Source organism: Zingiber officinale, chromosome 2B (assembly GCF_018446385.1).
Source record: "Zingiber officinale cultivar Zhangliang chromosome 2B, Zo_v1.1, whole genome shotgun sequence".
NCBI lineage: Eukaryota > Viridiplantae > Streptophyta > Magnoliopsida > Zingiberales > Zingiberaceae > Zingiber > Zingiber officinale.
In genome coordinates, this window is record NC_055989.1 from 141892395 (window position 1) to 141964483 (window position 72089).

The window sequence follows — 72089 nt, forward strand, 5'->3', positions numbered from 1 at the left end:
ACGAGCCAGCGTCTATAAACGTCCGAGCGGAAGACCGTCGAGCTCCGACGTTAAATATCGAGAGACGAGCCGGCGTCTATAAACGTCCGAGCGGAAGACCGTCGAGCTCCGACTGCAAGTGTCCGAGAAGTTCGCCGCCAGTATTGTTCGACCGGCTCTACGTTCCGCTCGGCTCAATGCCCAAAGGTTCTTGTCGGCTTATAGCGAGCGATCCTTGCTAGCAAAGCGGAATGATACGCGTCGGGAATATTTGCCCGAGGGGAAGGGCATGGCCAAGTACTTCGCAAGAATGCCTTTCGAATGTCAGAGGTGTGATAATAGGCGAGCGGGCAACACACATATTAATTAGCAAAAGGACAAAGTGTAAAAAGATAGAGTGCACGAAAGGAAGGCATTGCATTAAAAATAAAATCTCAGGCCGGGCGGCCTAAGTACAAAAGGGATCATATTTAGCCGAGTGGCCAAATTACAAAAATTACTCGATATAATCGTAGAGGGTCTTGGGGATGTTATCTAGGAGCGCCACCTGATCGCCGGTCGGAATATTGGTGGACTCCGGAAGAAGGCCCTTCGATCTGAAGTCATAGTGGCAGTCATGGCCAAGTCGAAGGCTGAGTACATCCGCTCGCAAATTTTCTCCGAGAATTCGGGCGATCGGATGTAGCTCTGTCGCAGAGCGGCGACTCGGCTCGGCATCTTGATATTCTTTGAAAGCCCGAGTCCGTGAGGGCCTCGTTCGATTCTTAAGCTTTTCGCTGGGCCGAGCGGCCCGCTTTTCCGCCGAGCCGCCTCCACAACTCTTTTATCTTCGCCCAGTGCCCCGAGCCTCAACGTTCTTCTTCCGGATCGGAGATAGTCGATTCTTCCGAGTGGTGGCGGGTTATTTTGTGTCAAGCGACTTGACTTGTTGCTCGGACTCGGCCAAGGCGTGGGCCTATTGACGACAGGGAGTGCCCAGTCTGTAGATCGGAATAGGAAGGGCCCTCAAGGCCGGACGGACCAACTCAGTTGCCGTAGCTCTTCATCCACCAAGGCCAAGTGGTTGGAAACCGCAATTTCCTCCACCCATCTCTGGCAAAAGAAAATTATAGTTATTAGCGGCCGATCGGAAAGAATGAACACCAAAGTTTGTAGATTACAAACTTACCCCTGTGGCCTGCTGCATATGGCAATTCAGAGCTGTGCGTGCCCGAGCATCGGCCCACATCTCAGCTAGGGGCCCTTTCAAGGTGATGGTGTGCTCAGGCACGGATGGACGGTCAGCCTCTGGAATCAGCTCTTCATCGGAAGATGGAGAGTGACCGGAAGGGATCAAGCCAGAGAAAACTGGAATGAATGGTCTAGAATGGCGAGCGGGGAGGGTCTTGATTGGAGCAGCCTCCACTAGAGCGGTGGCTCGTCCCAATCCGAAGGGGTCGGACGAGATGGTTTCGGTCTCGGGCGCCTTGCTGCAGCGACCCGCTCGGATGGTTGGACCGCGGAGGTTGCCGACCGCAGGGAGTCTCCACCGACGCCTCTTTGTAAGGGCCTCCTCCTCCCGCGGAATCTTCCTCGAGGCGTTGGTTCTCGGAGTGGCTGGCCACGTTTTTGAAGCGGGAGCGGTCGACTCACTGAGTCCCGCCTCTCCTTCGTGGGATCCGACCGGATACCCAAAGTTTATTTTCGCCGACTTGAGCGCCGCCTTCTTCAAAACACCGCCATGACCGAATCCATAACGATGTCCGCTGAGAAAGGAAAAGAAATCAGTTAGCAATCAAAGCAAATGCCCAACCAAAGTTCTTACCAAAGCCGGTCGGAAGAGGGGTCCGTATCCGAAGATGTACATCACTCCCTCGTGGAGAAATTTGTTGATGTCAAATCGCAGACCGACCAGTATATTTGCAGCGTAGAGGTAGTCCGGTCGGGTCTTGTACTTCTTCAACTCGGGAGTGGGGGGGGCTGACTTGCCATTGGGAAGTTTGCCCGATTGGGCATACGGATGTGAAAAATAATCCTTCCAATGTTTATTGGAAGTAGGGAGTTTGTTGAAAAAGACAAGCCGGGCCGAGCTTGGAACATGAAGGTGCCCGGTCCGCTTGCTTGGGGTAATAGAAATAAAAGAAGACCTCCCGCGGAGGGGATGTTGTGAATCTTAAACAAAACGACAACACCGCAAAGGAGACGAAGGTATTGGGTACTAAACTACCGAGCGACACACAAAAAATTGAGACCTCTATGATGAAAGGATGTATTGAAAACGAAGATGTCTCGAAGACACAGTTCAGCAAGCACCGTGAGGCCGCGGAAGGACCATAACGATTTCAAATCCTCCGATTTCAAAATTGTCTGTCAAAATATCGAAGTCCCGCTGTTCGAATCAGGACTGCATGGTGGTGTACCATGGGCCGAGCGACTGATCTGCGGGATTGGAAGAACTAGCCATGGGCCGATCGGAAGGAGTCAAAAGGCAAAAAGGCAGAAAGAAAACAACAGCAAACGAAAGGAGGTTTCAAGGATCGAAACTGAGGAAGAAATGCGGAGGAAACACCGGAAAGGAGGAAGGAAAGCTATAAAACCTTACTGCGGGGAAAGGGATCGCGAAAAAGGCGCCGGAGAGCGTCGGAGAGCAGAAACAGGATCGTCGGAGCTCCAAAGCGCAGGGGGCAATGGTTGGAATCGCGGAGGCAAATGAGGAAGATAAGGAAAAACGAAGAATTTATAGGGTGAGGGCCGGGCGGCCTCCACCTTTGGATCCAGGTCACGGGAATCAAAGCATGCATCGAGCCGTCCATTTCGAATCGCTTCGATCACATCAAAACACCATGCCACCGCTGCCGTGCGCCGATGGCATTGCTCCACGTGGCATTCAATCATTCGGAGCATTTAATGAAAGCATGATCAACCTTAATGGCGAAGATTGGCGCAGAGCACGAGGAGATCCGGTGCATGCCATCGTTGACTCGCTTAAGGCTGTTTCTATGGTTGGGCGAGCGGGGAGGTGCTAGTATGGAGGAGCCGTTCGGCCAGATTCGTAGTCCAGTCAGTCGGACTATTCGCCTCCTTCGACTAGACTTGAAGGGGGGGGCAAGTGATCCGGTAGTGAGAACAGGGGACCCAGCCTTGTGGAGTCAACGCCGCGTGGAAGTCAAAGCGGCAGTTGTTCATCCGGAAAGGGTCGGGCCCGACCGGACGGCCGACCGGCCGTCCGGTGGAATCGAACGTCCGGAGGGATGGGTCCGATCTGCTGGCCGACCGGACGATGTTCGGCTGATGGTTAAAGGCGCCCTATCGAAATTAGGGTTCCGACGCTCATTGGAAAAGGTCGCAGGGCCGAGCGGACTTTACGCTCGGACAAAGCCATAAGGTAACACTGCTAATAGTCTCCACAAAGCACGTGGTGGGGGGCCTCCCCAAGTAAACCACCGCATATGTCCGGCCGGATGTTGAGGGAGCTGTCCGCCCGGACGCTAGATCTGGAGCAAAGGGGAAAAGGACAAGGGAGGTCTTTTTCTGACAGCAGGTGTGTTTCACGTGTAGGCCATGCTCCAAATCTTGTGACAGGGGATTCCGATGTCCCATCGAGGACATGCTGAGACTGTAGCAGTATGGGTTAGGGAAGCTCACTGACAAGCCCTCATTGGGGTATGGGCCATGGACACGTGTACACCTCGGTAGGTGTACACTCACTTCTTCACTGCCCTATATAAAGACCCTCATTCTTCGCCGGAGGTACGTTTTCTACGAGTTCTGGAGTCACTTTTTCTCTCTTGAGCTTCGCCTGACTTGAGCGTTGGAGGGTCGCCGCCGGGAACCCCTTCCCGGCCCGACTTCTGTGCAGGTTCGCCGGAGCTGTGTCACCAGTCGAAGATCCATGTCGACAGCCGGAGAGCGCCCCGTGCCCAGTGTCCGTTGGTTCAGCATTCGGACAGGATCAAGATATATTATATGTGATAATAAAATTTATATTTTTTTGATAAAATAATAAGTGTTATAATAATAATGTATTATGAATGCTCTAAATCGAACTCCTATGAATAGCTTTAGCATAGGGTAATCATTGTGGAGTGTTTATTGAAAAATAAATGCAATCAACAACTTTCATCGGACTACTACTATAATTTTACTTTAATTAAATTGGAAGACCAAAAAGAGCTTCTAGAAAATTATCGTAATTCTAGTAAATATTTTAAGGGGTCTCGATTTAACTCGGACCGAATTTATATTTATAAAAATACCCTAGACCAACTTTATAAAGTCACCTTTATGATGATGATAATTTCAAATAAAAAACAATATTCTTTTCACGACTAAGGGCATTAAATATTTCTCTTTGTATTTAACCATCTTAGTCCATTGTTCTTTCAATATTCTTAATCATTCTAATCTTACTTTGAGATTACAAAAGTTCATTTCTTTTCGTGGGCTGACACGTATTATTATTCTCGTTAAAAGGGCATTATATATATATATATATATTCATAATTATTTTATTTTTTTTAATAGCCAAAATGGTTTTAACTCAAGAGTATATATATATATATATTCATAATTATTTTATTTTTTTTAAATAGCCAAAATGGTTTTAACTCAAGAGTTGCCCATTTGAGTTGCCCATTTATATATTATATTTGGGCATTTCGACTGTGTGTCGTTTAGGGATTATATCGGACGTTTGTAACACAAGCAGAAAAACAAAAGACATGAGCGACTGGTAACTCACAGCCTAAAACCCTTCTAAACCCTTCCTCCCTATAAAAGCTACTCCCATTTCTTCGTCGCTGAACCCCCAACGGCCGCCACAGTCCGAGTTAGGGTTTTAGGAATCTATCGCCGGCGGCCATGATCGGCCGTTTGATCCCCTTCCGCCTTTTCCGCTCCTCCGGGAGCCTCCGCCTTTCCCGCTATGGCGTCGCTTCTGCTGCCGCTCACCCGTCCTCCGTCTTCAGCACTCATCCCGAAGAGTATCCTCTCGGTTCGAAGTTTTTTACTACCCGCTCATCGAGGTCGGGTCTTGGCCCGGGGACGCGGGAAAATCGGAGAGGCGATTTCAAGTCGAGGGGTGCTGCTGGGCAAGCGAAGAGTCTGATCGACGACGAAGCAGAGCTCAGCGATTGGGTCAGTGATCTGAGGAAGGATTCCTTTCGCTTGAGAATGAAGAGCGATGATGACGAGGAATCGGATGAGGAGATGCACAAGAGTTATAAAGGAAGGGGTAGAGGTCGAGATAGCGACGAGTTCAGTTCCAGGGGAAGACGGTCTATGATGGATAGGTCGCCTTCTAGGAATGATGGGGGTAGAGGTCGAGATAGCGATGAGTTCAGCTCCAGGGGAAGACGGCCAATGATGGACAGGCCCCCTTCTAGGAATGATAGGGGTAGAGGTCGAGATAGCAATGAGTTCAGCTCCAGGGGAAGACGGCCGATGATGGACAGGTCGCCTTCTAGGAATGATGATTTTTCTCGGGAATCTAGTAGCGGGAAGTTCCGAAGTTTTGAAGGTGGAAGAGGTGGTTCTTTGCGGTCAATGAAGGATAAGCCACTGTCAAGGATGCAGCGGGATGACGATTTTGATGATTTTTCTGGATCATCTGGTAAATTTAAGTCTCGTGCTTCCAGGAATTCACCGGTTAAGAGACGGTTTGATAGTGATTTAGAGGATGAGGATGATGATTCTGATGATGATGATGAATTTGGGTCTTCGTCTAGGAAAAGCAAGGGGCGGGGTGGTAAAAAGATGCCTTCTACATTTTCAAGAAAAGATAAAAGAGATAACGACTTGAGCTTTAAACAGATGCGAGGCGTGGATAGGTCGGCGGTTTCAGAATCAGATGAGGAAGTTTCAGAATCAGAGGGAGAGGAAGATGAAGAAACTGAGCATGAGGATGATGTATCTGGTTTTAGTGATGATTTTTTTGGCAACAAAGATGAAAAAGAGGGGTCTGTTAATGATCTCTTGACGAGCTTAGGTTCCACCAAGTTAGGAAATGAAGACAATGCACACTCAGCACCAAAAAAATCAGATTCAAGCAGTGATTCTTACCTGAGTGAAACTAGGTAATTTTTGCAATTTTTGCTTCCTTATCGTGTAAGAGTTGCTGCACTAGAATGGTTTACTTGAGTTTTTGCCCTCATATTTTTTGTAAAATTCCCATAGTGGTTAGCCAAGAAGCAAGCATGCAGAGCTACATGAATCAAGTATTCAAGTTGGATCATAGTACAAACAAATTTATGTGAACATCATTTTCATAGGAATTTAGTTTGCTGATTGAGTCAAGTTTCTTTTCACTTTTTGTATGCTTTGGAAGAAGACATTTAAATTTTAATATACGTCTCAAGAGAAAAATGAAATATATCAATCCAGATGCAGTATTTGTTGCAGTTTATGCATTCAAGTATTATTGTTTGTGGTGTGTCCGATTAGCAAGGAGTTAACGTATAAGTTGTGCGAATGCTTTGTTGGTTCTAAACTTTAACTAATACTGCATTTTTCAGATTTGATGAGTGCTCCATCTCACCTTTGACGCTTAAAGGAGTAAAAGCAGCTGGATATGAGAAGATGACACTTGTGCAAGCAGCGACCCTTCCTGTAATACTTCAAGGTTAGCCATCTTATGTCATTTCTTGCATTTGCATGCGGATGATATAAGGATCTTTCTTTTATTTGACATTGAATATTATCTAGTTTGTCAATGCCTCATGGTTAATAATTCTTGAGATTCATCATTCTGATCAAGGGTTGATTTGTTGGAGAAATTGAATTAGATAAGGTGTTAGAATGACTGTCCAATAGAGTGCTTATAATGTCTTAGCCAACTGATATCTCCCTATGGTTTGCTACACAGTTTTTTCAGGAATTGCATTATTGTCATCATTTGGATAAATCATTGTACTCTGACTTGATCTTGATTCAATATGTCAAGAATAACAAATTCCTGCAGTTGGATATGTTTAACATTTCTTTACATCTAAGGCCTGCTCCACTTGACTATTCATCTCTTTTATTGCAACGGCCTGTAGATTATCATAGTTTTTAATTTTTTTTTTTTGCGATACACTAACTCTACACCACCCCCCTGGTTTTCCTATGTCTTGTTTTTTATGCTTTACAGTACAAACTCAGGGCCCCTTCCCCCCTCCAAAGGGTTTCCTTTTATTTATATCCACTGGTTTTGTCACCTTTCCATCCTTTGAAGGAAGACTGAACCCTAAGCTCTGTACCCCCTGTGGATGAAAAACTTATTAAGAAAGAATTTTTTTATTTTTTGTAAAAGGCAGTTGAAAGCAGGAGATTAAGTTTAGGGATATGAATGCACAGGAATTATGAACTAAGAAAAGAACATCAGGAAAGGGATATGAAGAAAGTATATTGGTTTCTCATTCACTGGTTAATAAGCATAATATTTCTAACAGATCTAGAGCTTTAAGTATGTATTTCAACTAAGTTCATTAGAGTATTTAATACCAGTCTTCTACAATTTTTCTTTCCCATGGTAGGTGCACTCTATATAATCACGTCCTTGCACCTTTATTCACATGCTCAATTTGCATAGAGATTTTCTGCCATATCTGTGCAGCATATTCATATATGCCACAGATCCCAGATGGTGGTTTTTGAAACTATGATGCCACATGCTCATAGTTGAGTGCGGTGGTATATAATGTTCGTATTTTAACGCCCTGCATTCCAAGTGACTGCACCCCCATCATCTTGCTCCATGCCTATAGTTTAACATAGGCAAGCTGGGTAATCCTTAATCTAGTAGGTTGCCCCCATCCAAATAAGTAATAATTTTGGAATGGAATTGTATCCACTTCATTTCATGATTATGACTGGACAATGACAGCATTTTGGTTTTATTTGCAGGTAAAGATGTTCTTGCAAAAGCAAAAACTGGAACTGGGAAAACTGTTGCATTTTTGGTGAATAATCCACCTTTGGAATTCTGCACTTCTCATTTTTTACACAGCATTTCCCCCATAGTTTTGCCATGTGATAATTGTGAACCAATTGGCTGCTTCAGCTTCCAGCAATTGAAGTCGTCTCAAAATTACCTCCTGTTGATCGCGATCAAAGAAGACCACCAATCAATGTTCTTGTTATTTGCCCTACTCGTGAGCTTGCAGATCAAGCTGCTGCAGAGGCTGATAAGCTTCTTAAATTTCATCCATCAATTTGTGTACAAGTGGTGATGGGCGGAACACGATTAGCACTAGAACAAAAAAAGATGCAAACTAACCCATGCCAGGTAAAATATTGGAATTCTTGGGGAAACGTGAGGGTTCTTTCAACAATGGAAGTGATTCTCGTTAAAACTCAGATATTGCATTTGCAGATTCTTGTAGCAACTCCTGGAAGGCTTCGAGATCATATTGAGAATACTCCAGGATTTGCTACTCAGCTGATGGGCGTCAAAGTTCTCATCCTTGATGAGGCTGACCGTCTCTTGGATATGGGCTTTCGAAAAGATATTGAGAAGATTGTGACTGCAGTTCCCAAACAGCGGCAAACACTTTTATTTTCTGCAACTGTTCCAGACGAGGTATGTTTGTTTTCAATGATATGAATACTTGCCATATACTGATTATGAATTTCATTAATTTGATTCAAAATGCCCAGGTCCGCCAAATATGCTACATTGCTATGAGAAGAGACCTTGAGTTTATTAATACAGTTGAAGAAGGGACTGAAGAAACACACTCACATGTACTTTTATTTGTTTGCTTGTATAACTGCACAAACATCTGAATTTCCATTGAATTATTGGTGTAACTGCTTTTCAGGTTAGACAGATGCAATTGGTTGCACCGCTTGAGAAGCATTTCTCGACATTGTATAGTGTTTTGACTGAACATATTTCAGAAAATGCTGACTATAAGGTAGGTGTTACTTGAGCCCTAGTGGCTATCCATTTTGTCATGTTCTGGACTCTTTGTTTTTAATGTATCATTTCAATGCAGGTTATTGTGTTTTGTACAACAGCAATGGTGACAAGGCTGGTGGCTGATCTTCTTTCTGAACTAAAACTTAATGTTAGGGAAATTCATTCTAGAAAGCCTCAGACTTACAGGACCAGGGTTTCTAAAGAGTTTAGAGAGTCAAAAGGTCTTATTCTTGTCAGTTCTGATGTTTCAGCGCGAGGAGTGGATTATCCAAATGTGACATTTGTCATACAGGTAGTCATTTTGTTATATAACTCAATTTTGCTTGATGCACCTTCATGTTTAGGAACTTCTATTAGTCAATTTTGCACTGTTCCATGGTCTTTAGTTGTTCTGATTAAGATCCAATGATCCTGAATAATGTTAGTGCAATTCCCTTTGACTCATCTGTGTAAATTATCTGCCTGCAGATACTCACCATCATGTGTGGTGCTAGTCTTTGTCTATGTCTTATCCCTCTATGCAAGACTATTTTGTTTGTGATTTTCAAATCTTTTAAATCTTTTAATTTTGTTAAGTAGAGTTTTGTCTTCGTTTGCCCCTTGCACCTTATCTTAATTGACACAACTTATCTAACGGTGGAATTTTATAGTCGATTTTGACATGTCCATACTAGATTAACCTATTTTCTCATTTCATCATTTTTGGGCACTTAATTGATTCCAAATGTATTTTCATTTTTTTAAAATAATTCCACACATCTGTTCTTATATTCTAATCTCAAATTAATTGTTGTTGATTTCCTAATATTTCAATCCATAAAATTATGGCATGGCATACCACGAGTCTTGTACATTTTTTTTCTTTCGAGGATTGATGATAATTAAACAAGATTTCAAATGTTCTTTCTTTATCATATGTATGATTTATTCATCAGAATCTCATTCTTATTGAATAATAAATTCAAAATATTTAAAACTACTTATACTGATTTGAGATTATCTTAATTATTTCTCACTTCCTTTTTTGTAATTGATTACTTTTTTTTTTTACTTAGGATTTTTAAAGTTTCTCTCTGCAATTATGGTTTGAGGATAATCTATTTACTCTGATTAGTTAGCACAATGCCATGTGCAGATATCATACATTGAGATTTATCTTTTTCATGGACTTAATTGTGCAGATCATGTATTGCAGGAATTTAACATAGGTAGAAGGGATAATCAGGATTAAAATCCCTAATTTTTCCCACCTCTAACAATAATATTATTGGTTAGTTCATCTTGGATTGACGTAAATGATAGGGGGCTTAGGATTTGTTAATGTTGCAACCTACATTTACTGGAAAATCATTTGTAACACTTCTGGTGGCTTTAACATTAGTAAATTATCATGTTGATACAAATACTAGACATTCCTTCTCCAAAATTTGCTAATTATACCTTGATTTCTAAAATTCTTTTAAATTTCTCACTAGGAATCTGGATGTGCCGAACCTACACATCTTACCTATATTTATTATCTTTAAAATTTCTTTGATTCCATTCATTCTAATGTGATGAATTAATGAATGATTCCTAACATACCATTGGTCTCAGACTCTCGGTCTCTAAAATCAAGTTTTCTTATTAATGCTTGTGAGTGTTGTATAAGCATTTTGGTATCAAAGTTGAAAATAGTAGCTAAGAGTGTACTCGGTGAGTCAAAGAGACATGCACCACTAAGTAAAGAATCTTGGTGGTGGAATGAGAGGAAAAACGAATAGCTTATAAGGAATTATATATTTGTAAGAATGAGAAAAATTTTAAAAAATATACAATAGCCAAGAAAGAAGCTAAGAAAGTAGTGAGTGAAGCAAAAAATGAAACTTTTGAACGGTTATATCAAAAATTGGATACAAAAGAAGGGGAAAGAGACATTTATAGAATAGCTAAAGTGAGAGAAAGGAAAACAAGAGATCTTAGCCAAATAAAATGTATTAAAGATGAATGTAATAGGGTATTAGTAAACGATGGAGAAATAAAAGGGCAGTGGAAGAGGTATTTTCATCAATTTTTTAATGAAGGTTTAGGTGACTAACTTAACTTAGGTAATTTAAGTAGGTCAAATGAGCATAGAAATTTTAATTTTTATCGTAGAATTCAAACTTCAGAAGTAAAACAAACTTTAAATGAGATGCACAATGGAAAAGCTGTTGGACCAGATGATATTCTGATAGAGGCATGGAAGTGCTTAGGGAAACAAGGTATTGAATGACTTACAAAACTATTTAACATGATATTGAAAATAAAAAAAAATGTCTGATCAATGGAGGATAAGTACTCTAGTTCCCTTATATAAGAACAAGGGAGACGTACAAAATTGTGTAAACTATAGGGGTATTAAACTAATGAGTCATACTATGAAACTTTGGGAAAAAGATTAAGGAAGGAGACCACGGTTATCCAAAATCAATTTGGGTTCATGCCTGGAAGATCGACAATAGAAGCTATACATTTTCTTAGACAATTAATTGAAAAATATTGAAAGCCAAAACAAGATCTGTACATAGTATTCATTAACTTAGAAAAAACTTATGATAAAGTCTTATGAAAATTTATACAGAGAATTTTAGAAAAGAGAGGTGTTAGCTTAACATATATTGAACTAATTAAGGATATATACAAGAATGTAATTGTTGGTCCCATGTGGCCAATAAGAGTGAGTGAATTTCCCTGTTAAGAAACTTAAAACTTTTTTTTGCTTTCCCATTTTAGCAAAGACAACACAGGTTAGTTGAACAACAGTTAATTAGCATAAAAGAAAAGAAGAGGAAAGGTTTACTTGGTTTGCAATTAGATGATTACTAGTTTAAGATAATGTAAGCTTTAATAAACAAATTTGTTAAGATAGGAGCGGACGAGTTGCCCGGAATCGAGAGATTTAAATATTTACGATTATTTTTGCAAAATGATGGAGGGATTGAGAGAGATGTCTTACATAGAATACAAGCAGGATGAGTGAAATGGAGGGGAGCGTCGAGTGTTTTATGTGATCGTAAAGTACCTCTTAAACTTAAAGGTAAATTTTATAAAATCGCAGTTAGACTTGTTATGTTATATGGAGCTGAATGTTGGGCTATGACTCGAGTACATGAGCAGAAGATGAGAGTTGCAGAGATGATGATGTTAAGGTGGATGTGTGGACATACGAGGATGGACAAAATAAGAAATGAGAACATTAGAGAGAAAGTCGGAGTTGCATCTATTGAGGAAAAATTCCGAGAGACACGTTTAAGATGGTACGGACATGTACTTAGACGACCAATAAATGCGCCAGTTAGGCAATGTGAAACTATGATAAACATACATATCAAACGAGGAAGAGGAAGATAAAAAAAGACTTGGTTAGCAACAATAAAACAAGATAAAATTTATTTAAATATAGATGATGATATAATAGGAGATAAAGTTCAATGGCGTAAAAGGATTCATACAGCCGACCTCACCTAGTGGGAAAAGGCTTGGTTGTTGTTGTAGTAGTGTTGTACAAGCATTTTTCTTTTTAAAGAGGAGGATTGTGTTAGATTGCCAACTAACGTTAAACTAAAACAAATGTTTAATGAATAAATTCATTAAACTATTGTACTAATGCTAGGTTATTTCCCGGAAGGAATGTGTAGCAGGTCCGATTGTAACGTCTTGGTAAGGATTGCTACATCTTCAGAACTCGGGTATAGTGTTAAATATGCAAGAGTTCGTGTTGCAGGGTGTAACGTATCGGCAAGGGCCGCTATATTTCCATGATAACTTCGATGTAGTGTTAAATAGGCAAGAGTTCTCACACCATATGTTGGATAATAACAAATATTATAGGAAAGTTAATAGTTTAGGATTTGGAACATGGAATATGGGAAACTTCATTGTAAAACAATGTAGGTAGTAGATACGATCATTAGGAGAAGAATTTGTATTTTGTGTATATAAGAGATAAAATGGGTAGGCGAGAAAACAAAGATGATAGATAACTTAATTTTAAGTTATGATACATAGAAAAGAATAAAATAAGAAATAGAGGGTATTGTTGTAAGTAGTTCGTCATATGATGAAGTTATAGGAGTAATTATAAAGAAAGATAGAATTATAGCTTTCAATTTAGTAGTCGTGAAAAAAAACTGCGAACGTAATTAGCAAATATGCACCTCAATTAGGATTAAATGTAGATACCAAATTAAGCTTTTGGGACGTCCTAGAAGAAATATCACAAAATATTCTGCCAATGAAATAATTTTAATAGGAGTTGATTTAAATGAGCATGTAAAATGAAAAATGAGGAATATGAGGGTGAGAGGGTGCATGGAGTATATGCGTTTGGAACAAGAAATGAAGAAGGGAAAATTATATTGAATTTTGCAATAACATATGACCTTATACTAGAAAATACATTTTTTAAGAAAAGAGAACATTTGGTCACATTCAAAAGTGAGAATAATAGATTACAAATTGATTTTTTTATGATTTGAAAAGGGGAGAGAAAGATTTGTAAAGATTGCAAGTCATCCCTTGATAAAACTTAATTACCCAACATAAATTAGTAGGGTTGGATATACGCCTCAATCATAATATCATTAGAAGAAAAACATATATGACTCCTAGAATTAAGTGTTGGAATCTAAAGGATGGGAAATAAAACATATTTAAGGAGAAAGTAGGAGTACAAGCATTAAATGAAACATACGGTGATTCTAGTACATGGGATAAGATGATATAAAATTGAAAATAGTAGCGAGGAATGTACTCGGTGAGTCAAAAGGGCATGCATCACCAAGAAAAAAAATATTGGTGGTGGAATGAAAAAGTACAGGAGAAAGGAAAAGTGAATCGTTTACAAGAACTTATTTATTTGTAAGAATGAGAAAAACTTAAAAAATATACAATAACCAACAAAGAGGTTAAAAAAATAGTGAATGAGGTAAATAATGAAGCTTTTGGATGGTTATATCGAAAATTAGATTTAAAAGAAGAGAAAAAATACATTTATAGAATAACTAAAGTGAGAGAGAGGAAGACAAATGATCTTATCCAAATAAAATGTATTAAAGATAAATGCAATATGACACTAGTAAATGATAGAGAAATAAAAGAGTAGAGATCTTTTTATCAATTTTTTAATAAAGATTTAGGTGGTGAACTTAACTTAAGTAATTTAAGTAGGTTAAATCAGTATAGAAATTGGATAACTACTCGAGTTCCCTTGTATAAGAAAAATAAAAATGTACAAAATTGTACAAACTCTAGGGGTATTAAACTAATGAGTCATACCATAAAATTTTAGAAAAAAGTAATAAAATATATTAAGGAAGGAGATCACGGTGACCGAAAATTAATTTGGATTTACGCTTAGAAGGTCGACAATAAAAGCTATACATCTTCTCAGACAACTAATTGAAAATTATTAGGAGCAAAAGTAATATCTACACATAATATTCATTGATTTAAAAAAAAAAATTATGATAAAGTTCCAAGAGAAATTATATAGAGAATTTTAGAAAAGAGAGGTATTAGCGTAGCATATATTGAATTAATTAAAGATATGTATAAGGATGTAACGACCAGAGTGAACACTTCATGCAGATTAACTAGAAGCATTTTCAATAAAGATAGAGTTACATCAAGACTCTAATCCTTATCTTTTTACATTAATCATAGATGAACTCACTCGACACATTCAAGAGATAGTACTATGGTGCATGTTGTTTGCAGATGATATTGTTTTGGTAGATGAGACACATAAATGAGTAAATGCTAAACTAGAATTTTAGCGTAAACCTTACAAGTGAAAGGTTCTAGGCTTAGTAGAGTAAAGACAAAATATATATAATTTAAGTTTAACAATATTAAACGTTGAGATAATTATTAAGATAGGAGATGATGAGTTGTGAGAGCTTTAAGTATTTAAGATCATTTTTTGCAAAACGATGGAGGGATTGAGAGAGATGCCTTATATAGAATACAAGAAGGATGGTTGAAATGGAGGAGAACGTCGGATGTTTTATGTGATGGTAAAATAACTCTGAAATTTAAAGGGGAAGTTATGCAAAACATCGGTTAGATCTGTTATGTTATATGACGCTAAATGTTGTACTATAACTCGAGCATATAAGCAGAAGATGAGAGTTACAAAGATGAGGGTATTAAGGTAGATGTGTTGATATACGAAGATGGATAGAATAAGAAATAATGAGAGTATTAGAAAGAAAGTCAGAGTTGCATCTATTAAGGGAAAACTTTGAGAGATACGTTTAAGATGGTACAAACATGTACTTAGACGACCAAAAATGTTCTAGTTAGGCAATGTGAAATTATGACAAATACACACATCAAACGGGGTAGAGGAAGACAAAAAAAAAAAACTTGATTAGGAATAATAAAATAAAATAAAATTTATTTAAGTATAAATGATAATATAGTAGGGGATAGAGTCCAATGGTGTAGAAAGATATATATAGCTTATCCCACCTAGTGGGATAAGCTTGGTTGTTGTTGTTATTGTTGTTGCTGCTTGTCAGTGTTGTAGAAATGATCTCTCTTTCTATTGTAATAGTATGCTTATCCTTTTGTTAGTTAGCTTGAGATTATAAGATTCCTTTATGTGGTATATTTGACAATACAAGGATCAGTTATTTTATTTCAGACATGAATTTAGGATTTTACCAAATATCCAATGGGTGGTATGCCCCCCGTGTCTCAGATATGTTCATGGTTACAAGTTGCTTGAAATTGGTGGATCAAATGAATTCTTATTAGCAAGTATATTTAAGATTACCGCATATCCAAATCTGCTGCGACTACAATAGTTTTTATTTGGATATTTAAGACGACGGTCTTCACTTACTTGTGCACGTGGCAATTAGAGATGCAATCATGCGAGTTCAATTTGCATAGGAAGTAGCTTGCAGATTTCTAAAGATGATAGTTTTTCCCTTAAGTCTATCCAATTCTCATTGATATCTCGTCTTGTTAAAGTTTGTCCAAATTTCATAATTTTCCATATTTAATGGTTTAAACAGATTTTTTTGTCACCAAATTAATTCTTTGCTAATCAATATCCATTCCTTATTTTGTATTGTTCATTTTTAGAATTATAATGACAAAGGGAATGTGGTCCCTTGACATGGTCATTTTAAACTTGAATAGTCAACCATTGTTGATTACTGATCGTGAAATTTACTGATCTTTGAGCATCTCTGTTTGTGCCACAGTTGGGAATCCCTGCTGACAGAGAGCAGTATATACATAGACTAGGTAGAACGGGCAGGAAAGGCCAAGAAGGAGTAGGCATTTTGATGTTGGCACCATGGGAGGATTTCTTCTTAAGTAGCATCAAGGATTTGCCGATAACAAAGGCTGAAGCACCGACAATTGACTTGGACACAAGAAAAAAGGTATCTCTTAATTATTTCATTTTATATCATTGTTGTCACTGTACAGGTTTATAATCATTTTGATGTTTCTCTGATTTATTGTCTTTATTTCATTCTTTCATGAATTCTCAGGTTATACCCCCTCTTAAATCTAAACTGTCATGTCTTAGTTTTCCCCTATCTCTCAGTATTTAGTTCCTGATCAGTGTCTTGCGGCCTACAATTTATATGTGCACATCTACATTTATATAAATCATGCTGTCCTCATTGGGTGTCATTGGTTAAATTTGGCTGAGATTTTGCTGCAGATTGGCATAATATTCCAAGAATATTCTGTGTTTCTGATACACAAAAGGGAAGATTTCGTTTTAAATCTTACCAATAAATTTTTTTTTGGTTGGCTGAAATATATTTTTAGTGTGGGATTGATGTGCAGTACATATTTTTTCAAAGTGGACAGTAATTTTCTTGCTTCAAGTGCAATCAACTCCTGTTTACTTGTCACCTCTTCAATGTGCTAACAATCAACATAATACTTGGGTGTCTTGCTATATCATAATTATCCACACTAGACCCAGGTCAATTAGGAATTGGTGGATTCTGACCGTTAGAATGGAGCTTGTGTTGTATTTTGGTGTAACATAGCATTACTATCTTTACAAATATGCTATGTTGCATTTAGATTTTTAGGTGTAATTGATACAACTGGTGTTCAACTCCTTCCATTGGCCATGCAGGTGGAACGAGCACTAGCACATGTAGACCTGAAGCACAAAGAGTCGGCATATCAAGCATGGCTTGGATACTACAACTCTAACAAAAAAATTGGCCGTGACAAATCCCAGCTCGTATCTCTCGCCAACGAATTCAGCCGAAGCATGGGGCTCGACAATCCACCCTCTATAGCCAAAAATATACTCAGTAAGATGGGGCTCAACAATGTGCCTGGCTTGCGAGTTAGATAGTCCTTTATTGGTTTTGAAATTGGTTTATTAAGAAACATCTTTTATTTACATTTTTTACACTTTCCCTCCCTACGAAAAACAGCTTGGTAATTTTTAACACTTGTCAGTAGTGTATTGTGCTCAGAATGAGTGAGATCTTGTAATTTAGCAGAGTTTATCACCTTTGGCATGCCTAAACTATATGCATATTTTTATATCGAATATTATTAACTGTCTGAATAGCAAATCTTTGTCGAGCAGATTTTGGAATCATTTGTGCTATAAGTATCACTCAGATATTTTGGTAGTTAAAACTTTACAGTGTTTTATTATCAGCCTTTGACTCTCTGTTCTTGTCAAGTATGATTTTACATTGTTAAGCTCACAAAAGGATATACACTTGAATTGCTGTGGCAACTGCTGGTCAGCTCAGATATGTCGTCGTCTGCTGCTGCTGCTGCTCATGCAGCAGCTGCAGGTTAGATTACAGCACGAGTTGGAGGTGGCCAAAAGCCTGAGGCCTCTCTGCGTGCTGGGCTTGCAAATGCAACCTTGAAAGAGATGGCTGAATGGTGGAAGAACCAAGAAAGATTAGGGTTTTGGAAGAGAGCAAATATTGTGTTATCAGATTCTATGCTTTTTATTTTTTTATTTAACCAATTATATGATCTTCTATCCAATTAGTCTTAGAAATGGACGGCTTAGCCTCGCAGACCGTTAGTAAATTTAAGAATGACACGACATCGAAATGTCATTAGTGGTCCAGTGCGAGATTTGAACCTTCGCTATATGATAGAGGTGTCAATTTGGATGGATCGGATGAGTTTAGATCAGGTTGAAGCAAGGGTATTGTAAAAAAATTTCAATCCGAACTTGAATCAAGCTGAAAATTTTAAACTCATATCCAAACCAACCCAATCTGGTAGGTTGGGATTGGGTATTATAAAAAAAAATTCACAACTCAAATATGACTCGAACTCAAATCAACTTGAAAATTATAAATCTGAGCCCGCACCAATTTGATTTGAATTTTTACTATAGGATACCGTCTTTGGGTAATTTTACATGCAGTTCCTATTGACAAATAAATTTTTACATGCAGTTCATATCCATGAAAATTTTTGTTTTCACTCCCTAGTCAAACATCTTTACCTAATTGCCCATGATATTTTTAGGTACAAAAAGTCTAAAAATCAGTATAAATCCTCTTAAATTGAGTATATTAACTTAGAATCTAGTATATTTTCTATCAAATTGAGTACGATTCTTTTTTCATCTCAAAATATACTCGATTTTAGTTTAATGTGCTGAATTTAATAGGAATTATACTCATTTTTAGACTATTTATACCGAAAAATATGAGGGTTAATTTTGATAGAAAATATACTCGATCCTAGTATAGAGTGCTGGATTCTAGTATAAAGTGCTGAATTTAACAAGAATTATACTTGTTTTTAGACTTTTTATACCTAAAAAAATAAGAGGTACAATTTTAATAGAAAATATACTCGATTTTAATATAAAGTGCTGACTTTAAGAAGAATTATACTCGTTTTTGGATTTTTTGTATTAAATTTTGGACTTTTTGTATCTAAAAAATTTGAGGGGCGATTTAGGTAACAATATTTGCATGAGGGAGTTGAAATAAGTAATACTTTACATGCAGGGAGTGGAAACAAAGTTTTTTGGACATGGGGATTGCATGCAAAGTTAACATTGTGATTAGAAATTTTTCTCTAATTTACAGTTTTTTTATTCTTTAACAAAATTATTAAATAAAAAATTCAAAACACATGTAGTAGCTTTCAAGTTTCAAGCTCTACTTTTTCATCCTAAATTCAGATCAATTCAAACTCAACTCAATTTTAAAAAAAAATCTAAGTCAGATCCGGTCTAATCTGAACCCTAAAACTCTCAATCCTAACTTGGTTCGGTAGTGCAAGAGGTTTATTTTGACACCCCGATTGTACTGAAATCATCCTTACCTTTTACCATAGCACCGGCCCCATGGGCAATACAAATTCGAGTCAATTGCTTTTCATCTCAAGCATGTCCTTTGTTGCCTGCCGTGAGCCAACGACGAGCTCACAGTGAGGCCATTGTGAACTCGCGGCCTCTTCACCACTCATGGCTAGGTCATTTCAAGCTCGAGGCCTAGTCGCCGAAGCTTGTGGTTTGCTTGTGTGCTTGCGACAGTCATTGCCTGTGAGATTCTAGCGGTTGCATTTATTTTATTTTTTTAAAAATTATAAATTATTTTGTTTCAAACTACATTTTTAAGAATGTCAATCAAACATTACGTATAATTTTAAAATGAGAAGGAAAATAGTTAGCAACAAATGGTAAGTTTAGTTTTCGAAATTATTTTCTTTACCACAATTTTCTTATGGTAAGACTGTACAAATATGAAAAATCGAGGACCAATTTGAGATTTGCCAAAAGGAATATTCGTCCATCCACTCCAAATTTGGCAAGTGACAGAAGATTCTGGGAAAAATTTACGCATACCTTCTTTTTCTAGAAAACGATAAAATAGGACAAAAGCATTGAATGAGGACCCAGCCAGTTCGAGTTTGGCTTCATGGTAGGCCTTGACTCAGACAAAATAAATGGACCAAAATAGGAAATCTCCAATCTTGCTTTTTGGAACTTTTCATTATGGCACAAATAATTCTGATTCTCACAATGTGACCCATGTACATTTTCATATACACGCCTCGTCGTCTCAAGTTGATTGATGGCTTGGGTATCTTGAATGATTGATATACTTGATAAAAGTTTGAACACACGACATTCCATTCGGTATAGTTGGTTGATTTAACCTAATAATCTCACCACCACTCTTATAGAAATTATGAATTGATCATTTCCTAATTAATTTGGCGGTAGGTTATAATTTGACTTCGTGATTTATTTTTTTTCACATAATCTATAAATAAATTGTGAAGAGTGTCTAAGATGAATGTAATAATCTTTTACTATAATTAATTGATTGTTTCATATTTCAACTCCTACAATGATATAAGAGTTGTGCTAGACATATTTGATGTTGGAGACAAAGGGGAAAGAAACCAAGGAGAAAGAATAAGAGATAGAAGATCTACATCTTTAAAAATTAACGGGCAAAAAATAAAAGGATGCCCCAAATTAACAAGAAATATCATATGAGTGCCCATTTTTTTTCTTTTTTTCTTTTTAAATAATCAAATGAGTGTTTCTCTCATTATTTTATTTCAAAAATACTTTTGAATCTAATGATACGGTAGAAATTATCGAGTAACTTTTATAACGCGTTAAAAGTAGGTTTAGGATTTAAAATTTATAATTTACACCATATAGAAGTTACCAAATAACTGCTACAAGGTATAGAAGTTACTCAATAGCTACAATTTATTTAGAGTGACTAAGAATTAGGATAGTAGTAATTACATAATATATTTTATAATTATTTGAAGTGATTTTAATAAACATTTAAATAATTTTTACCAAATTAGGAAATAATATATTGATATAATAATGTTTAGAGATCTTAAATCCTAATATCATACAAAACACGTTGTAATACCTACCCAGTAGTTTTTATATATTGTATCAACTACTAGGTACCTTCAACGCAGTATAAATAATATTTTGATATAATAATATTTAAAGATCTTAAATCCTAAATCTCAATCTCACACTAAACATATTGCAACAACTACCTAATAATTTCTATACATTGTACCAAATATTAGGTAGTTTCTACGCAGTATAAATCCTAAATTCTAAATCTTTTATTCATCTTAATAGCATTTTAGCAATTACAGGATATCTTTTGTAATAGTGTTAGATTAAAGGATATTTTCAAGATAAATTTATGAGAGAAACGTTCATTTGATTTTTTTTTATATATAATAGACGATGAGCTATAAAATTTGAGAAGCCTTTTGATGTTTACTCAAAATTAAAAATCATAAATCTCAATCTCACACTTAAGACATTGTAATAGTTATCAGTAATTTTTATACGTTGTATTAGATATTAGATAGTTTTTACATAGTATAAATACTAAATCTTATATTGGTAGAAATTAAGAAAAAGGAAAAACTACCCATATTATTGAATCCAAAATTGATAATTGAAAATACAGAATATAAGATTTTTATATAATTTATAGTTAAAAAACCCTAAACTTTAAATATAAAAGGGGAAAAGATCAAATTGCCCTAAAAGCTATAAATAAATAAATATATATAATCTAACATCCCCCCTCAAACTCACGATGTTATAGCTAGAAACATTGAGAGTTTGTCAGATAAGAAACGAAAGTGTGAAGCAGAATGTGACTTGATAACATATCAACAATCTGTAACTTTGAAGGAACAAAAAATAATGTGATGGTACCAATCTAAAGATGGTGACGAGTAATGTGACAATCAATTTCAATATGTTTCGTTCGCTCATGAAAAACTGAATTACATGTAATTTGAATTACACTCTGATTATCACAATGTAACGGAGTAGGTTGATGCAAAGAAATACTCATATCCACAAGCAACTAACGTAACCAAACTATCTCACAAGTAGTTGAGGAAATGACACGATACTCAGCTTCTGTGAAAGATCTAGAAATAACATCTTGCTTCTTACTCTTCCAAGAAATGAGGGAATCATCAAGAAAAATGCAAAAACCAGTGGTAGATTTACGATCCATAGGATAACCAGCCGAATTCGCATCAGAGTATGCACACAGTTCAAGATATGAAGTAGAAGGAAATAAAAGGCTTTGAAATTGAGTGTCCCGAAGATACTTGAGAAAACGAAGAACAGTAGCCTAATGAACTGTAGTTGGTGCAGTGATAAATTGACTAACCACATGAACAACATACGCAATATTTGGACGAGTCACAGTGAGATAAATCAAGCTTCCAACAATAGTTTTGTACATACTAGAATCTGACAAAGGTGAGTTATTAGATGGAGAATATCGAGCATTAGTCTCAATAGGAGTATCAACGACTCTATTATCAGTAAGATGAGCATGCTCAAACAGATCAGATATATACTTTGACTAGGATAAAAGATAATCTTTTGGGGAATAAGCAATCTCAATGCCAAGAAAGTAGCGTAGTATACCCAAATCTTCATAGCAAAATGACGAGCCAACTCAGACTTTAGGGAAGCAATTCCATCAGAATCATCACCAGTAATAATCATGTCATCAACATAGAATGATAAAAGAATACGACCTGCACTCGTACATGTAATAGACAATGCTGAATCATGATTACTAGGACGAAAACCAAGCGAAGTAATCGCTGTAGAGAACTTCTCAAACCAAGCACGAGGTGCTTGTTTGAGACCATAAAACGCTTTACGAAACCTACAAACTTCACTAGGTTGGTGTGAAATACTAGGAGAAGGTGTCATATAAACTTCTTTATGAAGATCACCATTTAGAAATGCATTCTTGACATCCATCTGAGAATAATATGTATCAGATTTCCATGAAGCATCTGCACGATCATGCATGATGACAGAATGAATAATACTTAGAATAACCACAATGTAAGGATACATATCTGTACGATCCGTAAAACTAGTGTCAGGACGACCCGTGGTCTCACAGAGAATTTGAGGCAGAAAAAGATGTCAAACGTAGAAATTGACAGCACAAGGCGTCGGTGTTGAAATCAGTAGAAAAGGACGTCAATACCAAAATCAGTAACACAGGGCGTTGGCACCGAAATCAACATAAAAGAGCGTCGGCACTGAAATCGACAAAAAAGAGCGTTGGCACCGAAATCGGTAGGGCAGGTAGTCGGTGTCAAAATCGGCAGGGCAGGTCGTCTGTGTCAAAATCGGAAGGACAGGGCGTCGTTGTCGAAATCGGCAGCAACAAGAAGAGATGATAGTGACAACAGTAAACAATAACAGAGGGCGATAGAAAAATTAGGTCAGAGAAAGAGAACCTTACTCTGATGCCATGTAGAAATTAAGAAAATGAAAAAACTAGCCATATTATTAAATCCAAAATTGATGATTGAAAATACAAAGTATAAGGTCTTTATATAATTTAGTTAAGAAAACCTAAACTCTAAATATAAAAGGAAAAAAGATAAAATTATCCTAAAAACTATTAATAATTAAATATATATTGATATGGATATGGCTTAAGGATAGAGGGGGAATTAGGAGAGAGAAGGAGAGTATTTTGGCCATTGTACTGTAGCATCCCTTTTAGGGCACTGCTCACCCGTGGAAAAGGAGGCGGCTTCGTGGCTTTCTTCTGCCGCCACCACTGCCAGGAGGTGGCCACTCCTTTTCCTCATGGACGCCGACCAGTGGAGGTCCATTTCTTCTCGGCTCTCTTTCACGACGGTGAGGTCGACACCCTTTCGCCGTCTTCACCCTGAGTCGGGCGCCACTGCATTTGGTGACCAAGAGCCCCCGCTCCCGCAACCTCTTCCTCTCCACGCTTGCTGCCAAGGCTGCCTCTCCCTCTCCCTGTCGCGGCCAAGGCTACCACTACCCAAGCACAGATGCTGCCTTGGAGATTTTCCATCGCATCCCCTCGCCAACGCTGCCACCTCTTCTCCCTGCTTACGTGCATTGCCCCTCTCTCACGCTCTCTCGCCTTCGCCGCTGATGGGAGCACGCTTCTGACTATGACCGCCTCTGAGGTTGGCTGCCCCTTTCTCCTCACACCGCTTCCGCTGTCGACGCTGCACTCCGCCGCCTCATGCAAGTCGATGCCGCCTTCGCCGCATCCATCGGCAAGCGTTGAGCACCTCTTCTCCGACATTCCTCTCTTCGTTCAGAGGTCACCTCTCATCGCCGTCGGCCTCCTCATTGCCGCCGCTACTTCCAACGATCGTTGCCTGCCCTCTCCAGCGTTAAGTAGGGCTGGCATTTTTTAAAAATTTCCCGACCCTTCCTGACTCCCATCCCGTTCCCGTCCCGAATTTTTCCCGACACGAGGGGTTGGGATTTTTCTCGACCCGATCAAAATCAAGAAAAGGATTGAGAACACAAGCTTTACCCGACGGGATTCCCGACTCGACTCAAATATATTAATAATAATTTTAATTAGACTTTTTATAAAAAAAATAACATAGAAAATTAGGGTTAAAATTAAAATATCTAGAAATGAAGGACGATTTTAAAAAAACAAAAAAAGGAAAGTAGAAAAGAAAGAAACTAGGGTTAAACACTTGACTTACGCATTTACTCATTCAGTCGTTCACGCCGCACGCGAATCACGTCGTTCACCCTTCGTCGTTAGACGTTCGCCGTTTGCCCTTCGCATTCGCCCTTCACCGCTTGCCGTTCGTCGACTTATTCCACTGAAAGCCTAGCCGATGTCTACACCTCCTTTTCGATCCGCTGCTGCCACCTGTCCTACGGGAGCTCCCTTATCTCTCTTCCATCTCTCTGTGCGTTCGGTTACAACGTTCAAGTCGCGCTACCTCCCCCTTTCTCGTATCGGGTCTTCACGCCAGACGTTCCCCTCCTCTCTTTATCCGGGCTCTACTAGCCAGTAGCCAAGGTAGCAAAGAGCCACATAGTTCTATAAAGGTACTTGCCAAAACTTTGCTGCAATTGCTACATTAGTTACAATCATAGCTTCTATTTGATATTGTTGCTTTCATATGGATTCAATCAATTTGTTCACCATGATGATATGTTTATTGTGTTTCTAGTGAACTAAATTTTCGTGTTCAAGACATTGAAGCTAATGTTCAAGATATTGAAGCTCATTTCAATGAACACCAGCATCTGGTTCTATGCACCAGCATGGTAATATCGTGTTCAAGGGTTCCATGTTCTGTTCTTGGTTATTGGCTCATTTCAATTATTAACCAAGCTTTTATCTTCTATTCTTGGTTCTGTAAATTATCTATTGGGAGATTGAGTCTGGGTGGTAATTAGACCGGAAATATGAATCCTGAAACATGGCAATATGCTCGGGTTTTGCAAATGTGAAACTAGAACAGAAAATAGGTTTTATAAGGTTCAGAAGTCGATTGATAATTTTGGGTTAAAATCTTTAGTAGATGAAGGATCATATGGAAGAGTGTACTTTGCTGTTCTAGAGGATGGGAAGCAGGTTGCTGTAAAAAAGCTTGATTCTTCATCTGAAGACAACACCTCTGAATTTTTGACTCAGGTTTTTCTTTATTCATCTGCAATAGACATTTTTTTTTGCCTCTCCATTTAGTAAAAGCTGGACTAACCATTGAAGCACTACATTTAATCTAACATGTAAAGACTTAATAACTAAAGCACTTTCTCTTGACATCAGGCCTCTATGGTCTCAAGCATGAAACATGAAAATTTTGTGGAAATGCTAGGATACTGTGTTGATGGGAATATGCGTTTGATGGTCTATGAGTTTGCAACCATGGGTTCTTTGCACGATGTTTTGCATGGTACATAATAGTTGTTATTTATTTCTCTATTTTTTTTTATTTTCAGTTGCTTGTTTACTTATTTCAGCACCTATAAGGCAGTAAATTATGTTTTTAAACTATAGACAACAAAGCAATCTCGACTGATTACTAATATCGACTCAAAATATTGATGTATAATAAAAATATTTGAACATTTGGGATATCATCTTCCTATTCGACGGGATCTCGAACATTCAGATCCCGACACTTGTCGGGTACGGGATCGGGAGAAAAATTAATTCCCAATTTTTAACGGGACGAGAATTGGATAAGATGGTTATGGGACGGGTCCCTATCCGATTCTACCCCTAGCGTTAAGGGCGCCCCCCCCCCCCCCCCCCTAGCGTTATGGGACGAGAATTTCCCCCTGGTTCCACCTGCTAGCTCAACGTCAGCGTCATCGTCTCCACCGTCCCCCGCGACTTGCGTATGCCCTGCCCATCTCCTCCTCCCTCTCCCTCCTTACCGGTGACCTTCTCTATGATGTTCACCGCCATCCGATGCTACCCTCCGGGGCCATTGCCCACCTTACTATCGTTGCGAGGTCGGCGGCTGACCACACCATCGCAAAATCTGCCCCGAGCAGCAGCTGGGTCCCATCGTCGCAGACGACCTCTAAGCCGCAACCATCCCCCATCGTTGTAGACGGCTTTCGATCCGCATTGTCGTACACTTTCGACGCCGATCCGGTATCCAACCCACGTTGACGAGTGTCTTCGGTACTGTTCCGGCCATCGAGCCCTTGTTGTGTTCTGGCCTTCGAGCCGCGTTTGTATTTCGGACTGTGTGATTTGTGTCTAGCCTTCTTGTTATTATTATTTCCCGGCCTGCGTGCCGAGATCCTATTCCGGCTTACACGCCGATGTTTTATCCCGATCTATGTGCTAGTGTCCTATCCCGGCCTGCGTGCCGATATCTTATCCCGGCTTGTGTGCCGATGTCCTATCTCGATCTGTGTGCTAGCGTCCTATCTCGGTCTGCGTGCCGATATCATATCCCGACCTACACGTTGCTGTTAGATCTCGCCTTGCGTGACATCTTCCGGATCCAGGTCACATTCGGCTCTACGCCGCTAGATCCAGCTCCACAACCGGTTCCTGGTCATCTGCTCTTTCGGGTCACGATAACTTGAGTAGCATCCCGATCAGCTAACCGATCCACTCGAGGGCGCCCCCTTGGGCAGGGTACGTTCTTCGTTCATATTCTATACACATTTCATTATTTTATATCTTATTCTGTTACTTATATATTTGTTGGATCTGCCTTGAGTATCGGGGTACCAAGGACCTAAGCGACCCGATCGTTGGCTGCAGGTAGCGTTGACTAGAGGACTTCTGACGATTTGGTTAACACAGAAACCATCTCAGCATACCCTCATCCGAGACACCGCGATTCGATCAATATTTCATCCACCTCACTCGATGATCCGTCTGACTTAGATTCCGGAAATGATTATATATATATATAATCTAACCATATCCATTTTAATAGTGTTGTAATAATTATAGGATATCTTTTATAATTATGTTAGATCAAAGATATTTGAAGGATAAAATTATGAGAGTGATGTTTATTTTATTTTTTTAAATAATGGACAATTATTTGTTAATTTTATGATTCCTTCTGATGTTTTGTCAAAACAAAAAATCTCGTTCAATTTGGGATCGAAGGATGATTCTAAACTACCTGAAAAATAGGTTCAACGTAGTATATTAAGGGCAAACGATAGTATTTTAGTCGATCAGCAATTTATCAAGGTAACTTTTACAAAAAAAAGCGTGTTTTTTTTTTTGCAAATTTATTAACTCCAAGTTGAAATCTTTCATTTTGATCTATTTAGATTTCAAAATGTGATACGAGTTGGAAATTGTAACTCGTTTGAAGTCAAAGTCAAAATGAAAGCAACCCTCTGTCTCCCTTGATAAAACTAAAATTCGGCAATTATACGGGGAGAGGAGGCGCCGTCGGAAATAAATCGCCGATGTCGCTAAAATACTCGCCGTCCTCCCACCCCGACGGTCCGAATTCCAGCCCAAGCCCGGATCCCACGAGTGCGTCGCCCATTTCCTCCGCTAAGAAGCCGATCGGAGTGGACTCGTCGAAGTAGCTCCCCGGCGCCGACCCGGCGACGACGTCTAAGAAGTCGTCAAGCAGCGGCGGAACCTCGAATGCCGTTGACTCGCCGAGCTCCATTGGCAGGCTCCCGCCGCCGGAAGTGCGGTACGACTCTGGAGGCGAGGAGGGGGAGGTGGTGGTGGAGGCGGGGGAGAAGTCGTGGAGGACGGAGGTCGGCGAGCAGAGGCCGGGCGTGTCGTCGGCTAAGTTGCCATAGTCAACGGCGGCGGATGGCGCAGGGAAGTTGATGGCAGCGCCGGGGCCGCGAAGCCGGACGGCGGCGGAGTCGTACTCCTTCGCGGCCTCCTCCGCGGTGTCGAAGGTTCCGAGCCACACCCGGACGCGACGCCAGGGGTCGCGGATCTCCGCTGCGTACTTCCCCCATGGCCGCCGCCGCACGCCGCGGAACCGCTTCACTCCCCCGTCGATGCCGTCGTCCCCACCCCTCTCTGGCGCCACCTTCGTCTTCCGCGGCGGCACCTTGGCGGGCCTAGCACGCAGGCGAATCTCCTGCACGTACCGGCGCACGCGGAGCCGGGGGCGCTCCTCGTCGTCGCCGGAGGAGTCAGTAGCGTCGAAGTCATCGCAGAAGATGCGCACTGTCCGAGAGTGCGGCGGGGAGACTGGCTTCCGGGTCACGGCGACGTGCTCCGTCCGCAACAAAAGCGTCTCCTCCATCGCTCCAGGCAACATGGGAATCAAAAACCACCGCTAAAAATCTAATTTTTAAGATCTCCGGCGAAGATTCCTGTTCCTGGATCAGCAAAACCACCATCAAAATCCAATTTTTACGGCTTTTCACTGCGATTCCTGCTCCTGCATCAGCAAAACCAGCTCAAAAAACTCAACTTTTGGACTCCAAAAAAGCGATCGAGCGGATGAAAGAGTAAAGCAGGAAGGAAGAGAGAAAGCGAGGGGATAAAGCGATTCCTCTGCAATCCCACGTCGCAGGCGAATAAAGTCGGCAGGGATTTGGCTAGCGCGATCCGCATCAATGGCAACAATAACAGCGACGACCCTCCCGGAGCAAAAAGGCCGAGTATTCTACATAGTTCTGCTACGGATGGGCTTCCAAAGCAGTAAAGCAGTGAAAGCCTTGTGAGCTACGACACCAGAGAGGAAGCAGAGTAAGGAGGCAACAAAAGGAGCGTGCTTTGTAGCAGAGAAGCAGGCAGCAATGGCGGGAGCAGCGAGGAGCACCGTCTTGTCTTGGAAGAGTCTTTGCTTAACGCAGCATCAGCAGTACTGTACGACTAGCAGCTGAGAAGACGATGAAAAGAAGATTGAGAGTGAGAGAGAGCAAGGAAATTGGGGAGAGGAAGACGGAGAAGAGACCAAGTTAAATAGTAGGGCACGGCGCCTCATATTTTGTTATATATATATATTTTTAATTTTTACTTTTTATTATTATTTAGCATATTACCAAATATATAATTTTTATTTTATCCATTTTAGCAACAATACTATTATTTTTAAATGATTTTAATAAACTATAAATTTATTTTTACCGAGTTGGTAATGATTATTTTGGTGCTGTGTTCAAGATTTAAAATTTGTAGCGATTATTTTAAAATAATTTTGACAAATTTAAAATAAGCCTAATAAAATTTAAGTAATTTTGATTAATTAGATAAAAATATATTTTACAATCCAACTAATTTTAGAGTGGAAGGTTTATCAAATAAATTTAAGTTTTAATACTAGTTTAATCACGATAGATGTATCCTACGTGACAATTGAATCATAGGCTTATAAATGCATCTTGTTGCCTACCACCATAGCAGGTCCTGGGATAACTAATGGGCTAAAGTGATAAAATATATTTTAAAATAATAGTATTTTGTATATAATAATTTTAATTAAAATAATAAAATAATTAATTTTTATGCTGTAGCAACTATTGAATAGAGAGTACGTTAGATGATAAAGTTTTAAATAAAATTTTTTTTAATAATAAAAGTGACCTCCTTTTACCATTTATATAATTTGGATTTTTTTTTAAATTTTTATCCTTATAATATTTTATATAAGAGCCAACTTCTATCCAAAGAGTGGCCCAACTGAATGAGTTCAGCCCAGCCCATATTGCAATCCTACCAAAACGATGAAGGCAGTAGGGATCCTCTAGTCCACAAATTATGGATCAGGGGATGGTCCATTACACCAGGATCCTTGATTTGGATAAATTCTATCTATTGTGGCAAAAGGTAAAATGCTCGCCCCCAGCACCCCCGTCGTACCCGATCCAAGGCCATCACAAGGGAGGTAAATCGCAGCATCCGAGCGAGCATATGACGGATATGGTGTAATACGGAGATATGAGATTTATTCTCCAGCTGCCCCGAGGATCGACCCTGCGACCTCATTGTGACAACACTCGCCACATACTAACTCGGATGACCCGCAGGGTTGGATAGATTCCATCTATAAATAGATGGAGCACAGATCTCCTGGATCACTTTTTTGTGGTCCAGGGGATGTGCCACTCGTATTTACGATCGGATAGCGGTTGCAATCCGACCGCAAATGGTTGCGATCTCTTCTTGGATTCACCGTCCCCATCAGATTATAGTTTTTGTTCGGAGCGGGCGGCCGGAGGCCGCCCAAAGGCCTCCGATGGTGGATAAGTGGCCAGATTACTGGGCACCGAGCGAGGATGTCCTCCGGGCGCCCGGAGGCCGCCCGCTTCGAACAAAAACTATAACCTGGTGGGGACGGTGAACCCAGGAAGATATCGCAACTATTTGTGGCCGGATCGCGTTTGTGATCGGACTGCAAATGCGAGTGGCACATCCCCTGGACCACAAAAAGTGGTCCAAAAAATCCTGTCTCAAATAGATGGGGTCCATCCAAATCAAGGGTCTAAAAAAATGGATCATCCTCTGGTCCGCAAATTGCGGACCAAAGGATTCTTCATCGTCCGAAGGACTAGGATCTCCTGGACCACTTTTTGTGGTCCAGGGGATGCGCCACTCATATTTACGGTCGGATCGTGACCGTGATTCGACCGTAAATTATTACGATCTCTTCCTGGGTTCATCGTCCCCACCAGGTTATAGTTTTTGTTCGGAGCGGACGGCCGGAGGCTACCCTCGTTCGGTGCCCAGTAACCTGGCTACTTATCCATCACCGGAGGCCTCCGCCGTCCTCTCCGAACAAAAACTATAATATGATGACGACGATGAACCCAGGAAAGGATCGCAATAATTTACAGCCACGACTACACAAACTAGATAAACAGATAAGAAGAGGTTGAGGCCCTAAAACTTGTTCCTTCAGCCATGGATGATCCTCGTGCTGCTGCTGCCGGTTCAAGCACCGCCATGGCCGCACTCGAGGTGTTCGACGTCGGTCCCTGCGACGAACCCTACCAGATGGGCTTCCTCACCGGCCAGAACTTCTCGGCCATGATCAAGAGCAGAGTCGCTCAAGACCAGATCCTGCAACACCAGCTCCTCCCCTTTGCCCTAACCCCTCAAGCTGAGCCACTCCTGGAGTCCATCTGCGTCGCGAATCGGCAGAGGTATCCAAGGTACTGGCAGGAGCTGCTCGGGATCGCCGGCGGAAGCGGAGTGCCGATTCTTCATGTAGACATTTCGCCTTATCTACTCCTTATTGTATTCTCCCCCAAATCAAAGCTCATTTCATTTGTCCATGGCGACAGATACTGTTGCTGAACTTCCGAAAGGAGTTGCTTCCTTTCGTCTCCAAGGAAGAAGTTGCCGCTGAAGATGATTGCTCGGACGTTCTCGTGGTGAATGACTCGATGGCCGTTGCCGCACACAACGAAGATGCAAATGTGGCTTTGGTCGGCCACACGTAGGTCACACAACTCTGAAGCAAGAGTTTGTTGCAAATTGTGATTTTTGATGCTCTTGAAACATTGTGCAGTTTCATGGTGAGGGCTCGGCTGCCGGACGGCTTGTCGTTTGTCGCGTATTCGTATGCAGGCGAGCTACCGAGCTGCGCATTTGGCTTCAACAGTAATGGCATTGTAACATCCTTGACTAGTTCTTCTCTGGTTTGCACAAGCTTTGCTTCCTGAGTAAGCTCACAATGGCCAAAGCCACATGAACTAGGCCTTTACACTGAATTCGGTACCCCCGAAGTCGGAAGAGATGACAAGAGGCGGCGGCATAGGACGGAATTTCATATCGAGAGATCTGCTCGAAGCTAGCAATCTTGAAGATGCCCTGAATGTAAATTGTCAATGTGTTATGAACAAACAGCTTTGAGTTATTAAGTTTCTGATATGAAACTTCCTTTTTTTTCATTTTCAGAGGGTTTGCTCAACCAACATTGCCACTGGACATAGTTACAATTTGGTGGATCTGGGAACTCGACGAATACTGAACGTCGAGACAGCATCCAGAAATCGCCACTCGGTCCACGAAGTCAAGAAAACACCATTCTTCCATGCAAACATGTATCTCCATCTTGAAGTAAAGCAGGCAGGCAACAAAATGTTGAAGTTAAACTTTCTGAATCAGTATGTTGTGGAACATAACTACTAAACCATTGTGCTTTGCTGAAGGTTGAAGATGAGAACTCTATCAGTAGGCAAAGAAGAGCAGCTCAACTTTCAAAAGAAACAAAAGCAGAAATACTTTCAATTTTAGGGGATTCTGAGGATGCAAAGTATCCGATCTACATGACAGGCAATGAATGATATTATTTATGATGTATGGACTAATTGCCTCTGTATAATTGTATGTTGTGTGTGACTGATGAACTGTGTTTGGCTAAAATGTCAGGGCCAAGATTGTACACTCTTTGCACTGTGTTGGTGGATGCAGATGAGAGAACAATTTCCATCTTTCAGTGCAACCCAAAGGAAGGAAATGCTTCCTTGGTGCTTCCAATGGATTGAATGGAAAGGTAGGTAAAGGAAATATGTAAAACCTTTTAGGGTTTTTACTTTGCTAAACTAAACTTACCAACGTCAGTAGAACAAGGAATTGAAAAAGACTTAATTAGTAATAATAAAATAGGATAAAATTTAGATTCCAATAGTCAATTTATAAAATGTTTAACTGTTGTTGTTATTGTTCATGATAGGCTAACCACATATTTATTTGCTAGTGTGAGAAAAAACTAGAAATTTTATCCCCTTATTTACTTGATGGAAAATTAAAGAATTGATAGATTTAGAATTGATTCTTTTTTTTTTTTGTCTAATTTTTCATTCACTCAGAATGGGATAGAAACAACTTTCCTTCTTTTCAATCTCAACTTCTAGCGTCTAGATTTAGGTCTATGCATAGGGCCCAATTTTAATGGAGCCCATCATTCGTAATAATTTATTTTTATTCAATATTTAAAGAAAATGTACACTTTTAATCCTAATTATTTTATTTATTTCAGATTGTTTCGTAATTGTTATTTTTAATTATGTGTGTTATTTTTTAAAAACCTAATCAATTCTTTTTGATCTTTCAAAAATACATGCCCTCACAAGTGATCTCATATCTTTTCCTTTTCTCGTTAATGTTTTGTACCCCTTTTCTTCCTCTTTAGTGATTTTGTATCTCTCTTCTCATTCATCGGTTTTACTTCCAAAGAATAGTCTTTTCCTAATATTTCTTTCTTGCTCTTTTTCTTCTTTCTCGATGATAAGAATGGGAAAGAATAGGAAATAAAGGTTCTTTATCCCTTCAACACAAAGTAGAATACTAATTTTTTAAAAAATCAAATTGATTTTAATTCTTTTTATTACATAAATTAAAAATGATCACTTCATATTCTACATATTTTTTAATGAAAAATTTAGACATGATATACCAATTTCCAAAGATTTTATTAATCATAATATTTAATTCTTGATACTTATAGATTGTTGTTTAATGTCTGCCAATAATCTGGTAATATATATATATATATGATCATTAGTTGTTGAGATGCTCATTATATTTGATCGAAATAAAAATTAATATTTATTTACTCTTTTATTATATTTTTATAGGTAATAATCGAATTTTAAAGTATTATCAAATTGAAAGTATATGACATAAATAAGATTTTATTGTCCCTTTAATTTTAAACAATCTTATTTTGATAAAATATTGAGACATATTGTTTTATTATTTGAATATAAATATTTCTATTAAAAAAAATATGATTTTGGATATAAAAAAGTATGAAAATACTTATATTTTCATTTTTTTTTTAAAAAAAATAAATCCATCCATGCTGATCCTAAATTTGGATGAAAAAAAGATAAAGATAAATATTTATTTTTTAAAAAAAATATTAAAAGTCTAAATTTTTTTTTCCGTCTAGGAGTTTAAAAATACTTGAGCCGGCCCTGCTAAGATTGGTCATTCCATTAATCCACTATAATAAAGTTTTCCATGGAGTTGTAGCTAGAGCCTTGAGATAGTTCATTATTTGACCAAATTTAACATTGAATCTCAGTCAGAGGTATTTCCCTAGTAATGTGCCCCTAGTTAATTTTAGTCAAGCCACATATTTGGCTTGGGCCAGTTCAAAGGATCTTCATTTAGATCCATATAAATGACTCTAACTAGTTGACTAATGAATATCACTGACTCGTCTCTCCTCGAGGGGGAAAAAGTTGTTAATTAATGTTCAAATGGATTATTTCCCTTTTCACCAGCATTGCATACTAAATATGTACAATACAATGCTACATAACGAGTGTTGAAAAGGTTCTTTATTACTTTCTTTCTAGTCATAGAGGAGGTTATATATATTGTACTATTATATCTTTCACATTGAAGAAAGTACCTGTGGACATGCACGTCTCTACAAAGAGAGTGCTACCTTCTTTCACTTGTATAAACACAACTTTTTTTCTCGTTGCCTATTTTATAATACTAAAGGGGCCTAAGAGGCTCAGACATTGTGGTTACCGGTATCTTTTGAAGCTTGATATCATTGACGATTCCTTTCTTTTCTCCTTAAGGGCGCAAAACAACACTTTGGAAGTGGTTATTTCTTACTTTGTACTGTTTCTCTGCACTAGGGTAAAAGTTCGATTTATCAGTGAAATAAAATAGCCGGTAATCATAGTATTTTGGCTGGTAATATAGATTACCAGCCAAATATGTTTCGCCAAGGCTTAGCCGATAATCCATGGTCGTTAAATAGGGGGTACCTGATCATTATGTTAGCTGGTATTTTTTTAAACAATTATCGGCCAAACAAATTGCCGGTAAATATTTTCAAAAATAACGGTCAAATATAAATTTGACTGATATTTTTGTCCTAAATATACATTTGGCAGGTAAAATTTTAAAAATAAATGGATGGTAAAATTTTACAAATATTGACCAAATACAAATTTATCCGACCAATAATTTTTTTTAAATAACTACCAAATATATATATAGCTGGTAATATATTAAAAAAATTATCAACCAATTTGGTCGGTATTTTCAATTTAGTTACCCGTCAAAATACATTTAGTTACTAAATTTTAAAAAATTATTTTTATCAATTTATGAAGTCTTTCCACAAAATAGATAAATTCAAAACACAAATTAAATAACGGATAAAAAGATAAATTTTACCATACTAGTAAATTATCTAAAAATGACAAAAGAAAGTAAATGACAAAGTAACTGATAAAAGTATACTACAATAAAATATCTAACTAAAGCATCAAATATTTAGATAATCTTCTCCTTCGTGGATAGGAGTCGACTCAGACTGTTCGAGTAATTCACTGTCTTGTTGTTGCATGAGGAGCTATTGTAATATTTTTTGTGTCTCGACTCGTTGGGCCTTCAGTTCAGATATCTGCGCATCTTGTGTAACAATTGTCTCTCGCATAACATCCATCTTTGCTTGTGTACTAGATGATGTAGGAGTAACAGATGTCGAAGTCTTGTATATCTTTGGTGGCGGATTGGGTCCCAATCCTAATCCACGAATATAACCAGACATGCGACCAAGTATTTCCTGGTGGCATTCAAATGCTAAATTCTTAAAATCATCAAGGATGGGTGGAGAGGTACCATCTTTTGTTATTGTTGCTGCCAAAAGTGAGGTTTTCTTGTCATTGTAGAGGGTGATCATCATTTCCTATTAAACAAATATATATGAATATAAAAAACTTATCATACCAAAAATAAAATACAAATATGAAAAAAATAATTATTAAATTATAACTTACATATTGCTGTTGTGCAAGCATGCTCGTCCACCCAACCTCCTATGTGCAATAATATCGACGCCAAGCCTCAATTGCATCATGCCCCTTACAGTTTTATTAAATCATGTCCCTTCTTGAATTAGTTGAATTTTGTCTGACTCTAGGACTTCCTTAAAACTTCTGTATGTAAATGGTAAGAAACTGCGCACATATACTAGTTGTCGGGCCCGTTGGCCTACCATAAATTGATTTTAATGTCACAGTAATTTTCTTTCCTCCTCTTGTCTCATTTGCTATATGATGCGCATGTGAAAGCCCCTTAGATGACTGGGATGATGAACGTGCACGACGACCTAAAAAAAAAATTAAAATAGTACCAATTCTTGAACTAGCTAGTTCAAATAATATACAAATATTAAATCATTAATAGAATTTAATTCAACTGTGAACATATACCTTGCCGTGAAAATGGTGGAGTCATAGTTGATGAATCTGGATGGCCGATAGATGAAGGAACAACTAATGTGGATGTAGCCTTAGGTGTTGTTTGCGAAAGTCCAACATCAATAGGAATAGAGGATTGCTCAGTTAATATAGTTAAACTAGTTTGTAAGTGAAGTGGTTTGGGTGACATCTGCATTTTTTTTTAAAAAAAGACTTGGTAAGCTAATAAATTAATAAAAAGACCGAAAGATGGTATATAGATATAAACATGCTCAACAATCCGTGATGCATATCCAAATAATAATAGTCATGAATGTGACTAAACATTATGGTAAAAAGGCGAATACGCTCGTCCCCAGCGCCTCCGTCAACCCGTCCCAGGGCCGAATGAGACTAAACATGGTGGCAACGAATGAGACTAAACATGCTCCAACAATCCATGACTATTAATTATACACTGATCAACTTATAATACTAAATTTGGTTAAGTTTACATTTCAATTTCCTCAACTAGCATTTATTCCTCTCATATCTCTCAAATAATGATAATGTTGTCTCATTATCTCGTTCTAAAAGTATTGATAAGCAATAATGCTCCTATAAAATAACACCTTCATCATATATATATTGTTGTTGTTGTTTTTACATGATAAATGATGGTTACATTTTGCATAAACAAAGTTATTTTGAATAATGTGTTTATCAATAAGATGGATGATGAACTAGGTGTCATGATATGCAAACCTTTTGTAGGAAATCAATGCAGGTCAATTTTGATGGCAAAAAGGCGAATACACTCGCCCCCAGCGTCCCCGCCAGCCCATCCCAGGGCCAACATGGAGGCGGTAAATCACGAACGGTTACTAACTTTTGGAATAGTGACTAGCACATAAAGGAGCCATTTACCTCCACTTTGTCAAGATTCGAACCCCATACCTCATGACAATACAGGCAATACAGACCAATCTTGATCAAATCAGTGGCGTACTAAAATCTAAGCTTGTAATGTCCTGCTAAAAGGGATTGAGCCATGAGCCATATTCAAAATTTAGAAAAAATTGTCACCTTGGTGCTACCAGAGGGAAGATCGCCTGACTTTTTCAAATAATCTGGAGACTAAGTTGTCGCTTAAATGACAAAAGGGATGAAGCAAATCTGTGATATATTTTTCAAGGGGCAAATAATAAGACTGAAAGGTTAAAGACGTCTACTTATAGGAGAGGTGGATGTTGTAGAAGCATAGAGGGTGAAGCGGGTGATTAAATAGATCTGTAAGTCAAATTGACTAGCAATATGAAACTTGATACAGTAAGATTATTAAACAGTTGTTGGGATTGCCAACTAACATTGCAAGAAAAAAAGAAAACAGAGTGTGATGAGGTGCAGTACCATGCGAGGAATATGGCGTCACCGTCAATAGATGACGTATATGGAGGTGTGGCGACGGAGGTTGGGCGGCTACTACGGCAACAACATCCGGGCGTGCACGAGGAAGGAAAGAGGAAGGAGAGTAGCGGCAGAAATAAAAACTCAGTTTTGTAGTGAAGAATATGAAGGGTTTTCGTTGAGAAGCAGCACAAAGATGTAAATAGCGACATGGAATTAAAAGTTGATATTTTGATGAGGAAGATTCAAGGGTTCAAGGGGACATGTAAACAAAGATAAAATAATTGTTAAATTAAAAAAGAATTAAAAAATGCAAGAAAACAGTTTTATAATAATATAATTATTGTTGGGCTTAAAAATTGATTATTGTTGGTTATAATAATTATTTATTAAATTTTTATCCATAATCTTATTAAAATTCATCATAAAATTATAAAAAATAAAAATTTAAATAGTAAAAATTTTCTAAAAATATATCAAAATAAATTCTACTTGATATTTTTAAATTTTTTTACTAGCTAATATTAATATAAATATTATTCAAATATTAAAAAGAAGGCACTAAAAAAACTTGGATGATATTTTAAATGTTTTTAGCAATCAAAATTAATATAATTATTGACTATATTTTTAAATGAATTTTTAGATTGATATTTTAAATGCGAACAAATTCTTGAGTGTAGGGAAAAACAGCTGGAATCTTTTATTGTTCAACTCAGCTCTATTCAATTACACTTAAAAATTATTAATCAAATATAACTTTAGTAATAATAAAATTATAATTTACTTGACAAATATAACTTTAGTTAGTAAAAAATTAAAATGATCTAAATTTGATTAGAATAAAAATTAAATATTATCAGTCTAATTTTGGCCAGTAGAAATTTACACATCATCAACCAAATAAATTTGGTTAGTACAAAAATTAAATATTACTGACCAATCTAACTTTGGTCCGTAATAAATTAAATATACTGGCCAACTCTAGAAAATTAATTATTATCGGCAAATAGATTTGGTCAGTAAATTACCGACCAAATATAACTATGATCTATAAAAAATTAAATATTACTAGGCAAATTTAATTTTGACTCAGAAAATTACACATTACCAGTCAAATATATTTCGTTAGCAAAAATATTAAATTTTACGACCAAATCTAACTTTAGTTGGTAAAAACTTAAATGTTACTAGCCAAATCAAACTTTGGATAGTAAAAAAAATACACAGGCCAAATTTAACTTTGGCCAGTAATAATTAAAATTGCTTGTCAAAATAAATTTTGGCTGGTAATTATAATTATTTACTAGCTAAAGTTATTTTGGCGGATAATTTTAAATGTTTACTAATCAAATTCAATTTGGATGGAAAATATTGGCCAGTAAACCCAATTTTTCTTCTAGTGGAAGCCAGCGATTTATTGGAGCAATAAATGGGTTTCTTGTGTCTGGCATCATTGGTGCATCGGTTGTGGTAATTATGCATCCTTCTCAAACCTAAACACTATTTCATTCTCTTTTCAGCATCTATGTAAGAGATAAACTTGGATGCCATGTACGGATACTAACGTTCATTGATAGGAGAAATAACACAATTAAATCTGAAATCATCTTATATGAAGATAACAGAGAAGACATTGTTTGGGATTAAAATTGCTTCTCTCTTTCTCATTCTATTCATTGTATATGTTCAATATGCGCCATGCAAATTATATTAGAAATGTTTGGTGACCTTTTCCTACAAACATGCTTGCAACTTTCATATAAATCTCCTAATTGTCTTCATTTGACTCTTGTGAAAAACTAGATTAGAAAGAATATAATCACTATGCAACTTGATTATGATAATATAGCTTCATTGGCTCAATAGAAGCTCTATAGAGATAGTCGAGAATTATGTGGGATAACCTTGGAGTTGGTGAGAGCTATGACCTTGTTCAGCCTCCACAGTCGACATGGCCACAATAGTTTGCTTTTTGCTCCTCCAATATACCAACTTACCTTCTAGATGCACAATAGCCATGATGTTGATAATCTACCCAATAATTCAAAGAAAACCTCTATCACAATATAGGAGACCTTTCCTTGGGACATTGTTTAGGCATTGAAAAATTCCTAGAGTTGCCTTCTAATGGCGATGATATGGAAACTCAAGAAAGTCACTTGTAGAACTCATGGTATATGAACAAACCAATCTCTATAGTCCCTAGATAAGATGATAACTAAGTGTTCTGATTTAGGAAGAATATAAATTTGATTCGCCATTATTCATTTATTTATTAACTTCGATAAGTAGTTGAAATGTCGGATACCGGTGAAGAGAAGCGAAACTCTATGTCAACTTAAGTTCTTACCAAAAGGAAAGAAAGCATCACTAGCCAATGCAACCCCTTTTGCCGCTTCTCCAGCCTTTCTAAAGGCGATCCTCAGGCTTTCCAGCCTATTCGGCTGTCCACTACCCATTCCCAACATGCAATTATTCTGCCAAAGAAAAAATCACTTGAAGCATCTACTGAATTATCATGTAAGCCAAGGCAACAAATTATAAGATGAAGAAACATTATTACCATACTAATTATTGGCAGTGCACTAGTCTACTCTAAGATTAATAATAAATCAAGCTACTAATTCGATAATTATGTACCAAACAAGCAAGTTGATGAAATACCTTCCGTGTCTCTAGGTCCATATATAAGTCTTCCGTATTTTTTTTTTTTAAATATTTTCAATTCTGGGACGAATCTTGGATTTGTCCCAAACTTTGGGACTAATCTTGGATTCGTCCTAGATTTGGGGACGAATTTAACAACGAAATTTTTGTCTGTTGTCAACTTGAAACGAAATATTTTTGTTCCAAATTTCGTTGGTAATTTGGGTCGATATTTATTTTTGTCGCTAAATTTATCCCAATTTTGGGATGAATTATTTTTGTTTCAAAAATTTGTCCCTAAATTAGTGTTCTTTTGTAGTGATATGATTTAGTTGTGTTGCAGATAACTAAAATCTAAAGCAGCCATAATTTGCATGTCTATATATGTTTCTTACCTCATCCATTAATTGTTGTGTTGAAAGCAACAATGCCGCCATAAGCACTGACAGGATTAGCCTTTACAGCTAATCTGTATGCCACACAAGAACACCACCATGTATATTAGGGTTTAAAGTTGTCACAGAACCATCGAGCTGTAGAAATGAAATTGTTAGCGAGACATTATAGAGTTATATGAAGAAAAATAACTAAAGAATATTGAGCACACTTCAAGATAATACCGAAATTCAAAGAATTATTTTAAAGAGATGATAACCTGGTGCATGAAATTTTAGCCAATGGGAAGTCTTGAGAAAAGATTTATTATACGTAGTCTTAATTATCTTTCTTTGTAATAAGTTGTTTCCATGATTAAAACTTGTGATCTTTAGGTTACACGGAAACAATTTTACCCTTACACCAAAGCTCCCATTCAGATGATTATAACATAAAATATAATAATAATAAAAAAAGTTACTCCTATCCAATCTTAATTATAATGTAAGAAATCTTACAATTACCCATGCTACCTCATATAATGTCAAGACAAAAGAATCTCCAATATAGAAGTGTAATTTTGAAGCTGTACCAATCTCAAGAGTTTCATTTTACAAATTTTGAAGATTTTCAGATATTCAGTCTCTAAAAGGGTCGCTAATGCATTTAGAGACCGAAAATCGGTCTCTAAAATGTGTTTTTCTTGTAGTTGTTCACTTCTTCACCCTCTAAACACTCATAACTAATTAATAGTTGAATAGCTAAGGAACAATAATGTAGGTAAACTCATTGGCAACAAACAACTGTAATTAGGTTTGTAAACACATTCAAAAAAGAAATAGTAGGGAAACAAACCGCAAAATCAAGTTACACATGATACCAGACAGGTGCAAGCTTGTAGAATTTCAATCAAGTTTAGGAAGTAGCTCAAGAAAGATAAAAAATATATATACCATCTCTGGGAAATGGGTGATCTCTTCAACTTTAGTCCCAGAGATACCAGCTTCAGTAACTATCTCTCGACATTATCTAAGGGCATCTCTAATTATTAAAACTTTAAATGAGCTTTTTTATGATTCTAATATGCCATTGATCCCAATATGTCATATCAATTATATGAAAGTTTACTAAAACATCTTAAATAGTTAAAGTTCTAAATGAGTTTTTTATGAGTTGCATGACTTCATGCATATTATATCAATTTTGAGACAAAAGAGCATGTTTAAATTTTCAACTACTCTTAAACTACAAACCTCAAATCTCACATCTACAATAGTTCAACAAATTTTATTCAGATTTTGAATTTTATAAATCTCTCATGAATGTTGTATTGGAAATGTCCTAAAGAGGTTAAAGGAATCTTCCCATCCGAAAGTCTGCTTCATATCCCAAATTTGTTATTTAATTAATTCATTATCATTCCAATTAGTATTTTAACTAGGTAACAATCAACTATCAATAACTCAAATAATTTCTCAATTGATTATCTAATCAATTTATGAGTCCACTTATGGGTTTATTGACCCTTAATCCAAGTATTTATTTAGTTATTTTTGTTAAACGATAACTCATTGATTATATCCCATCAATCTGATAAGTCCAATATTTTCCAACTAAATTATTCATTAGTCAATTAATTAAGTATTGTTAGTTAATCCATCATTACTTGAGTAATCCCCTAAATACAATTAATCATTTATCATCAATAATTCATTACCACTTAATCTAAATAATTAAGTCGGTTTGTCAGGTCAATACTTTACAAGTTCATTGTCCATTAACCAAAACTATCAATTTTATTTATCTATTAACCATAGATTTGGTAATTATTAGTATTTCAATCACCAGTCAATTAATCCATTATTGATTAACGATATTCAATCAAAACCCTAATTATCTCATTAGTCGGTTTTGAATCCACATGTAAACCCGTATTAATTAAATGATAAAATTTATCACTGTCACTTAATTTATAGTAAAACCCTATCTAGTTAATTAACCTAAACTGTCATAATCAATCAAACTCTTAATATTAACTAATGCTGATTCAATCTATCAAATTATCTTTTGATTAAACTTTAACAATTAATTAAACTGATTAATTAGTCAATCATTATCCAATCTAATTAAAAATCAATTAAGTGGCTAATTAAATTGCTAGTTAATCGAATTATTTATCACTAACTATCACAAATTTAATCAAGCCTAATGAAATTTAATTAAACTGTTAAATTAACTATTGATCCACCTAATTTTTAGTTAACTAAAACTCTAACGGTTAATTAAATAATCCAAATTAATTAATTATTACCTACCCGTAATTTGAATCAAATTTTCATTACACCAATTAATTTTTCAATTTTAACTCGCAATTGTCCTCTCATTAAGTCGGCGGTTAATAGTTGAACACTCGAGTTGCTAACATACGAGCTCCTTGGTCTGCCAAAATTCCGAGCTCCCAAAGTCCCTCGAACACCCGAGCTGCTAACTGAAGATTGAAGACCGACTTGTACTCAGCTGGCCAAAAAAATAATATGGCCGTGAGTATTTGTCATCTCATCCATTGATCTTGGACTGGATTAAATTGATGAAAATCCGAACTGAAACATTGAGATGAGGGATGTTGGAGATAATTCTGAAAATCAAGAGAAGGATACTCAACCAGATCTAACTAGAGAGAATTTGAGTTAAATCATGTCGGCAACCGTTGAAGAAATTTTGTGGGGACATGTGTTACAAAATGAGCAGAATGAGATTCCCGTTCTAAGGGAGGTGCCTCTTGCTCTTACAAAAACAGAGGAACGAAGGTCAGTGACACAAAAAGATCTCAGGAGTCAGTTTCACAAGACTCACCTCCAAGAGACTCTATGATAGGCAAAGCTCCTATGGTCATAGTAGAAAGAAGAAGTTGAAGCTCTTCTTTTGCTGACAACATACTAATAGAAGAAGTGCGGGCACCGTCAGAGGGAAACTTGCATGGTTTGTAGGTGGTGGTGGCAGCGGCAATTGTGGCAATGAGATCGGTGGAATTGGTGGTGGTGGAGCATATAGTTGGAGCAACGAAAACAATAGAGGCGGGGCCAACTCACAGGAGGAAACACAGGTGACAGCGAATGTAACCATTAGAACCACCTAAAGGGCCATTGTGTTAAGCTGAAGATGAAGATTGGTAGGTTGGTGGCGGAGAGTTTATAAGGGAGAAGTGGAGGCTGGCAGCACATGTGAACCGTTAGCGCGACAACCCATGTGAGCCGACGACGGCGGCAAGTCCAAGTGCATGTGAACGGTTACATTCGGACAAAAAAGGGAGCGACAATTAGGGATGGTTCAACACGGTATATCAATATTGAAATTATATATTGCATATTGTATAGAAAAATTTTGATATAAGAAAATTCATATTGATACCGTACCAAAATTTAATTCGATATATCAAATTTTTTATATATCAAAATTTGGATATGGTATAAATTTTATACCGTTTAGTTTAAAACTTTGATATCGATATGGTATATAGCATACTAAAATACTAAATCCTATATCGATACTAAAAAATTTGATACCATATAATATCATACCGGAATTACATTGGTTTATCTACATCTTCATTCACTTATGATATAGTTAGGTTGATTAGGCTAACTAATTTTAAGTTACTTAACTAATTTTATTTAACATGGGAAATTGAATCTGACAATTTATATATCCTAACTAGGTTTGATATATCATATGACCTCACAAACCTGCGTTGAACGTCGAAAAAAATTTCAAAAACAAGTAAAGAACTTTGAAGATGATAACAATTTTTGAATTACTATTTAGGAATCTCTGCTAGTATAAGAGTTTGTGACTCCAGATAGTAAATCAATTTGCAAATAGACTTGTGCCATAGCTAGCAAGTATAAAAGTTTGTGACTCTGGAAAACAGATCAACTGGTAAATCCACCTGCACCATATGACAAGGTAAGAAATTAATAGGAAATATTCAACAGGGCTATTCCTCTTTCAACTACTATTCCTCCGTTCGACTATCCAACCACACTAGGTTATCATATATATGGTGCATAACCTTGGAGTCTAACTCTTCGAGAAAATTCTAATCATCTTGTTGTCTTTTTAAAAAGTCTATCACTGCTGGATATGTAAGGAATAAGGATTTTTTGTGTAAAGCAATAATTTTTTTATCGATGCTGACTTTGTCTATGTAATTCGCAACAATTGTTTTTTTAGTCTGAAGCCTTGCAACCCATTCGCCAAATAATATAGTTTTCCATGAAAGATTATAATTGGCTATTAAAATCTGAAATGGTGCAAGTGTGCAACCATTCGTAAAAGAACATGTGTAAAGTTGTTCATGAAAAGTTGCAATCCAAGATTAACTATGGTTCACGTAAAAAGATTCGTGACCATTCAAGCTCTATAAAATAAATTTCGAGAAATTTTATCAAAAGTTGATTTCTCATTAGTCGGTTTTCAAAAGTAGTTCTAGAGGAAGTTAGAGAATTTAATTTTTCTTTAAAGAACTAAAATCATCTTATCCTATAGGAATTTCTTCCTTCAAAGTGGAAGAAATAACGGAAACTGCCAACACGATTTGATTCTACCAACTTTCTATTATTTTTTTTATCACTATTTCAATATAGTCCACTCGGGAGAAATTTTTAAATCTTTAGGTTTATTTCTTGAAATGACATCCTCACTAAAATATCTTGCATTCAACATTGTTAAGTTGGACCGATTTGATGGTGACAACTTCATAAGATGGAAGAAAATAGTTCATTTCTTCATTGTGGCTTTGAAGGTAGTCTATGTTCTTACGACTCCAAAGCCGACAACAAGGCAGAAGAAGAGACACTAGATGAGATCCGCAACCGACAAAAATGGGAAATAGACGATGAAATTTGTCGGGGACACATTCTCAACGCCATAAAGGATAACTTGTTCGATGTCTATCATTCCATCCTTATCACAAAGGAGTTATGACATAAACTGGAGTCCAGGTATATAAGAGAAGACTCTACAAGTAAGAAGTTCTTTGTTTTTACTTTTTTTCATTATAAAATGGTGGATAGTAGATCGTCTTTTGGAGAACTAGAATGCATGCTTAACCACTTTAATGAACATAACATGAACATGGATGAAATCGTAGTTGTCAGCTCAATTATAGTAAGTTGCCTCCTTCTTGGAAGACTTCAAGAGCGATCTTAAATATAAAAAAGGAAGAAATCACTCTTGAAGGTTTGGCTAACTCTCTAAGGGTATAAGCAAGGCCGGTCCTGGAGGAGGACGACACTGGGTGATGGCCCTGGGCCCATAATTTACGAGGATTTTTTTTTTTTAGTATTATGTATTATAGGCATGTAATTGGGGCCTTGGATAGTTGGGCCCAAATTCATATTTCAAAATCTTTTGATATTATCTTTTACTTTTATCTTTTTAGGCATCTAATTAGGGTCTTAGGTAGTTGGACCCAAATTCATATTTCAGAACCTTTTGATATTGTCTTTTACTTTTATCCTTTTAGGTTGCAATTTGTAAAATGGTAAACAAATGAAAAATGTATTGAGAAAAATATTTTGAAAAATCTTGAAACTGATAATATTATAGATGATTTTACAAATTGAAATATCAGAAGAAAACGTTTAAATGAATTGTATATTATTAAAAATTTATTTTGGACTTTTTTGTTCGCCCTGGGCCTCTTGAGTCGAAGGACCGGGGCTGGGTATAAGAAGAGTTTAAATTGTAGGAAAGCAAGGCAATCCCACCAAAGGAAGAAGAAATGGACAAGGAGTCGACTTCCAAAATTAATATGGCAAACAAGTCCAAGTTCAAGAAAAGATTCAAGAATGGCAAGGAACAATTCTTCAAAAGGAAGAGGAAGGGCAAGTGCTTCCCATGTAATATGGAAGGCCATTACTGACATGAGTACTGACCCCTGAAAAGAATGCAAGGGCCAACTTCTTTGGAAAACACTAATGCATGCAAAGGCTTTGTAGCCATGATCTCAAAGATCAACCTCGTTGAGGAAGATTTTGCCTAGTGGATTGATTTCGGAGCAACCCGCCTTGTTTGCAACAACAAGGAATTCTTTAAGTCATTGGAAGAATTGGAAGTAGACATTGAAGATTTATTTGTCTACATGGGAAATGCAACGAATGCACCCATAAAGGGTAAGGGGTAAGTGGATCTTAAATTCACTTCCGAACATGTGGTGACTCTCACCAATGTTCTTTATGTTTTGGAAGTTAGAAAGAATTTAGTGTCCTCGAGTCTGCTAAGCAAGTTTGGGTTTAGAGTGTATGAAAGAAGAAGCGCTAACACAAGTAGTTGTACTTATTTCGGAACTTTCGATGAGTCCTACTCCAAGGTCTACACTCACTGAGTACTTTCATTGGACAATCACTATAAGCTTGAAAATATTACAAGAATTAAGTACAATGTAATAAAATAAAATGTACCGACAACAAGTAGAGTCTAAGCTTTAGTATCGGTTGTCAGAGCAGCTTTTCAGCATCGTGGAGAGCTTCTTGGAGCAGTGTATGAGAACAAAAGTCAGAGTGATTGATGATTTGAAGCTGTTGTTCGAAGGCCTTTATATAGAACTTCTCCGGGCGCTTAGAGTGTGCTAACGTGGCAGCATCTTGTCAAAAGTTTATCCCACAAACTTGATCTACCTCCGAGTGCTCAGACCATTGACATGGGTTGGCCAGTAGAAGCATGCCACTGCAGCCAGTCATCCAAGTGCCTATCCACCTGTTCGGGCGCTTGTACCTTCGGGCGGCTGGACAAGCTCCAGGCGCCTAAACAAGCTTCGGGTGCTTGGACAAGCTTCGGGCGCCTGAAGCCCCTTTTTCCAGCCGTTGATTTTCTGCAACACAAAGTTAGGCCGACAATAAATAAATAAAAAAAAGTAACTCGATGCACAAAGCTCCCGCTATGCGGGGTCTCAGGGAAGGATCCATTGTACGCAGTCTTACCCTGCTTTTTGCAAGAGGTTGTTTCCAAGACAATAAATAATATAAAAAATAGTAATAATACATTTGACAATTTTTGGGTTGTCCGGTCCTGACTTTGAGTTTCGCTGAAACTCAAAGTTGAACCGAAGCCTACTGTTCCCTCAACTGGGAATGCATTCTCACAGGATCATTCGTCCAGTTGCTTACCTCCATTTATTAATCGCAGACTTCTTTGATGTTAGGTCCCTTGACCCACCAGGACTTCCTGTCAGATTTCAACCAATCTGGACTTCAGTTTGTTGTCAACCCAACTGGACTTCCTTTTGGTAGATCTCAACCAATCTGGACTTCGTGCTAGCTATCAACCTAGTTAGACTTCAGCCTAGTGTTTCAGTCTTCTAGACCCATGAAGTGCATATATTACACACTTGGTAGACAAATTAGATAAATATACCATCTAACTTTAATCCATTTGTCATTCATCAAAATCTAAGTTTGACCATGGGTGTCAACTACACTAATTTAGAGTACTTGTTATTGAAGCCGACAAGTTTGTTCTCTCAAAAGGGGGTATGTTTATCAGGAAGGGCTACCAATGTAACATCATATTCAAGTTGAATGTCATGCTAATTAACAAAATGAATAAAAGTGGTACTTTTGCTGGTATGATTGAGTTGTACTCTATTTTATGACATAATAGATTCGGACATGTTAATTACCAAAGAATAAGTGATATGATTAAAATTGATCTTTTACCGAAATGCAATCAAGAAAATAATGCAAGATGTAGAACTTGCATGTTGACTAAAATAACAAGACTTCCATTTCCGAAGATCGAAAGGCAATCAAATCAATTAGAAATCATACATAGTGATATATGTGATTTTCATGCTACACCATCTTTAGGAGGGAATAAGTACTTTGTAACATTCATAGATGATTACTTAAGATTTTGCTATGTATAACACTTTAAAGATGAGGCCATGCCAAAGTTTAAAATATACAAAAATGAAGTTGAACTTGCATGCAACATGATGATTAAATGTTTAACAACGGATAGAGGAGGTGAGTATTATAGCAAAGAATTTTTTGAGAGGTACTGGTATTAAACATGAAGTGACTGTTCCGTATACACTACAACACAATTGTGTGTTGGAAAGGAAAAACCTGTGTGTTGATAGAAATGGTCAACTCAATGATGCCCTAACTCTGGATTAAGTCATGGGTTTTGGGGTGAAGTTGTGCTAATGGCTTGTTACATCCTGAATCGAGTTCCAAACAAAAAGAACTTGGTCACATCCTATGAACTCTGGCACAACTGGAAACCAAATCCTAACCATTTAAGAATTTGGGGTTGTAGAGCCATAGTAAAGGTAATGAACCCAAGAAAAGGACTCTAGGAGAAAGAGGTGTTGAGTGTATTTTTATTGTATATGCACAAAATAGTAAGACCTATAAGTTTATGGTTATAGAGCCGACTGATTCAATAATTGTAAATACAATTATAGAATCAAGAGACGTTTTTTTTTTATGAACAAAGGTTCATCTCAATACCTAAGATTGTTGACTCCAATTCTGTTTATCCCGGGTAGCTTCTGGAGTATGCAAACTGATCGTCGAGGCTAGTGTTCGACACTATCTCCGTAAACGATATTGCTCCGCTACAGTACTTAACGGATTGTTGCAATTCGTTCCCAAGATACAACGACGACGAACGTATCAGAATCGTAGCACTCCGACTTCCGAGACCAGCGAACCTTCTAGTAGACTTCTTGGACTCTTGAATGCACAAGATGAGATGAATGCTTGAGGAAGAGAAGAGAGGATTGAGTGAATATTCCATCATCTGGAGGGTTCTATTTATACTGAAAGAAGAGGTTGAGTGTCCTTTGGGTGAGTGGATGTGTTCCTTGGGCTGGATCGATCTAGATCATCCATTCTGAAGGGTTGTAACCCTTCTCCAAGCCCACTTCAATCTCATCCATCAGATCTGAGGAGTTGTGACCCTCAGATCCCGCCTATTGTCATCGGCCATCGGATCTGGATCCATTGATTCGATGCTTCAGATCAAGTCTCATCCCAAGCCGTCAGATCGTTACTCTTTGCGATCTAACGCTCTAGATCGCATCACAAACGAAGTGCAAAGTGCGCCTACAAAGCGCCTATTGCGCACGTGGCGGGTGGCGGGCTCACAGGTGCGAGCACCTGCTCGCCCTGGGCTAAGGGAGCACCTGTCCTTTTATTTTTGTGTTAACTCCATTAACACATCTTCATTAATAAGTAGAGAATACACATCGAGAATTTCCGATGTGGGACTATTCTCCCATGCACTTTATTAATGAATAATAAATGTTATTTTGGGCTGACTTTAAACATTAATTTCTCATTCACCCTTAATCGGTTTTGAGCAAATTAATAGTCTAAATCTATCTACGCGAATCGTAGATTTCAATTTTGAAGTCAATTACGACTTTCAACAATTGATGACTTCCTTCCTCAAAATCGTTTTGGTCCATTTAAGGCCCCAATATCCAACAAATTCAAGACAAGTTGAGACAACAAGCTCAACTAATTTTGAAACTATTGAGCCTAGGCGGAGCAAAAGGGCTAGAAATCCTAAGTCCTTGGGTATTGACTTTGTCATGTGCCTAGTTGAAAGGTCAAGAAATGTCCTCATCAATAAAACTTTATATTGCTTTTGTTGGACTATGTGGTAGTTTTGATGTGATCAACCAAGTTAAGTTAGGTCTTGTTATATTTTAATCCTTGTGTCTAAGTGTGCAAGAACTTAGGAACATAAGAAGTCGAGCGGAAGACACATCTAGCAAGAAGGATGACATGGGAAGGGAGTTGGTGGGCTCGGTGCATTCAAGGGACGAGGTGCTGCGGAAGAATACACCGGTGGGCGAGAAGGACGTGTGCGATGTACCGAGGGGTGAGAAGTCGGAACGGAAGCCTACTCGAGGAGAAGGTCAGAAAATGGGGGGAGCCCTATTCTGGATTGCTGCGATCACCCAAGCGATCGGAGCAGCAGAAGAGCAAAAGGAGGCTGGAAATACTGCTGGAGGCCCCTTCAAAGGGAATTGAAGGCGCCTTCGAGGCGCCTCCACGGCGCCTTTGCGCCTCACTGTGGAAGGCGCCTTCGATGAACAGTACAAAGACACCTTCCAGCCTTATAGAAGGCGCCTTCGACCAGGTTGGTTTTAGCCGTTGGCAGTGGATAAACATTTGTCCACTTATGTCTCATTGGAGGCACCTTCCAGTCACAGATAAATTTTTCCATGGATTATAAAAAGATCCTTGGACCTATGAAATAATAATCAACTCTTGTAATCATTTTCTAGCAACTGTGTGAGCTTTCAACAAGTGTAAGAGACTTCTCCGCCTTCAACGAAGGAGATTTGTTTAGCGCTTTTACTTGCCTTAGATTAACAACCGTCTAGGTTGTAACCAAGTAAATCTTGTGTCTCTTCTTTCTAGTTGTTTCTTTAATTTATTATTATTATTGCTTTTAATTAGAGTTGAAAGAACGGGAAAGATTTTTGTTTTCTTTTTCTTAATAGGCAATTCACTCCCTCAAGCAGACCGCCAAGGGTCATAACAAGTGGTATTAGAGCTAGACTGTTTCAGAAGGACTAATCGTAGACTGAAGCAATGAGACGATGGCTGGTGCAAGCATCCACCCACCAAAATTTGTGAGAGACTTCGCGCAATAGAAACGCCGGCTGGAGGTATTCTTTAAAATAGATTTTGGGATTTTGTTAATTATGAAATATGATTTTGTAGTTCCGAAAGATAAAGAAGAATACCAGTGGACGAAGAAGGAGCAAGTTGATTTCGTGATGAATGATAAAGCAAAATTCCATCTGCTCAGTGTCCTTTCGCCCAAGGAAGTTAATCGAATTGGCAGCTACGACTCCACCAAAGAGCTCTGGGAGAAGTTCCTAGAACTCCATGAAGGTACTTCAGAAGCAAAGTTAGGAACTAAAGAGGGCAAAACATCCTCCGAACCCAGCTAACAAACCTACGAATGAACAATGGAGAAAAGGTATCGCAACTCGAAGCACGAATCAAAAAACTCATCACTCAGCTCAACAATCTCGAAGAATTAGTAACGAACCAAGATTCAATCCAGTATGCTCTCAACGCCTTCCCAAGAACTCCAGAATGGTCATCCTTAGTAGATGCACACTATATCTCTAAGGATTTTGAGGTAAGTACACTAGAGAATTTGTTTTCCACTTTTGAACTGTTGGCGCTCGAAATTCCATTCTATGTAAAACCCTTGTACAAAAATTTGTTCATGCACAAAACTTTTCCTATCAACCTACATGCTCGATCAGACATGTGTTTGATCAACCAAGCAAGTCCTTGATTGACCAAAACGCACCTTGATCGAAGCACAAGATTGCTTGCCTCTTGTGTTAGTGTTCAGGATCCATACAAAGAAAACATAACTAGTTGCGCTGCGAAATAAATAACTAGTTGTACCTTTCTTCGTAGACAAAGACCTCTTGATCTTTTGCTGTGTTCCTCTCCTTTTCTTGGGCGTCGTGTGGGCGCCGATCTACCAAGACAAACCACCCGAACCTTCTTTTGTTTCCAAGCCGCCTACCACTAAAAGATGCAAAGAAAAGGGGCGACTCCTTCTTCTTCTTCTCCTCCAAACCGCCTACCACCTAGGGTGGTTCTTCTCTTCTTCTTCTTCTTCTTCTTCTTCTCCTCCAAGCTCCGACCGCCACCAAAAGAGATATGCGCCTGCCCTAGAGGGAGGAAAGGGAGGAAGAGATGAGAAGGTGGAGCGCCAGCCCTAGGAGGAAGAGAGGAGGTGGGCGCCAGCTCTAGGGGAAAAGAAAAGAGAGAAAAGAAGAGATGAGGTGTCGGCCACAAGCAAGGGAAAATAACTCAAGAGAGATTAGGTTATGATGGCATGACCTCCTTTCTTTTTATAACCTTTGGCACCAGATAAAAGAGGAGAAATATTAACAGAATTTTTGTTTAGAAAAAATCTTTAGAAAATAATTAATATAATTCTTTTTAGAAAAATTTCTTAGGAAAGAATTAATATAATTCTTTTTAGAAAATTTCTAAGAAAGAATTAACATAATTCTTTTTAGAAAAATCTCTAATTCTGTTGAGAAAAAAATCTCCCTTTTACAACTCCCCTTCTTTTTTTCTTTCTTTTCTTTTCTCTTCCTTTTCTTTTCTTTTTCTTTTGGTTTGGCCGGCCCCTTGCTTGGGCACCAAGCAAGGCTTGGCCGACCCCTTTCTTGGGTAAGAAACAAAATCAAACGAGTGAATGCGAGGCTATGTAGAGGCTATAACAGGGACCGAGAGGAGGAATTAGTTTTGGCCTCCTGATGGACTTGAGCTTCCTGTGTTCGACCCGAACACCCAACTCAAGTTCATCAATAATAACTCATACCACTAAAAAGTTATTATTGAACTACTGCACTAATCCCATATTACAATATGGGCTCATTCTTATCATGAGTGCGTTAATCTCCCTGTGTTTAAGATATCGTATGCCCGTTAATTCAATGAGTTACTAACAACTCAATTAATTAACATCTAGCTCCAAGAGTAGTACCACTCAACTTTATTATCATGTCGGACTAAGTCCACTTGCAGGGTTTACATGATAATCCTTATGAGCTTCTCAAGGGGACATCATCAACCTAAATAAATAGGACACAGTTTCCTTTTATAATCAAAAACACACCATATAAATGGTACTATCTCCCAACTTATCAGGCCTATTGATTTACGAATGAATCTCACCCATTGATAAGTCAAAGAAATAAATACTAAGTATACGTGCTTGTTATTATATTGGGATTAAGAGAACTCACATCCATAATAACAGAGGTTCTGTTCTTTTATGCAGTCAGTATAAATCGAACAATCTCAAATGGTCCTGCTCAATACACACATAGTGTACTAGTGTAATTTTATAGTCAAGACAAACTAATACCAAATTACACTACAACTGTTCCAATGGTTTGCCCCTATCCATCTCGGTCATGAGCTACTATTTATAATTTATAAGGAACTGATAACATGATCTTCTGTGTGGCACCACACACCATGTTATCTACAATATAAATTAAATGGACAACTGCATTAACATATAAATATAAAATGCAACATTTGACCAAAGTGATTCTCATTTCAAAATATAAATGTTCATACAAAAAGATAGGTTTTAGTATAACTTCATGAAACTCGATGTGCAGATTCTAAAGAAATCGAAAAGTTGAATAATAATCTTGCCTTGAGAGCCAAGAAGGAAGGTCCTAACTTCGAAGCGTCGATCGACGAAGATGAAGCGGTGCTACTGATGAAGCGGTGCTACTAGTAATAAAATTTAATAAATTTATTAAATCTAATAAATTTAAATCACGGATGAGAGAACATTATCGAAACAAAAGGATGGTCCGATGCTACAACTGTAATGAAGAAGGGCATATCAAGGATGACTACTCAAAACTAAAGAACAAAGACAAGGAAAATAATAAGAAGTCAGCTCGGCCCAAACATAATCTAAAAGCCACATGCGATGAATCGTCGTCCTCTGACTCCGAAATTGAAGCCTACGCCGGACTAGCTATAATATCAGACCATCAAAAGGAAGACGAAACCAGCTCAAAGATGAGCATCGACGAAGGGGGAGGATCATCAGAGGAAAGCTGCCATGAAGGGGGAGTATCAGAACTTAAGGTAAGTGAGGTACGCACTCTTTCACCCGATCAATCTTTTCAGTTCATTAAAGTACTTTCTAATAATTTAGTAAAACTAGAAAAAGAAAATAATGATTTGAAAAGATAATTAGCTAAAGCATGCCCATTAGATTTGTTTGATAATTTAAAAATAGAAAATGATAAACTGAAAATAGAAATAGAATATTTGAAAAATCATGCATGCTTAAAAAATCAAAATATTAGGAGATATAATAACTTGAACTGGTATATTAGACATCACTAGAGACAAATTAAGAATATTCCTAAAAATTATGTACCTCCAAAATTTCTGATTAATCCAGTAGGTAGGAACTTATATTGGGTTCTAAGATCATACCTAGATTAAAATTCTTTTAATTATAAAAGAGTTAAATTGAATATTAATTTCTTTAAAAGGATTTGTCTAAGAAAGTGGTCGTTTCTCTAATATCTAAGAAGGGCTAGTGCCTCGCCACAGCTTAGAAGTCAATTATCAAAATAAATATTTAATTAACTAAGTGTTAAAATGATTTACTATTATAATCTTATAACAAGTTATTTTTTTTATAAAAAAAACTTAGTCAGATTTTTTTTGTCAAATACAAAGTATGTTATTTGTAAAAAATCTGTTTACGATTTTAACGTACCCCTAATAATTAATTTCAAAATTTCTAACTTCTTATATTTTTCCCTATTTTTCTGGATGTGATCAAAGGGGGAGGATTAGGTACAAGTTTAGGGGGAGTTAGGATTTTGTTTAAGTTTGCTAACTCACTTGTAACATTAAAGTTAAACATTTATAATGCTATTCTTGCAATTTTATTAGTACTTATTGTAATTTATTTATTTTTACCCTAACTTGAACTTGGGTTGATGCACATCAAAAAGGGGAAGATTGTTGGACCCCGTGATCGTTTTGATATGATCAACCAAGTTAAGTTAGGTACTGTTATGTTTTGATCCTTGTGTCTAAGTGTACAGGAGCTTAGGAACACAAGAAGTCGAGCGAAAGACGCAGCTAATGAGAAGGATGGCACGGGAAGAGAACCGACAGGCTCGGCGCATCTGAGGGATGAGGTGCATTCGGGGGACAAGGTGCTGCAGAAGAGTACATCGGCGGACGAGAAGAACATGCATGACATTCCGAGGGACGAGAAGCCGAAGCGGAAGCCTGTTCAAGGAGAAGGTCGAAAAATGGGGGGAGCCTTATTCCGGATGGCCGTGATCACCCATGCGATTAGAGCAGTAGAAGAGTGAAAGGAGACTAGAATATTGCTAGAAGCGCCTTCAATTCCCTTTGAAGGCACCTTCGAGGCGCCTTTGCACCTCACTATGGAAGGTGCCTTCCATGGTTGGAAGGCGCCTTCGATGAACAGTACGAAGGCGCCTTCCAGCCTTATGGAAGGCGCCTTCGACCAGGCTGGTTTTAGCTGTTGGCAGTGGATAAACATTTATCCACTTACGCCTCGCTGGAGGCGCCTTCAGAGGCGCCTTCCATCCACGGATAAGTTTTTCCATGGGCTCTGAAAAGACCTCTGGACCTAGGAAATAATAAATCAACTCTTGTAATCATTTCCTAGCAACTGTCTAAGCTTTCAACGAGTGTAAGAGGCTTCTCCACCTTCAACGAAGGAGATTTGTTTAGCGCTTTTACTTGCCTTGAATTAACAAGCATTTAGGTTGTAACCAAGTAAATCTTATATCTTTTCTTTCTAGTTGTTTCTTTAATTTATTATTATTGTTGCTTTTAATTAGAGTTGAAAGAATGAGAAAGGTTTTTGTCTTATTTTTCTTAATAGGTAATTCACTTCCTTAAGCCGGCCGCCAAGGGTCCTAACAACTTTGATACTAAGGTAGATCCCAAAACATTTGAGGAAGTAATGAAATCTCATGATGCTTCGTTTTGGAAGGAAGTTGGTAATGATGAGATGGATTCAATCATGGCCAATGAAACTTGAGTGCTAGCAGATCTACCACCTAGTTCCAAACCGGTGTAATGGATCTTCAAAAAGAAAATGAAGGTAGATGGAACAATTGACAAGTTTAAGACTAGGCTAGTTGCCAAAAGGTTTACTCAAAAACATGACATTGATTACTTTGATACTTACTCTCTTGTAGCCCTGATTGCTACAATAAAAATACTTCTGGCCATAGCCTCAATCTAAAATTGGGTTATTCACAAAATGGATATAAAAATTACATTCTTGAATGGTGAATTGGATGAGGAAGTATATATGAACCAACTCAAAGGGTTCATGGTAAAAGGCCAAGAGCACAAAGTGTGCAAGCTTATAAAGTCATTATATAGAGTCAAACAAGTATCTAATTAAGCAATGACATCAAAAATTTGATATAGTGATGCTTACTTGTGGATTCAAGATTAATGAATCAAACATATATATATACAACAAGTATGCAAATGGTAAAGGAGTGATAATATGAATTTACATAAATGACATGTTGATTTTTGGTACAAATCTAAAACAAGTCTTAGATACCAAAAAGCTGCCATCGAGTAATTTTAAAATGAAAGATATGGATGTAGCCGATGTCATCCTTGGAACAAGAATCAAGAGAGAAGGCAATAAAATCATGCTTTCACATTCTCATCATATTGAGAAGATTCTTAAAGCTTCAACCATGAAGACCGCACACTAGTTCATTCACCGGCAGACCTAAAAATGGAATTTGTTAAAAATTCGGGTAATCCAATACAACAATTCGAATATGCTACGATCATAGGGTGCTTAATGTACGCAAGGACTTGTACTCAACCAGATATTGCTTATGCAATGGGAGTATTAAGTCGATACATAAGCAATCCAAGAAGCCAACATTGGTTGGGAGTAACAAGAGTACGCAAGTACTTGAAACATATGAAGGACTATGGAGTATGCTATAGTAGAACACCTTTTATACTTGAAGGATACTCGGATACTAGCTGGATAACTAACAAAGATGACCACTCTTCCACTAGTTGTTGGATCTTTATGGTAGGAGGAGGTGCGATTTCTTGGGATTCAAAGAAACATACATCCATCATGAGCTCAATAATGGAAGCTGAGTTTATAGCACAATGGATAGCAATGTGGCCGAAGCTGGTCTCTCCCATTGCTATCCATTGTGATAACACAACCATGATTGCTAAAGCCTATAGTCAAGTATATAATGGGAAGTCTAGACATCTTAGACTAAGGCATAGCATGGTAAGAAAGTTGATCGTCAATGGAGCGGTTACACTCGATTTTGTGAGATCAAAAGATAATCTTGGTGATACATGCACTAAAGGCTTAACTAGAGATATGGTTTGAAAACATCATGTGACATGGGATTGAAGTCCAAATTCTAAGGTCACTTGCAATAGAACCTCAATTCAATACTCTTCTCGATGTTGAGTTTGAATTCAATGAGTCAAAGTACGATGTAGCATGTGATCTGAACACAACAAAATAATCCCAAAGGTAGTTGTGTTGTTATTCCTATCAAGACAAGGAAGGTTGAACATAGAGTTCTTAACAAGTCTTGAAAATGCCATAAATGATGGCAGGGGCATTAAAGAGCTTGACTAAATAAGTGTTGGAGTGGGCTTTTGCCAATGATTCGACATCCACCAAACTTGGAACTTAGTTTGGACACACTTATGAAAGGATATGGATACGAGACTGATGCATTGAAAATATAACAATTGAGATAAAGAGAAAATTTCTGTGTGCGTTGATTTACGTGGATTGTCACCATGGTCAATTGGTTCAAAGCCTGTCTACCATATTTATATCGACAAGTTATAAATAGTCATCGCTAAGACGGTGATTCAATTGTGCGACACCATAGTCAGATGCACAGTTTTTCGTGGATTTTATGTGATCCAAAGAATTGAGCAAGTATTGAAAAATGGCGGGGGATTATAAGGAATCAGGATTTTTCAATCCTTGTGTAAAACAACAGCTTTTGGCTGAGGCTAACTTTGCCTCTGTAATTCGCAAGAGCTGTTTTTCAGTCTGAAACGTTGTAACCCATTCGCCAAACAATACAATTTTTCATGAAAGATTACAACTGCTATTAACATCTAAAAAGGTGCAACCATTCGTGAAAGAACATGTGTAAAGTTGTTCATGAAAAGTTGCAACCCAAGATTGACTATGGTTCACGTGAAAAGGTTCTTAATTGTTCAAGCTTTATAAAATGGATCTTCTTGGGAGAAAAATGCTGTATAATTTTTCATCCACAAATCGAGACTTTTTTAGTTAGGTCTGTTATCAACTTGAGACGACGACGACGATGACGACGGAGGCAATCACTTTTGAGGAGTGTGGGCAGTGATGGATCAAAAAATTCAAGAATAAAGGAATAACTTTTACGTGGAGTAAGGGATGATATCCTTTATCTCCATCAATGAAATCTCATAATATTAAGGATTTCACCACCGACAAAGGAGACGACCGTCGATGCCACCTCTCCACTGGGTCCATCCCTGAGTGTGGGGGTACTCTTGGACTAAAGTGGCCAGGCCCGATTCAAGACATAGGGCATTAAGGCCTATGCCTAGGGCCCTAATTTTATTGGGACCCATTGATTAATTAATTAAAGATATTGAAAAAATTAAATTAGCATCATTAATATTAATTAATTATAAATGTCTTACTAATTCATTAATGACACCTTATCAATTGATTCATTATCGATTCCACTTCCTATTTATACTTAAACTTATCTTTATTTCCTCATTAATTACCTACCATAATTTTATATGAGATTTTATTCTACCTTAAATATAATTCATTTTTAAATTGACATATTTCTTTCTTTTTTTTATTATTACTCCAATTCCCATTTTATTTTGCAATTAGTAATACTATTTTTATAAAACCTAATGAATTCTTTTCTCCTCAATATTTCTTAAAAATCCTAATAGTTCTCTCATCAGTGCATTGTGCCCTTTTCTTTTTTCATCAACGATTTTGCATGTTTCTCCTTCCTCACCGATGATATTCGCAGAAAACGTCCTTCTCTTCCTTTGCCGATAATATTTCTTTCTCACTCTTTCTTTTTATTTCTCGATAATAATATAAATTAGAGATTTTTTTATCATAAAATACAAAGTAAAATGTATTAGCAAAAATAAATTTTTTAAAATTAAAATTAATAAAGTCTATTTGTCATTCTAACTAAAAAGATTAAATAATTTAATAATTTTATTAATAAAAAATAAAATTATTATCAAAATACCCGTCAGAAAACTAAATTTTATATTAAAAATTATTTTTTTTTTAAAAATAATATTTAATTCTTTTTAATAACTAATTTTAAAAATATTTTTTTTAAATTATTACTTTCGGTCCTATATCTAAATGAAAAATATTAAAGAAAATTAAAAATATATTTTAAAAATTTTGTTTTTAATTTTTTTATCTAGGGCCTTAAGGAATCTTGAGACACCCTGAAAATGGCCTCAAGCATAGTTCAAGCACAAGTTGTACATAAGAGAGGAGCTTCCTTACACTGGGATGGAATATTTGTGGCCCCCAAAATGTTGATTTGGCAGAGTGGCACTAACATATGGCGAAGGGATTTTTCTGAATGTATCACTAGTCTTTCTTAGCAAATCAACCAGAAGAAATTGCCTAATAAATAAATTGTCAAGTAGCAGTAAATCTTAAGGTAAGTGACCCACATTTAATTTTTACTAGAATTTTGTTCTTTGATATTAGGGGTGTAATCGAGTCGAGCCGAACCGAATTCTTAAATGTTTGAGCTTGGCTCATTTATAATCGAGCCGAGCTCGAGCTTTATTTAACGAATATATATTCATGGCTCACGAGTTTATTCGAGCTTTTATCGAGCCTAAACGACCTTAATAAATATAAATCATAAATTTAAATATTCATTAAAAACTAAATTATATATTTAGAGAAAATTATAATATTATTATTAAAATTTATAATTTTATTATAATAAATAAATTTAATATATTTGTCTATATTTTTCATATGTAGAGTGTAAAATCTATAAATTCAATATTATGAAGCTTGATCTTGGTTTGTTTATCTTAACGAGTCTCATTAAACAAGTTCAAACGAGCTTTTATCGAATCGAGCTTCGAATAGCTCGCGAACGACTTTGTTCATTTACACCCCTACTTGACATCACTTACATATGAGAATTTTCATATGGTTCGACTGCAACTAGTATCGATGGTTCTTATATTTCTCAATATCATTTAACTGAAGAACATTTATAAAACAATGAAATTATAACATTAAAGAGAAAAATTAAACTTTAGGAAACAACTAACTCGCCCTAAATTTTGGAGTGCATATCCAAGGAAAAGTAAATATCGCATATCTGACAGTACAATCACTGCTTGCTTTTGTCTTCCTAAAAAATGCAAGAAACAATAGTTCATATAAAATGAAACAGTTAAATCATTAATACATCTAACCTAATGTGTTGGTATACCTCACCATTTATCTTTAAAATTCACAATAGTTGCACAAGAACTACTAATTTAAAACCTCATACTTCTTTCCCATTGAGAAAGAAAACAAATGAAATAGAGAACGAACCATACCATGGGACAAAGACAAAGGAGGCCTTCGTTGTCGATGATAAAAATAAAGAAAATAGAGAATAATTATTTCTGAATGATTTTATTGATGAAGTCAAAGGACTTATTTATATAAATTATCTAACTAATAATTGAAATATTAAATAGGGCATACAATCATAATAATAATTATAGCAGTGAATATAATAAATTTAGAAATATTATCTTTTGTTGATTATGATATCAAATATGATAAATCTTAATTAATTAAAATCAAGTCGAGATTATTTTTCATAACTGCTTTCTTTGTTGTCATTACACCTTGACAAACTCAACGAGAGTGATCGAACGTTGAGTTCGATTGCTAACTTGGTAAAACATTCTTTAGATAATGACTTGATTAATATATCAGCAAATTGATCTTCTATAGAGACATAAGAAATCAAAAGTTGTTGAGTCATCACACGTTCGGGAATAAAATGAAAATTAATCTCCACGTGCTTAGTATGAGCATAAAAGACTGGATTTGCCGCAAGATAAGTTGCTTTTATATTATCACACTAGATTTTGGGCATAGCGATTGGAAAAAAAATATAATTCTGAAAGAAGAGATTGTAGCCAAATAATTTCGGATATTGTATTAGCGATAGCTTGGTATTCAGCTTCAGTGCTTGAGCGAGAGATTGTAGGTTGATTCTTTAAAAGCCAAGAAATCAAATTTCGTCCAAAAAATATTGCATACCCACTAATTGAACGTATGTCTTCTAGAGATCCGACCCAATCTGTATCACTATAGGTATTCAACTCTAATGAGGACAGACGATATAAAAAAAGATCATGTAAAATTATGCCTTTAAAATAATGAAGAATTCTCTTAACATCTTTCCAATGGTACTCAGTGGGAGAATGCATAAATGAACAGACACGATTAATTACGAAAGCAATGTCAGGTCGTGTAATGGTGACATATTGTAGGGCACCAATAATACTTTGGTATATCTAGGGGTCCACCATTAAAGGAGAGGAAGAAGAAACATTAAAATCTCCTTTAATAATTAGTGTGGAGATAGGACGCGCACTATCCATTTTAGCTTGTTGAAGGAGTCCAGTGATATATTTGTTCTTAGAGAAAAGGCAACCTTCAACATGTACGGAAGAAACTCAATGCCAAGGAAAAATGGACCTTGCCCAGGTCCTGAATCAGAAACTATTGATTAAGAAGATGGAGCAAAGAAGTGATGCCTTTTTGATCACTGCTAGTTATTAAAATATCATCCATGTAAATTAGAAAAAATATGATAAATTTTTCATTGTATTTTTAAAATAGTGAAGAGTTAGTTTTTGACCAAAAAAAACTCAGAAGGTGAAGCCAATTAGATAGATGATAAAATCATGCATGAGGTGCTTATTGAAGATCATATATAGATTTCTGAAGTTTACAGACATGTGTTGAAAGTTACAGATCGATAAAACCTGGTGGTTACTCCATAAGTACAGTTTCTTCAAGTTAACCATGAAGAAATCATTGAAAACATCTAATTATTGTATCGCCCAATTGGAGCTAATAGTTATAGATAATAACAATATGATAGTTGTAATTTTGACGACTTGATTGAAAGTATCTTTGAAGTGAATACCTAGTTATTGACTAAAGTCTTTTGCAACAAGGTGAGCTTTATAGCGTTCAATAGAGTCATCTACGTGATATTTGATTCGGTAAACTCATTTAGAGTCCATAACTTTTATAGATGGAGTACGAGGAACTAAGGTCCATGTTTCATTACAAAGAAGAGCATCAAACTCTGTAGCCATCGCAACACGCTAATTTGGGTCTTTGACTGCTTGTGTAAAGCTAGTTGGTTCAACAAAACTTAATGAAACTATTAGAGCCCATGGAAGAGTATAGCGGGGGAAACTCGTGGACATCGAGCATAAATCCCACTTAGAGGAAGCATACTATGAGGAGTATCATCATCGGAACTACTCGGAGATGAGTGATCAGAATGATGGGAATCAAGACTAGAGAGTGGAACATTGCTAGATGTTGAGTCTACAAGATTTGGTGGAGATGGTGTTGGTTGGTCCTAGGAAGATCGTACCAGTTTCACTGTACAAAAATTTTGTACAAGTGTCAAACCTTTCCTAAACAACCTATTGTGTTCTTTAGAAATTAAATTAGGAATCCCAAACGGAATTTAACATTATTGATTCCAAATTTAACTTATCTGTTCTTAATGGTTTAGATTTGGATCGCAAATGATGTTTAACATTATTGATTCAAATCCACCTATGCTATAAATTCAATTAAATATTAATTTCCAAAATTGGCTTCCAGGACTGCATGGCGAGACACTAGTCCTTCTTGGGTATGAGATTATCCACCACCGCCTAGACAAAGTCTTTTAAAGAAATCTAATATTTAATTTCCTTATATAACTCTAGGTTTAACCAAAAAGAATAATCGAATCACAAATTCAAAAAATAAAAAAATAAAACACAAACTCGAATCACAAATTCGAAACTCTAGAATCATATGTCTCTTGTGTTTGGAATTCATGCAAAGAAAAACTAGCATGATGCGGAAAATAATTACTAGTTATACCTTTTTTTGTATGCAACAACCTCTTGATCTTCTATCGTATTCCTCGCCTCCTCTTGGACGTCGTGTGGGCGACGAACCTCCAAGATGAACACCACCCAAAAACTCATCCTCCTTCTCTAAGTTTCGGCCACAACCACCACCAAGGAACAAAAGAGAGCAAGAGGAAAGGAAAGGGGAGAGGGTCGGCCACAAGAGAGAGCACAAGCAAGAGAATAAGAATTGATACACCATGAGGCCTCTCCTCCCCTTCTTTTATAATACTTACCCAAGGCAAATAAGGAAAGATTTTTATAAGAAAAAATTAAAATCTTCCTCTTGATTTCCTTTCCTCCTTTTATTTTCCTTTTCCTCCTCTTCTATTCTCTTAATGGTCGGCCCCTTGCTTGGACACCAAGCAAGGGTGACCGGCCCCTATAAAGAGGGAGAAAAATATTTTGTAAAAATTTTATAAGCAAAGAAGGAAAGCTCTTATAAAATTTTACAAGCTCTCTTTTAATTTCCTAATGTGGATGTTTAAAAAAGGAAAGTTCTAAAAATTAAAACAAAAATTTAAAATTTAAAACATCTATTCTAAAATTTCCTTTTTTAACATGGTTATAAAAAAGAAAAGTTTCAAATTTAAAACTCTCTTTTAAAAAACCACGAGGATGGTTAAAAAAGGAAAGTTTTAAAACTTTCTTTTAAACCATGTGACCTAATTCAAATAAGGAAAGTTTTATAATTTTAAAATCCCTCTTTTAAAAACTTGTAGATGTCTACAAAGAGAAGATTTTAAAAATTCAAAACACTCCTTATATTTTGAATTATGTGGTCGGCCCCTTCATGAAGCATATGGCCGGCCACCTTAAGAAGAATATGGTCGACCCCTTTGGCTTGGTCACCAAGCCATGGGCCAGCCCCTTCTTGGACACCAAGATGGGCTTTTCATGGGTGGATATGAGGCATTAATGAGGCTATGACAGGGACCTAGAAGAGAAATTGGTTTTGGCCTCCCGACAAGCTCGAGTATCCCGTGTTCGCCCCGAAGACACAACTCAAGTTTTTTTTATCAATAATAACTCATTCCACTAGAGAGTTATTATTGCACTACCGCACCAATTCCAAATTACATTATGGGCTTCTTCTTATCATGAGTGTGTTAATCTCCCTGTGTTTAAGACATTGTATGTCCACTAATTAATTGAGTTACTGACAACTCATTTTAATTAATGTCTTAGTCCAAGAGTAGTACCACTCAATCTTATCATCATGTCGGACTAAGTCCACCTGCAGGATTTAACATGACAATCTTTATGACCTCCTCTTGGGAACATTATCAACCTAGATTACTAGGACACAGTTTCCTTCTATAATCAACAACACACACTATAAGTAATATCATTTCCCAACTTATTGGTCCTTTTGATTTATCGAGCTAAATCTCACCCTTTGATAAGTTAAAGAAATAAATACTAAATATATGTGTTTGTTATTATATTAGGATTAAGAGCACACACTTCCATAATAACTAAGGTCTTATTCTTTTATCAAGTCAGTATAAAAAGAACTTACCTTAAATGGTCCTACTCAATACACTCAGAGTGTACTAGTGTAATTTATTAGTCAAGATAAACTAATACCTAATTACACTACGACTATTCCAATGGTTTGTTCCTTTCCATCTTAGTCGTAAGCTACTGTTTATAATTTATAAAGAACCGATAACATGATCTTTTGTGTGTGACACCACACACTATGTTATCTATAATATAAATTAATTGAACAACTATACTCAGCATATAAATGTAGATATTTTTGATCAATGTGGTTCTTTATTTCAAAATAAATGTTTACAAAAGCTAGGCTTTTAGTATACACTCTAACAGATGGAGCATAGCCCAAAATTCAATCTTCCCTTGGACTTTGAGTATGTCTTGTTGGAGCAACCTATGAGAGTTATGGTATACTATTAGGGGAAATCAGAAAGGTGCCTTGATTATCTGAGGGAATGTCTGAGGGAACAAACGTAAATGGAAAGAGAGTCTCATCAAAAGTAATATGTTTAGAAATATATACCCACCCAGTTGATATATGTAGGCAACGATATTCATGATGCAAATTACTATAACTAAGGAAAACACATTGTTGAGACCAAGGGTTTAACTTATGTTTAGAGTAAGGTCGCAACTAAGGATAATATGCGCAACCAAAGATACAGAAGAATAAGTAATCTAGAGAGCAATTATAAAGTCTTCCCAAGGTGCTTTTGTTCTGAAGTAGTGGAGTGAGCAAATGATTGATAAGGTATACTTAGGGGTGTAAATGAGTCAAGCCGCTCGTGAGCTATTCGAAACTCGATTCGATAAAAGTTCGTTTGAGCTCGTTTAATTAGGCTCGTTAAGATAAACAAACCAAGCTCAAGCTTCACAATATTCGGCTCGTTAGCTCGTGAACATGTTCGTTAAGCTCATGAATAAATTTTTAAATAAAAAAATTAATAGTTTTGATATTGAATTTATAGATTTTACACTCTACTTACGAAAAACATAGACAAATATATTAAATTTATTGATTAGAATAAAATTATAAATTTTAACAAAAATATTATAATTTTTTAAAATATATAATTTAGTTTTTAATGAATATTTAAATTTATAATTTATATTTCTTAAGCTCGTTTAGGCTCGATAAAAGCTCGTGAGCCATGAATATATTCGTTAAATAAAGCTCGAGCTCGGCTCGATTATAAACGAGCCAAACTCAAACATCCAAGAGTTCGGCTCGGCTCGGCTCGATTACACCCCTAGGTATACTGAGGTTTCGACAGCGTTATCCCAAAATTTAAGCGGAACTGAGGCATGATTAAGAAGGATTAAGGTAGTTTCAATTATATGATGATGTTTCCTCTTAACGGATATATTTTGTTCAAGAGTGTGAGGACAAGAGACTCGATGAAGGATGTTTGAGGAGGTAAGATGACAATGAAGAGTTTGATACCCACCTCCCAAATCAGAATAAAGAGAAAGTATTTTGCAATCAAAATAGCACTCAACATGCTTTTGAAAATGACAAAAAATATTGAAGAGATTAAACTTTCTTTTCATAGGAAAAATCCAAGTAAACTTGTTTAAAGTGTCAATAAAAAATAGCATAATAAAGAAAACCTTGGTTAGATAGAATAGGAGCAAGACTCTACACATCAGAGTGAATAATTTCTAAAATAAACTAGAGGTGCGAGTAGAAGACACAAAAGGTAATTTATAATATTTTACTTTCATGCAAGCTTCACATAAATGAGATGAGGAGACTAAAGAAATTGGTAAATCATACTGATTAATGATATTCTGAATAAGACGTAGAGATGGATGACCAAGACTTGTGTGCCAAGAGAATTTGTTAGTGCATTCTCTTTGATAGAGATTGTCTTTAATGTTTCCTCTGAGTAGAATAGTTCCTGTTGTGAGATCCTTTACAAGACAATGATGAGGATACAAAAAGTAAATTTTTGGTGATGGAAGGAACATGAAGAGTGTTGCGCATATGAAAAGTTCAACCACATGAGTGAAATGATGTGTTTCCAAAGTGAGTAATTTGTAAACCTGAACCATTGCCTATTTATTTCATGTTGGGTCCATAATAAGGCTAAACTTCTGTGAGAATATCATACTCTAGTATAACATGATGAGTTGCTACAGAATTCGAATGTCATCCTAAGTTCTCAAGAGTCGATGAAACTTGTGAAATAGTTGATGATCCTAATGCTGTAGTACCACCAGCAAAATTTGAGTCAAATCTTTTAGGACATTGAATACCAATATATGCAACTATGAGACAAATCTGACATCTTCTCTGACTATAATACTTATCAAATCTTCTAGAGCAATGAATACCAGTATGACCAATAATGTGATAATTTGACATCGGTCTAAACTTTACTTTTGGTCATCTTGATGTCATTGAGTATTTGACATTGAGAATAAATAAACGCATCCCTTGATAGTAATAAACCTTGCTGTCGATGGCACACGGAGATCTTCTCTCCTTGTTGATCGACAACATAGAACAACAACTGCTGATCGATGGTTGGCCGAAAGGGCTGCTTCGGCTTCTACCTAGTCGGCTGGGGAATTTCTAGTTGAAAGATAGATTTGCATTCAGGAAGACTCAAATCCCTTAATCCAAAGCCAAACGCTACTCAGAAGGCAGTTGATGGATGGCGAAAAAAGAAAAAGAAAAAGAGAGATAAAGAAAATAAAAAATAGAAAGAAAGAGTAATAATCGTAGAGACATACATGATAGAAATAAGAAGAAAAAGAAAATAATTATTTTTAGATGATTATTTTATGAAATAAAGAATTTATTTATATAAATTGTCTAACTAATAATGAAATTCAATATGACATATAATAATAATAATAATAATAATAATAAAAGTAAATATAATAAATTTAGAAATATTAAGATGCTAAATATGATAAATATCGAATTGATGTCAAATCAATTCGAGATTATTTTTTATAATTATTTTCTTTGTTGCCATTAGTTAGTGTGACCGTTTGCCTTGACAGGTAGTTGGATAACAACGGAACAGGGCGAAGTGCACAAGCTTATAACTGTAAGAATTCATGAATTTATGCACAGCTAAGGTTGGGGTAGTACCTACTCTTAAGGTAGTAGCAAAAATGTGACAAAGAGAAAGAAACATTCTACCTAGAAAATTAGAACAGACGATAGAAAAAGATGTCTAAATATAGTTGAGTCATTAATTACAACAAATATATAGTCGGCGTACGGATCTGAAAATGTAACTGTGACTAGAAAAAACAATCGAACCATAGAAAAAGATGTATATAATCATAAATGAATAAACAATATCAAAAAGAAATCCTAATAATAGATGGATACGTAAATGCCGAATCACATTTAGGAAAAACAATAGATCGATAGGAAAATATGTTCAAAAACAGAAATGAATAAACAATATCAAAAAGAAATCCCAAAAATAACAATAGAATCCATTAACAACTAGAAAAAGAGATCTTAGAATGAAAAAAAACATAGAAAAAGATTAAATAAAAATGAATGTAAATTACAACAAATCAAGTCTAATTATAACATATAGTCGGCGGATCATTGAACATTGCTTTTGGAATAGAACCATGGAAAGAGATGTTTAAAAATAGAAATAAATAAGATACATTAAAAAATGAAATCCGAAAAAACCAAAAAAAATAATAGAATCATAAACACACAAGTAACCAAGAGGTGAAACAAGAAATCAAGAAAAAGAGATTTGCGAAGGTAAGAAACCTAGAAAAGGATTAGTTCAAAGATTAGGGCGAAAAGTAAGGGAGATTAATAGATCACCGATATTAATATTAATGGGACTTACAAACTTCTAAATAGAAAGTATTATATATTTGTGATTGCAATTTAAGATTAGTTGTAGAAATAAGGTGATTATATAAGAAATATAAATAAATAAAATATTAAAATCCTATTATAAGTAGACATTATAATAGATACTATCAAACATTTATAATTATTAATTTTCTTGAATTATAAAATAGTAATTTATTTGAATTAACACATAACTAAAGTAACAATATTCATTTTTGTTATAAAGAAAGTTAGAATGTGAAATTTAATTGCCTTATTTTTATCAACTTTGCTACTAATTTTATTTTAATGGTATTAAAGTTTGTTTCTAGTTTTTTTCCCATTTTTATTTTCTTCATTGAATTAAACTCGAACAAATTCTAAAAACATATAAATAAAAAATCAAAGTTAATATAGAAAATCATAATATGTTAGGAGGAAAAAATAAATAAATAGATGCTCAAAATAACTATGGAAAACAAAAAACAAGTGCACACGAAAGAAAAATTATATATATTGGGCAAGATAAAATATTCATTTGCAAGTATTTTAGGCTAGAAAAGAAAAACAAGAAGAAAATAAAAATATTGACCTCAAGGGCTTCTAGTTGATGAGGGCCTAATCAATCATGGTGGGGCGGTGAGCATGATGATGAACTTGTCGTGCTCAACAGATCTATTGTTGTTGATGTCGGTGTTGTCAAGAAGGGAGTAGAGTGGTAGCGGTGTTGGCGTTTATGTTTTTAGTTAAGACTAAATCAAGAATCCGTTCTTGCGGTTGTATCGAATTTTTATTTATAAGATGAATTTTATTTTGACCCCTCAAAATCTTGATTAGAAACTAATAATTTGCTGTTGAAAAAAGTAATAATAATTTTCAAAAATATATATCTATGAATTTATATTATGTAGGAATTAATAAAAAAATATTGGGAAATATGAGATTATGTTATGAGATATTTTTAAAAGTTCAATTGAAATTATAAATCAAACATTAAATTTCATTTAAATCCTAATACCTTTGCATTTTACCTATCATATTTTCATTAAATACATGTGACTCTATGAAAATCCCACGTCTAGCTGATTGTGGTGCAGATACGAAATTCACTTTCAATATTGGTGTTACACTTGCACTAGATAATGGGTTAGAGGGCACGGAGATGTCCAGCGATCGAAGTCCTTTCAACGATCAATTCAATCCCCTTAGTTATCGAATGCACCAACATAAAGGAAATAGCTATTCTAGAGAAGTAAGAATCCATCCCTCCTAAGTGAGAAGGGATTAAATTTCAGTCGTTAAATTTAACGACGGATATTAATTTTCTGTCGCTAAATTAGCGACAAAATTAATTCCCTAACTTTAGAGACAGAAACATTCAATAACTTATTTAAACCCTAATAATAAAATCCTAAACATCCAACAACAACACTAATACATTTAGTACATGGATTGAAAATCAACATCATTTACCATTCAATATTACTAAATTTCAATTCACAACTCTTCATTACTGAATTGAAAATCGGGCATCATTCAAGATCACGTGCATACACTACTAATAATCATTCATTATTCAAAAAGCATACATGAATACAAGTAAATAAGTACATGGACACTAAAACTCTCAAAATCATATTACAAAGTTGATACATATTGTTTACATTCATTACTAATACAAATGCAGCCTCCTCGATGAAATGACGCCTACCAAGATCATCAAGAAGAAAACTCTATGAGTTGACAAGGAAGAATCACCGATCCGAGATAAAAAAAATGAGAAAATGAAAATAACAAAATCAAATTTCATTTCATCATGGAAACAACAAATATGATGCAACCGAAAGCATCATAGTAAACATAATCAACCCAATTTATTTCAATTAACATAAGAGATAATTTAAAGCAATCATGAACTTCCTTTGATGACAAACTATATGTTGGTAATATTGTGAACAAACCATGATTTAGAAATGGAAAGTTATTGTACATTTAATTAAGTATTAAAATATAATTTTCTAACTAAAAGGAATTCGACGCTCTTTTAAATTTTCAAATTCTTTAATGATAGCTTCTATGCTCGAATTTCTAGCAATTTCTCTCTCAATATATACCATTAACACATTTAAGAGAAAAGTATCCTCTATTTTGCTCTGAAGCCTTGTTTTCACAATATTCATCATAGAAAATGATCGTTCTGAAATAGCTGCAGAAACCGAAAGAGCAAGCACAAGTACAATCACTTTAAAAATAAGGTTATATGTAACATACTTGTTAGTCTATACCAACCATTGACATTATTCTGAAATGGTTGAAAGATTTTTATAGTCAGACATTTTGACTACATTATACTCGTAATGCTTCAATTGCATCTTCAATTGCTCTTTTTCATCACTTGTAAAATCTTGGGCATAAAACTTTTCAACCAATTTACATATATCCATAATTTTGAAAGACTCCACCTCATTTTAAGGATTTCAGGCATTACTGAGAATGAGCAATTCCATAACATCATCACTAAAGCAACCATTAATTTCTTGCAACTGTGAATCTATCGAAGCATAACAGAGGTATATCTGATAATGATGTTCAATGGTGAAATTGACTTAACGAGCACGGGCTCAACCTTGTCTATTAATATACGAAGCATTGAAATCAGGAATATCAATATTTCAAAATTCACAGAAAGATTTCACTTGTACAATCAAATCATCTCACTTGTTATCCCTCATCTATTGAACTAAATTCTTAGTAGATAATATAAGCTTCACTGGATTTATAATATCCTGAGATTTACTTTGTAAAGTTTGATAAGGATATTTGTGATTCCCATAATATCTTCCATTAGATGCATGATGAATACAAAATCCAAGGAAATCATTTCATGATAAACAAATTTTGCATCTGTTCGTTGAGAAGGAAGCTGATCATTCATAACATTGAGCAATACCGTACACAATGTACTAAACATCTTAATTAGGTCTTTCAATGATCTCAAATGAGAACTCTAACATGTATCAACAACTTGTTGTTAAGTACCTATCTGATTAAGTCCGTGCCTTGTCTTGAGTTCATTAATAGTAATCAAATATGCAATGTCATCTACATGAACATTCTTTAATTCATTAATATGCTTACATGAAAAACCAACAATATTCACTATAAAAGTTAATCTATCAAAAAAAT

At 36.4% G+C, this 72089-nt stretch overlaps 4 protein-coding genes across 5 annotated transcripts; 3 read left to right on the top strand and 1 right to left on the bottom strand.

Moving 5' to 3' along the window:
* The first annotated feature begins 4740 nt into the window (after positions 1-4740).
* On the top strand, positions 4741-17451 carry LOC122047503 (DEAD-box ATP-dependent RNA helicase 31-like). Its single transcript, XM_042608849.1, has 10 exons — positions 4741-6032; positions 6471-6577; positions 7843-7898; positions 8000-8224; positions 8312-8518; positions 8596-8682; positions 8760-8855; positions 8937-9152; positions 16099-16281; positions 16998-17451. The coding sequence occupies exons 1-10, from the start codon at positions 4819-4821 to the stop codon at positions 17223-17225; spliced, it is 2619 nt and encodes an 872-aa protein (XP_042464783.1). The 5' UTR covers positions 4741-4818; the 3' UTR covers positions 17226-17451.
* A 6274-nt stretch (positions 17452-23725) lies between these two features.
* Positions 23726-26343, top strand: LOC122048793 (protein STRUBBELIG-RECEPTOR FAMILY 7-like). Its single transcript, XM_042610317.1, has 5 exons — positions 23726-24078; positions 24887-24983; positions 25198-25353; positions 25489-25615; positions 26021-26343. The coding sequence occupies exons 1-5, from the start codon at positions 23726-23728 to the stop codon at positions 26341-26343; spliced, it is 1056 nt and encodes a 351-aa protein (XP_042466251.1).
* A 1204-nt stretch (positions 26344-27547) lies between these two features.
* LOC122049612 (pathogenesis-related genes transcriptional activator PTI6-like) lies at positions 27548-28733 on the bottom strand. The gene has a single exon (XM_042610978.1). The coding sequence runs from the start codon at positions 28442-28444 to the stop codon at positions 27578-27580; it is 867 nt and encodes a 288-aa protein (XP_042466912.1). The 5' UTR covers positions 28445-28733; the 3' UTR covers positions 27548-27577.
* A 2263-nt stretch (positions 28734-30996) lies between these two features.
* Positions 30997-32761, top strand: LOC122047504. Of its 2 annotated transcripts, none has more exons than XM_042608851.1 (7): positions 30997-31338; positions 31416-31570; positions 31643-31745; positions 31831-31950; positions 32032-32202; positions 32286-32433; positions 32506-32761. In XM_042608851.1, exons 1-6 carry the CDS (start codon positions 31033-31035, stop codon positions 32418-32420), a joined length of 990 nt encoding a protein of 329 aa, XP_042464785.1. In that variant the 5' UTR covers positions 30997-31032; the 3' UTR covers positions 32421-32433; positions 32506-32761. The 2 variants fall into 2 exon arrangements, with proteins under 2 accessions (XP_042464785.1, XP_042464784.1); XM_042608850.1 differs by having other exon boundaries at positions 32286-32409.
* The last annotated feature ends 39328 nt before the right edge of the window (positions 32762-72089 follow it).

What these genes read in the sequence shown, in the direction of transcription:
- LOC122048793 (XM_042610317.1), top strand. Translation starts at nt 23,726, where the DNA reads ATGCTGCCTTGGAGATTTTCCATCGCATCCCCTCGCCAACGCTGCCAC. An exon ending in CGTTGCCTGCCCTCTCCAGC is followed by an intron (nt 24,079 to 24,886) that starts GTTAAGTAGGGC and finishes TTGTGTTTCTAG; the next exon opens with TGAACTAAATTTTCGTGTTC. An exon ending in TGGTTCTATGCACCAGCATG is followed by an intron (nt 24,984 to 25,197) that starts GTAATATCGTGT and finishes AGGTTTTATAAG; the next exon opens with GTTCAGAAGTCGATTGATAA.
- LOC122047503 (XM_042608849.1), top strand. Translation starts at nt 4,819, where the DNA reads ATGATCGGCCGTTTGATCCCCTTCCGCCTTTTCCGCTCCTCCGGGAGC. An exon ending in TCTTACCTGAGTGAAACTAG is followed by an intron (nt 6,033 to 6,470) that starts GTAATTTTTGCA and finishes TGCATTTTTCAG; the next exon opens with ATTTGATGAGTGCTCCATCT. An exon ending in CCTTCCTGTAATACTTCAAG is followed by an intron (nt 6,578 to 7,842) that starts GTTAGCCATCTT and finishes TTTTATTTGCAG; the next exon opens with GTAAAGATGTTCTTGCAAAA.
- LOC122047504 (XM_042608850.1), top strand. Translation starts at nt 31,033, where the DNA reads ATGGATGATCCTCGTGCTGCTGCTGCCGGTTCAAGCACCGCCATGGCC. An exon ending in GCGGAGTGCCGATTCTTCAT is followed by an intron (nt 31,339 to 31,415) that starts GTAGACATTTCG and finishes CCATGGCGACAG; the next exon opens with ATACTGTTGCTGAACTTCCG. An exon ending in ATCTTGAAGATGCCCTGAAT is followed by an intron (nt 31,951 to 32,031) that starts GTAAATTGTCAA and finishes TTTCATTTTCAG; the next exon opens with AGGGTTTGCTCAACCAACAT.
- LOC122049612 (XM_042610978.1), bottom strand. Translation starts at nt 28,444, where the DNA reads ATGTTGCCTGGAGCGATGGAGGAGACGCTTTTGTTGCGGACGGAGCAC.